General features: G+C 52.4%; 2 protein-coding genes and 1 long non-coding RNA gene across 3 annotated transcripts; all 3 read left to right on the top strand.

Moving 5' to 3' along the window:
- The first annotated feature begins 33,700 nt into the window (after nt 1-33,700).
- Nucleotides 33,701-34,534, top strand: LOC139074177 (uncharacterized). The gene is made up of 2 exons (XR_011523713.1): nt 33,701-33,847; nt 34,193-34,534. It is a non-coding gene; the product is annotated as an uncharacterized lncRNA (long non-coding RNA).
- Nucleotides 34,535-40,156: 5,622 nt separating this feature from the next.
- TEX19 (testis expressed 19) lies at nt 40,157-42,572 on the top strand. The gene is made up of 2 exons (XM_070563745.1): nt 40,157-40,171; nt 40,462-42,572. The coding sequence occupies exon 2, from the start codon at nt 40,719-40,721 to the stop codon at nt 41,772-41,774; it is 1,056 nt and encodes a 351-aa protein (XP_070419846.1). The 5' UTR covers nt 40,157-40,171; nt 40,462-40,718; the 3' UTR covers nt 41,775-42,572.
- Nucleotides 42,573-52,940: 10,368 nt separating this feature from the next.
- On the top strand, nt 52,941-57,483 carry UTS2R (urotensin 2 receptor). The gene is made up of 2 exons (XM_070563743.1): nt 52,941-53,180; nt 55,731-57,483. The coding sequence occupies exon 2, from the start codon at nt 55,815-55,817 to the stop codon at nt 56,967-56,969; it is 1,155 nt and encodes a 384-aa protein (XP_070419844.1). The 5' UTR covers nt 52,941-53,180; nt 55,731-55,814; the 3' UTR covers nt 56,970-57,483.
- The last annotated feature ends 12,987 nt before the right edge of the window (nt 57,484-70,470 follow it).

Raw genomic sequence — 70,470 nt, 5'->3', positions numbered from 1 at the left:
GAGACCCGCGGTGGGCACTGACCTGGAGGATCTGGGAGCTTCTCAGCCACTAGAGGCTCAAGGCTGCGCTCAGGTCGGGGACGACCCTGAGATGCCCGCCAGCTGAACACATGCCTGGACCGATCTGGGGAGCAACTTGGTAAAATCAAAGACCAATGAAGACCAGCCTTGAAGATTCCCCGAGCAGACAAAATGAGTTTAGTCATACAAGCAAAGCTGAATTTAGCTTATTTTGCGAGACTACCTTGACCTGGGGCATCTCTTGCCAGGGCCTCTGAAAGTCATGAGCCAAACTTGAACTCTCTCTGAGGTTGATGGGAGGTAACCACGGACAAATTCCCTATCACCTAGGAATATTCCAATTTTATAACAGTCCCGGGCTCCTCGCTGCTTCAGCTGCTTGGTAACGATACACCTGGAGCCTCCTGCCATGTTTTGGTTCGAATGCTCCCAGTTCGGGAACTGTCTTTTTGGTGTGTGCAAAATCAGCTTTCACTAATTGCTGCTTCAGTGATTTATTGGCTTTACTTCTGTTATTTCTGAAATTTTAACAAACTGGAGGGGCCCCCTGGAAGCCGGGGCACCGCTGATGATGGTGTCTGGGTGTCGGCTCTTACTCCTGCTGCTCCCTCTTCTGTGTTAGCCTTTACTGACACGTTCTAACTCAATCAGATGTTTTCAATTTTTTTTTTTTTTTTTTGAGGAAGATTAGCCCTGAGCTAACTGCTGCCAACCCTCCTCTTTTCGCTGAGGAAGATTGGCCCTGAGCTAACATTTGTCCCCATCTTCCTCTACTTCATAAGTGGGATGCCTGCCACAGCATGGCTTGCCAAGCAGTGCCATGTTCACCCCCAGGATCCAAACCAGCGAACCCAAGGCCAATGAAGTGGAATGTGCACACTTAACCTCTGCACCCCCAGGCTGGCCCCTGTTTTCAACTTGTATGTGTCTTTTATTTTAGCTGTCCTTCTTGTAGATGGTATAAAGCAGATTTTTATTTGATCTTTTTTTTTTTTTTTTAGCCAGATAAGACATCCTGTGTGTTTAGAGGGCAATTTATTTCATTCATAGTTATTGTGGTTATCTGGATTTTATACTATTTCTATACTTCTAACAGATACTCTTAAATTTTTAACAAAGTAAAACAAATAATAGTTAGAAAATAAATGTATCCATTTGAATATATTCTAAACACGACCCCTTCGAGCATTCTGTCTCAAAGCCCGGTCCTCAGGAATGGGGGCCCCCACGCCCAGAACGTCGGGAAGTTCTGCAACACTGAACCACAAGTCTTAAAACGTGCTTTTCTGATGGTATCCAGGTTTAATCAGAATTTACAACTCTATTTACATCAAGATAAGACCTTACTATGTGACCCCTTCCCTCCACCCTTTCCCATGTGGATCGTTTGCCACTTAATTTCCATTTGTTCTTGGATTTCCAAAGTGCCTTTCAAACTGCCTGAATGCTGCACCTCTCTGGTTCAGCTGATGAAGGGTTTGAAAAAGATTCAGGGCTAAAGGAATGTGGGGAATGTTTGATCCTAAAGAAACAGACTTGGGCCAGCCCTGGTGGCCTAGTAGTTAGGTTCAGCACACTCTGCTTCAGCAGTCCAGGTTCAATTGTCAAGTGTGGACCTATACCACTCATCAGTGGCCATGCTGTGGCAGTGGCCCACAAACAAAATAGAGGAAGATTGGCACAGATGTTAGCTCAAAGCTAATCTTCCTCAGCAAAAAATAAAACAAAATAAAGGAACAGACTAACCAGGAATCTAGAAAGTCATCTGGATATGGGACTTTCTCGTCACTTGTTCATCCCTGGCTGGCTTGCTGGTGGGGGGCACTTGTCCTGTGGCAGAGGGTTGTCCCTACTTGGAAGCCAAGCTAGCAACTGCGTGGAGGACCTGGAACAGAACAGCCGGCCCAAGGAGGAGCCCAGCCTCTGCCTCTGTGTGCCCCACACCGTTGTCCTGCTGCAGAGCCGAGACATCTGGGAGGCGTGAAGGAAGATCTCCCGGCGTTGGGACGGTGGCAGGATGAATTCCTGTTCTCCTTTTTCCGGGAATCCTCATTAGCCGTTGTCACTTCCTTGTAGGTTCCCAGGGAGCAGAATCTCTGCCCAGCAGGGTTGGGTCAGCCTGGGCATCTGCTTCCTGCTACCTGCTGTGTCTTACAGGCCCATTGCATGGCCCCAAATGTCGCCCAGCTTTCTGGAAGCCGGGTCGACCCTTTCTGGGAATTAGGGGTGGTCCAACAGGTGTCCACGGCCCTCAGCCCTTAAATCAGAAAGAACTGGAAAAATTGGTGCTTGCTCTGCCCAAGGAGGCAGGTGCTGGTGCAAGAGCCAAGGGCCAATGGGGACCAGGGTCATCTGAGGAGGCCCCTGCCCGTCCAGGCTGGCCTTTGGGGTGGCTGCCGTCCAGGGAGGGGGTCTCATTCTGCACTTGGCCCCTTGTTGGCAGGTCGGGGTCAGCATGCTCGAGGGTGCTGGGCCCCAGGGGCTGCTTGCACTGAGCAGACCCACATCACCAGAGGCTGGTGTGCAGGTGCTGGCCTCGATGAATGCCTGGCCTGCTGGCTGCTGGCATGTAGGGGAGGGAGGTGTCTACACAGAGAGCCACATGTAACCAGTAGGTGATAGGATCCTGGTCCCAGTGGGCCAGCTCCCTGTGACGGCTTTGGGGGTGCTCTGTGCTCACCTCCTCATCTGGCCTCCACAAGCAACCGCCTCTGCTCAGAGAAGGGGACTTCAGGGTGTCCCTGCTCCTGTCCCTCAGGGGCCCAGGCTGACAGGGGCCCCACCTGTGGAGTGCACCCATGGAGAGCCCACACTTGGCTCACCTGCCCTGGCTGCAAGTGTTGCTGTCACTCCTGCCCGCAGCCCCCTGGTCTGCAAGGTAGGCTCGTGGAGTTTGGGAGAGACTGTCTCCTTCCAGCCCAGATCTGGATGGACACTTTGCTCTTGTTAAAGACATCAACGTAAGGGACATTTCTCTTTTTCTTCTTTTGTCTAATGGTCACCTGTACAGCTTTGGGAGCCAGCGGTGCGACGTCAGCGGAGTCCTGGGGCAGGGGGCAGGCTGGAGCTGGTCAGGAAGGCTCTGCGCATGGGAAGCGCTCTTCTGCTCCAACTCATAGACGTTCATCAGCCGGCCTGGGTGACCATCACCATTGTCCTCAGCTCAGCTTGTCCCTCCCAGGCCAGAGCCAGGTGAAGGAGATTGTTTCAGGAAAGTACCTCCTTGCCCCTCCCAAGACCGCCAACCTCTCGACCTCCACTGCCTCACGCCCACCGCAGCCTCACCAACCCTCCTGGTCCCTCCTGACTTCCCACCTGGGCGGGATGCAGCCCCTTCAGTGAAGCCCTGGTTCTCCCAACCCCAGAACATCTTCCCCACAACCTCTGTCAGCCTCACAGACCCCAGACCATTTGCTTAGGTTACTTTAGGGACCATGGTGGGGGGCTTTTCATTCTTTTCAGAGTGTGGTTTGAACCAGAGGTCAGGCAGATAGTGAAAAGGAACGTGACTGCACAATTCTGCTCTTTCATCCTGGTTCTCTGGGTCCTGTCAGACCTTCTTTAAGCACAGGTGGTGGGGGTAGGGAGTAGGGTCACCTCTGGGCAGAGGGCTCAGGCTCTGCAGGGGGCCCAGTGGCACCCCAGGCGGCCAGAAGCACAGCCATTAGAGGCTTTTGTGCTTGGCCAGGGCACATCCAAGGAAACCTCAGCCCAGAGCCAGGAGGGGTTGGGGTGGGTGGGGTGATGTTTCATTCTGGGTAAAACCCTCTGGCTTTCCCACATCTGGGCGGGAGTGGGTGCGGGTATCTCGGTGTGAGCAAGCATGTGCACGTGACTGTGGGAGGTGCAGGTGTGAGCACGAATGTTCAGGAAAGAGCTCCAGTTCCAGGAGGAGGGAGCTCTGAAGGGGATGTGATCAGACGGAATGTCGTCAAGGCAGACGCCGCTTCCACACTCAAGTGTGAGGTACAAGCTCGCCTGCCCCACAGCCGACCACTGAGGATGCTTGGGACCCTGAGAAAGTGGAGGTGACCGCCCAGAGAAACCACCCTGAGTGGGCTGCAGTGGGGACACGGCCCAAGGAGGCAGGCGGCCAACCCAGGAGGAAGGGCCAGTTCTTCTTGCCCCTTCCGGCCGCCTGCCCAGAACAAAACACATGGAAACCTCAGAGTATCACTAGTGAGCATGCAGACACGCACGCGCAGCCTCACCATGCACATGCTCATGTGTACACTCACACACACGGGCTCACATACACTCACACATGTACACCTGCACCGACAGGGGCACACACACTCACCCACACACACTCACACTCACCGGACCCCCGGGTGTGGGGGTCTGGGGGCAGTCACTGCTTTCCTGGCATCAAGTGATAAATAAAGTTCTGTGGCAGATTTAGGTTTAAAAACACTCAGAAGAACTTTTAGTTTTAAAATGAGCCGTTGCCAAAGGGATGAGGAGACCCTCTGCTTGTAAGTAAAGGAGACAACACCAGACTTCAGCACAGTACCTGGTGCGAACGACCCGGTCTCCCACCTGTGCACACCTGGGTACCTGGGCACACGGAGGTGCTGGTTCTGCAGGTCTGGGCAGCCGGGATGCCACGCTGCCCACTAGCTGCCGCTGCTCCTGGACCACACGGGGGCCAGGGATTGTGAGCTCTGCCACACACCTGTCCACACTGCACACAGCTGGCAGCCACAGAAGTGTCGGACATCTCCGTTTCAGGTGGGGGCAATCAGCTCTGCGGCAGCCACGGAAGGCCGGCTCACCCAGCGGGAAAGCCTTCCCGGTGGCTAGAAATGGAGAGGGAGGCGTCCCCAGCTTCAAGGGCTGATCGGCGTCAGAGCTCTCTCTCTTTTTCCCCTGGGACACACAGCAGACATGTCACAGCTCAGCTCCAGAAAAACCGAGGCACATCATCCCAGAAGACAGAAGACTTTACGTGGTTTTCCTTTTGATGGGGTTCAGGGCAGGCGGCCCCAAGATGCGCCACTCCAGTATGGGGATTATTTCAAGCTGAAGACAAGAAAGGCTCAAAAGACTCAGGAAGAACATGTGGCCTTCCCTCAAATTGCCTAACAGGATTTAAGACAGAAGGCCTGATCCAGGAAGGAGCTAATACCATGAGATAACTACAGTATAATGTAAAATAAGTGTGATAAGAAAGCCACCAACAAGCGCATCTTATCGAAATTCTGTCTCTCAGGCCACATTCTCTGTAGGGGGCCCAGCAAACAGTGGTCTAACAAACGTTTCTTTTCCATCTCCATGTGAATTGCCTTCCTCCCCCTTGAGTCCCAAACCACTACCCCCAACATCCTCTCTTGTCTTTAGTTGAGATGATGTTTAAGGGGGCATCTTTGGCCATTGTGGTGAGTTGCTCAGTTTTCCTGGGTTTCTCCCACATATACATGTTATTAAACTTTATTTTCTCCTGCTAACCTGCCTGTCTAATTATTTGACCAGCCCTAAGAACCTTAAGGAAAAGGCGGGGGAATTCTCCCACTTCCCCGACAGTTTTGGCGTTGTCGGCAGGATCCCCACTGGCTGGCAATTTGCCTTCTCCAGCTGGAAGACCTGCTTCCTCCTGGGACCACTGCAGATGAGGAGATCCTGGGTCACCTGACAAAAGCCGGCAAAAGGTAAGATTTCTTACCCTCTCAGCTTCCCAGAATCTCTATCTGTGGGGTCCGGTGGAAGCAAGTGGTGAGAATTTTTTTCTTTCTAAATTTAGGTTGGCAGGAGAAAATATTTGGGAAACTAGTTTCTTGTGTGACTCTGGTAAATTTGGTAGAGTACTCTTGGCTTTATTGACCCTTTTCCTCCCAGAGATAGTCAGTTTTCTCTTTTGTCTCTGACTTTTGTGTCATGTGTCATAAGAAGGAAATACCACAGGGTAGGAAGCAGGCTTAGGCCCTATAAGCCTGTTGTCTGGGCTGGCCCCACCAGCTTGGTGAGTTTGCGGTCTCACCTGATTGGCATCTATTTAGACAAACTTGGCTGTGGGTTAATATGCATATGAGGTGAAAGCTGTTGCTAGGGGCATCTTGGAAGCCAAAATAGCCGCAAATTTGGTGGGCGCAGGTGGAGCAGTTAAGAGCCATTAGTGAGCTCACCACCTCAAGGAGTTGCCTGTGGAAGGATAAGTTGGTTGCGGAACGGGGTAGATGACACAGGTCCCCCGCCAACTTCAAGAAAACGTCCGTGCAACGATGAGGCACTCTGTAAAGCACACACGATCCCCACCCCATGGCACCCCCCTCCTGGGTATTATTCCGGCTCCAAGAGACCCAAGGCTTAGCTAAAGCTGTCATTGCACATATAAGAAAAAAAACCAGATGAGGTTTTTCCTTCCGTCTTATTCCATGTCCTGAGAACTTGGCTTCTTGACCAGTGAGAATATTCTCCTTGGTCTCCACCATACGGAAGGTGCATTTACCAGGGTGCACCTTGGTGGCCAGTGTAGGGGAGGAAGACATTTCCTCTACCCACTCTGGGTCCTTCCGGCTGGACAATGAATTAGATTCACATGAGATAGAATAAAAGGAGAAAATTAAGCAAAGCTTTATAACAGGTATACATGAGAGAGGCTCGGGAAAACTGAGCAACTCAGCCAACTGGCCGAGGCTGCCTGTTTAAATATCTTCAACTACAGACAAGGAGGATGTTTGGGGTAGTGATTTGGGTCTTCAAAAGGGAGCAAGGCAACCCACATGGAAATGGAAAAGCAAATGTTTGGTAAATAGGACTTTGATAGGAATGGGCTTAGCAAGGATCCTCCTAGTCTACTGGAACCCAGAGTTATCTATGGTGATGACCTGCCCTGGGGACAGGCCTTTATTTTAAATTTGTTTTAGGCAGTAAGGGGAGAAAGGTCGAATGTTCTTGCTGAGTCTGAGCCTTTATTGTCTTGAAATAATCTGCATACCAGAGTGGCGCATCTTGGGGCGGCCTGCCCTGAACCCCATCACCAGTCCAGTTGACGGGGGTTCTGAGCTCTCTCTCGGTCTGGCTGTGCCAAGTTCTCAGGCGAGTTTCTCATAAAGGGCCTTTGTTGTCTCAACCTTCATTGCTTGATAGTGCTGGAAAAATCCTATTCCAGTCGCACCTGCCTGGTGTCATACAGTAGAGGATCTGTGCCTGGAGGCGTCCAACGCTCTCGGGGGAGACTGGAGACACCGTTTTCACTGCATCACCCTTACCACCTGTGCAATGAAGTTCTTTCCTTTCTCTACCTTTGTGGTCATGGGGCTACATCATCTGCGCCCTCTCCAGGGATGCCTCTTGCATCCATGGTAAAGATTTATTCTGAGCCTGAAAAGTTACCTCCAGATCTTTCCTTAAAAAGCCTTATTGGGTTGAGTCACTATTGGAATAAATATACAAATGGAGATCCTACTCATCAATAGCCAGGCTGTGGATCTTTTGAATTGGGAAAACTCCTATTTTGGAAAAATATTTTAGAGAGCTCTCATCACAAGCAGCTGCTGTATTGGCATTTATGGCAAGATCAAATTGAAAAGGAAACGCCAAAAAGTATGATGGCTAGCCTTAGGGAATCTCTTAATAACATGAAACAAGAGAAGTCAGACTTAGATAAAAGATTAAAATGCAAATTTAATGGAAATTCCCCTGTTCCTCCCTCCTGTGCTCCTCTATATCCCCAGCTCCCTGTCCCTGATTCCCCAGAAGATCTTTTGGGTCTCTGGGCCCCTGGTTCAAACCCTCCCCTTCAGGACTTGGCTCCTCAGCCAGTTCCGTTACATCCTAGGATTCCAAAAATGCAAAAGGCATTCAGCTGCCTATTTTAATTTCTCTCTCTCCAGAAGACTTACAGGAGGCTCTCAGGCCTGACCTCTAAGCAAGGGGCATACAGGTTACTTGCATAAATGCTGAAAGCCAGGAAGTGAATTTAATAGAAACAGCCAGGAAAGGCAGGAAACCTGGCTTTGCTGTCCCGTGTAAGCCGTCCTCCTTTCCAGGGCTCTGTTATCAGGCTCTGCCAGCTTCAGGGGTTTCTATGCAGTGTCCATTGCGGATGTAGCCTGGACCTCCGCTGCAGAGAATTCATGTCCCCTGGACAGGGGCCGGTCTATTGAATTACAAAACTCTCCTGCCTCTGTTACCGAGCCAGGTTTGTTTTTGGCTGCCACCCAAAAAGCCAAACACCGAGACGATGAGACTACAGCAGAGAGACAGTTTACTCACAAGGCAGCCACGTGAGGAAGCGAGGGCATGAGCCTCAAATTTGCTTCCCCAAAAACAGGGACTCAGGGATGTTTATGGGGTGGGTGCAAGGTGGTCTGAAATGTGGAGACTTGATGGCAGGTGAGGAGAGGGGAGGTCGTTGACGATCTGTGCAAACGGAGTCAGACTCCACGCCTCTTCATAGGACCATGTTCACAAAATGGCGGTGTTAGCACGATCTGAGGTGGAGTTTTTAGCCTCTTGACATCAAGAGGTCGCCTATCGGACTTCTGCAGGGGCCCAGTTGATGAGTTGGTGGTCTCAACCAGCCTGAAGTGGACAAGGAGTTCTAATTCCTGAAAAACAGCTCACACACCCATTCCCATGGTGACCCAGGCTCCAGGGAGACGTTATCTATAGGAGCCTAGTGGGAGTCAGATTGCATATTGCCTCAGTAGCACAGTTAACAATGGCTGGGTTAAACAGCTAAAAGCTATAATCAGTAATTGCAAAAAGGAAAAAAAAACTTTAGTACCTAGATACTTAATCGTCAATGGCTGTTTGCCAATTTCACCTCCATCGTCAGAAGATCCTACCAAATTTAGAGAGGAATTAGAAAGATTAGTGGCTGTTCATAACCCCACCCACTGAGATCTTGACTGGCTGCTGAAGGGTGTTCTTCCAGCCCAGGATTACACTGTAGTTAACAGACAGGACAGATGACCCCTGGAGAAAACCCCCTCGCTTAGTGAAGAACCTGTGCACAATTCTTGGAAAAAGAATGCACTGTGTCCATCAGTAGCCCAACACCCACTCTCATTAGACCCAATACCGGTAAGAGACTCCCTTTTGCAACAAGTTTGCTGTTTTTTACTTCCTCACCCTGTGACGCTCCAATCTTGCCAGTAAAAAACGAAGGCAAGTTTAGCTCAAGCGGGAACCAAATCTATAGATTTGTACAAGACCTCAGAGCCGTAAACTCTTTTGTAACTCCTCCGCATCCTGAGGTCCCCAATCCAGCTGTCATCCTGGCCTCAATTCCTGCTGATGCAGCCTGGTTTACCAGGCACTGACTTCTGCTCAGCTTTCTTCTCAATCCCATGGCATTCTGACTCACACTTTCTTTTTGCATTTACATTTGAAGGGAGACAATTCACACGGACTCCCATACCTCAGGGATATTGTGAGTCCCCATCAATATTTTCCCAAGTCCTTAAAGCTGACTTGGATTCTGCAGCCTTTATTCAAGCAAGGCTCCACTCCTGTTCAATACGTGGATGACCTTCTGCTCTGTAATCAAACTGAGCAGGGAGCCCTCACAGACCCCTCACCCTCCTGAAGGCACGAGCTGAACGAGGCCATAAAGCCTCCAGATCTAAACTTCAGTGGGTGCAGACGAGTTTGACCTACTCAGAGTTTGACCTACTCAGGATGTGAGATATCTCAAGGCATTCCATAACTCACCCTCAAACGCCTTGAGTCAATTTTGTCCATCTCTCTCCCCAAAACGAAGAAACAGTTACCCAAATTTCCAGGAGCAGCTGGTTACTGCCGCCAACGGATTCCTAATTTTGCAGCCCTTGCTAAACCCCTATATGCTCTTCTCCGGATATCACTACAGAGCCTGTTTCCTGGCCTTCAGAGGCAGTAAACTCCTTTGAAGACTTAAAATGAGCTCTGCCCACGCCTCCAGCTCTCGGTTTACCTAGTTTTTCTTTTTTTTTTTTTTTCTTTTAGGAAGATTAGCCCTGAGCTAACATCTGCTGCCAATCCTCCTCTTTTTGCTGAGGAAGACTGGCCCTGAGCTAACATCCGTGCCCATCTTCCTCTACTTTATATGTGGGACGCCTGCCACAGCATGGCTTGTCAAGCGGTGCCATGTCCATACCCGGGATCCGAACTGGCAAACCCCGGGCCCCAGAAGTGGAACGTGCGCACTTAACTGCTGAGCCACCGGGTCAGCCCCTCGGCTTACTAAGTTTTGATGAACCTTTTCATCTACACTGTCATGAAAATAACGGAATTGCTGCAGGCATCCTAGGACAGTCTTTGCCTCTCAAATACATCCTAGAGCATGTTTCTCATGCCAACTAGACCCTGTGGCGTTGGGTATGCCCCAAGCTTACGTGCAGTAGCCGCAGCTGCCACCCTGATTGACAAAGCCAGTACTTTAACATTAGGCTGTCCCATTCATCTCAATGTTCCGCATGCTGTGTCCACTATTTTGCAAGTTCACATGACAGAACACCTCTCTACACGGTGACAGACCACCTATGAGCAGGCTCTTTTAACCAACCCTTCCATCATGTCACATCGTCGTAACACTTTAAATCCAGTTACTTTACTGCCCCTCCCTGATGATGGAAAGCCTCACTCCATCCCACATGATTGCCTAGCACTATAGAAATGGTGTCAAAGCCACGAGAGGATTTCTCGGACATCCCTTTAGACAATCCAGACTCACTTCTGTTTTGTGATGGCTCCTGTAAACAAAAGTTCTGGGGAAACATAACAACTGGTTACGCCATAGTTTCCCCACATGAAACGCTTGAAGCTTATTCTTTGCCCGCTGTAAAATCAGCCCAAGTTGCTGAACTCATAGTTCTTACTAGAGCTTGCACATTAGCAGAAGGAAAAACTGCCACTATTCACACAGACTCCAGATCTGCTTTAGGAGTCTGCCATGCTGTTGGCACAATTTGGAAATCCCATGGATTCTTAACTTCTGCAGGAACTCCTATTGCTAATGGACACTTAATTGCTGCCTTATTACAAGCTATCCTCTTCCCTTCCAAAATTGCCATTGTTCGTTGTTCAGTCCATACTAAGGAGACTGACGTCATATCTTTAGGAAATGACAGGGCTGACAGAGCTGCTAAACATGCAGTGCACAACAGATCCCCTTATCCTTTTTCCACTCAACTTTTAAACCTGCCTTTATCACTGACTGACATTATTAACTATCAGACAAATGCCCGACAATCTGAAAAAGACAACTGGATACAAAAGGGTGCCAGACAATTGCCAGATGGATTATATATTGGGCCAAAGGGACTTCCTGTAGCTCCTTTTCTTTTGACTTTTTGGTTTGCACTTATCTCCCACCATATGGAACATATGTGCAAATGGGGGACAGTTAAGGAACTAAAAGACAATTGGTTTTGCCCTGGCACCCATAACATTTCTGACCAAATTATATCCCAGTGCACTACTTGCAAATCTTACCAAGCTTCTGGGAGAAATTAGTAGACCCCAGGAAGTTGTCCCAGGCCCACATTGCCCTTTGTGGGGCTCCGAATGGACTTTATGGCCCTGCCCCCAGCTTTAGGCCACTCTCACTGTTTGGTTACGGTCGCGTGTTTAGTGCATGGACTGAATGCTATCCGACTAGACACGTAGATGCCACAACCGTGGTGAAGAAATGAATGACTTGAAGTTGCTCCTCGTGGCATTCCTTTATGGATTGAATCAGACCAAGGAACTCATTTTACAGCAGAGGTAAACCACTTGCTTACAAAAATTCTGGGGTACTCATTAAAATTTCATGCCCCATATCACCCTCAGTCATCAGGGCAAGTAGAATGTAAAAATCTAGACATAAAAAGGACTTTATCTGTCAAGAAGCTGGACTTAAATATCCAGAACCTCTGCCCTTGGCCCTTAGAAAGATTCGAAATACTCCAAATAGGAGGCATGGATTGACTCCTTTTGAAGTAGTTTTCGGACACCCGACACCTACTGGTGTCTCTAAGCATTTCATCCTTGGATTAAGTGAATATTATGGGATGGAACAATTTGAGGCTATGACTAGCTATATACAAAAATTAACTAGTATGCTTGAAGCATATCGTCAACAAGTAAAAGAAGGCCCCCACCTTCCGACAAACCTTGTCGTCCTTTGGCACCAGGAGATCGGGTGTACACCAAGGTCTTTAGAAGATAACGTGCACTGTCACCTCGCTGGAAAGGACCTTATGCAGCCCTACTGACCACTTACACTGCTATCAAAACAAAGGAAAATCTTCCTGGATCTGTATAAGCCACGCCTAAATAGATCCGGGACATTGCGCTCAAGACACCTGGGAGACAGTCCCCACAGGTGACCTTAAACTAAGGATTTCCACAGTCAATACCCAGGGCCCAGAAGCAGCCATCACGAGGTAGACATCTTCTCCCAAGATCACAGATCAAGAAAACTCACGTCCACCTATTTTCTCCCCCTTACTTTTTAAAACTCCCTACACACACACATGCACACACACCTATTAATTAATATATACTCCTTTTAATCATTTATTAGAAAGCTGAGGGAGAGCACAGGTCTCTATCCTACTTCTCTCTAAGTCTCCACTATGGGCACTTTTCCAACCTGTCTCTTGTTTTTACTAACTTCTCTTTTTCAACAGGTCAAGCACAGAGCAAATACCCCCCTTATGCCGTTTACCAAACCCTGGCCACACGAACTAATCAATCTGACTATTGGTCATGTCAATAGCTAGCTAGCACAAAGAACCTGAACTGGCCTCTCTTGCTGCTGGTGTGAACACCTGGTGGACGAAGTGTAGAAGATGCATGAACGACACGGTCTGGTGTCCAAGACAAGGGAAACTTCACTCTGCCTCTTCTCCTGGTGAGACACTGGGGCCCCAGAAAACCTCTGGAGAAGCTCCAGGACTCTCCCTTGCCCAGGTAAAGACAATAGGTGAAAGTTTTTCCCTCTGCTTTGAAAGTAAACGTGATACTGGACCTCTCCTGGGTGACATACCGGGACAACATTGCAATAAAACTCTGTGGTTGGATTCCACAGGTGGCATCTTCAAACCTCTCAAGGGAGTCATAAGTGACTCCAACACTGCTCCCCTTGGCACAAACATCTGCCAAATCACCAAATGCTCTGGACGGCTTACGAATCACCCATGTACAGCTTGGAGTATTGCAGCTGCCCACATGGTTAAGCTGCCCAGTGCCATGAACTATATATGTGTGGATCAAAAATCTGGACTCACTCAGTCAGGTGACAGGACCAGGCTTTATAGCTGCTGAAACCACACTGCAAGCCTTCTGTGCCAGCTATTCCACAATCTGTTCTGTTCTCACAGATTGACAGGAAGGCATTGAAAATGGAGATGCTTAGGCACTAACAGTTCCAGTGGCATAGGTCATGGAATATTCCAGACCATGGGAACTACAGATTCAGTTCTAACCTTGTCTATAAACCACACTGGTCTTTTTATCTTATGTGGCGACAAAGTATATAAAGGATTCCCACCCTATTGGTCAGGACGCTGTGGACTTGGATGCCTGGCCCCTTCTGTCACTAAATACTCCACACTAAATGCCAGCCACATTGCAAACTTGGGTTCCTTTGTTCATAAGATTGTGCCACATAAGCGTGCCCATCGGGAAATCGTGGAGAATCTGCTTGTGTATCACAACTCCAAGTTCTTTTCAGCACTGAGTCTTATCCCCCAGCTTTGGAGATTACGAGTTGGAAAAGCGATCTTAAATCTCTCCGTGGTAATGGAATAAGAGTTCAACACCACCATGCAAACTGTGAAAATACTCCACGATGTGGATCAAGGCTGCCCCAGGGAGAGAAGCCACAGGTGTCCTGGCCTACATGCCGATCTATATGACCTGATTCATTTCTAAAGTTATACGACCACACAATAACCAGACCCCACCCGCACTGATACCATTTTAATGACTTTTTACATCATCTTTCCTTTGTCTAGTAAAAATAAGTCATGTACCCATGCCTTAAAAATTTAGCCCTAACCCTCAACATATTGCAACTCTTCACCGCCCATGGGTCCTGTCCCCATGCCTACAGCCCTTCACTGCCCCTGGGTCCTGTCCCCATGCTATTCTCTGAATAAAAGAGCACTACTACCAGAACTTGAGAGTCCAAGAAATCTTTCTTTCGATTCCTCGGCTCGTCAAGCCTGCATCACTCCAGTCCAAGATTAATAGCCTAATCTCTGCGGTACTCCAAAATCAACGTGCTCTGGATACACTTGATGTGGGGTCCGTGAGCCGAAGAGTCGAAAGAAAGATTTCTTGGACTCTCAAGGTCTGGCAGTAGTTCTCTTTTATTTAGAGAATAATGTGAAATAGCATGGGGACAGGACCCATGGGCAGTAAAGAGCTGCTGCTGCAAACACGGGTTGAGGGCAGGGCTAAATTTAAGGCATAGGTATGTGAGTTCTCTCTTTACAAGACAAAGGAAAGAATATGTAAACAGAGTTGTTAAAATGGTATCAGTACCGCTAGGGTCTGGTTACTGGGTGGTCCTATAACTTTTAGATAAGAATCAAACCAGGTTAAGTAAATGGCAGAAGCCACCACCCTATATATTATCCTCAGCTAAAGACAAAGGAGGATGTTGGTGGTGGAGGGAATCAGCTACATGAGGTTACCAGACAAGTACGATAACCAAGATTTAAGTCTTTGCTGTCCCCTGTTAAGAGTTTCTAGAGATAAGCTCATCCCCCCTTCCTCCTGGTGCAGAGACGGAGATACCCCCCACAGCTGGAGACTTCCTTCACAAATGCAAATGCCTCTGATCAAAGGGCAAGCAAATTCCACTACTCAGAGCCTCCTTCTCATCTGCAGTTTTTAACAGTAACCAGCCTAAAATAATCCTCATCATACTGACCGCCCAGCAAGGAGGGCCTTATGTAATCATCGGCAAAAAATGTTGCTTTTATGTGAATCAAACAGGGCAAGTAGTATCTAGCTTACATCTGTTAAAAGAGAAGATCGACATTTTCCATCAGATAAACAAGGCTCACACATTTTATTGGATTGACTTATTTCCAGGATTGGGGAACTGGTTTAATGGAGTGTGGGAAATGTGTTACAACTTGCTCTCTTCTGCCTGTTTATCCTCCTTCTAATCTATGTTCTTTTCTCCCTTTGCAGATTTCTTAGCACTTGGCTACTAACTCAATTTTTCTCCCCACAATCATCAGTTCAGCTTTTAATACGTGAAACTTCCAGGGAAGTTTCAGAGGAGGGAACTGATGGGGTTCAGGGCAGGCGGCCCCAAGATGCGCCACTCTGGTATAGGGATTATTTCAAGCTGAAGACAAGAAAGGCTCAGAAGACTCAGGAAGAACATTTGGCCTTTCCTCAAATTGCCTAAAAGAATTTAAGATAGAAGGCCTGATCCAGGAAGGAGCTAATGCCACGAGATAACTACAGTATAATGCGAAATAAGTGTGATAAGAAAGGCACCAACAAGACCATCTTATCGAAATTCTGTCTCTCAGGCCACATTCTCTGTAGGGGGCTCAGCAAACAGTTGTCTAACAAACGTTTCTTTTCCACCTGCAGGTGAATTGCCTTCCTCCCCTTTGAGTCCCAAACCACCACCCCCAACATCCTCTCTTGAGATGACATTTAAGGGGGCATCTTTGCCCATTGTGGTCAGTTGCTCAGTTTTCCTGGGTTTCTCCCATGTACACATATTATTAAACTTTATTTTCTCCCGCTAACATGCCTTTCTAATTGTTTGACCAGCCCTAAGAACCAGAAGGAGGGAGGGCGAGAATTCTCCCACTTCCCCCACACTTTCATTAGAGCTGACGCCTTCCGACTTTGTTTCCCTTGGGGGCCTCTTTTATCCTGTTCCCATAGTGGAAAGTGGGATTTGGGTTTCTACTTCAGTTCTGGGGCCCAGTGGTTGGAGGGATGGAAGACACTAGAGCCCGAGGCCTCTGAGGCTGCACACAGGGACCTGGAGCTGCAGGAGAGGAGGACAAAGGTCCCTCCAGAAGCCTCTCCTGGGGTTCCTTGGACTGGCCAGCGCCAGCACCCGGCCCTGGCTGTCATCTTGTAACTTTCTTCATCTCTCCTCCCCAAACTCACCCATCCCCACATCTGGTGCACCTTTCTAAAGCCATCTATTCATTGTCAGTTAGCAAACCAATGCTTTTACTTTTCAAAGAAAAAAACTCCGTATTGGTTAATTTAGAGCTATAGTACAAGTGAAATAAATGTAAATTTTCTTCCTTCTATTCAGAAACCCAGCCCTGAGTTGGAATTACGTCATTAATAATAAAACAGGTGGGACGCTAAGCAAGCTTTCCACCAAAAGTGCTACTGCTGCTCATGACTTTGGGCCAAATTCTCCGTGAGTCACCGACTAAGCGCCTGGGAGACTCAGAAAGAGCATCAACACAGGGTGAGGGCTTCCCGTCTGTGCTACGGGATGAGTCTGTGTTCCCCCAAAACTCATATGTTGATCCTAACCCCTACGGTGATGTACTGGGAGGTGACTAGCTCATGAGGGTGGAGCGCATGAATGGGACTGTGCCCTGAGAAAGAGACCCCAGAAAGCTCCCTTGCCCCTTCTGCCGTGTGAGGACACAGTGGGAAGATGCCGTCTACGATCCAGGAAGAGGCGCCCATCAGACGCAGAGTCTGCTGGCGCCGTGACCTTGGACTTCCAGCCTCCGGGACGGTGAGAAATACCTCTCTGTTGTTCATACCAGTCTACGGTAGTTCATTATAGCAGCCTGAAAGGACCAAGACTCTCTGAGTGAACAAAGAAAAAATCCAATTTTTAAAAATTACAAAGGTGCAACTACATGTTCACTGTAAAAAATTTGGCAAATTCAAAGGATTGTGCTTGAAGACATGAAATACTCAGAACCCTTGCAGCTAAGGGTAGCGTTTTCATTCCATTCATTAAGCCGTGAAGCAGTTTTTGAGCACATACCCTGTGCCTAGCTCTATCAACAATTGGCATTTTTCTTTCTGGACTTTCCCTACCAGGTCACTATATTGTGACATCCTTTTGTACGGCTTCCTTAGGGGATCCTCAAGGCCATACCTGGCCCACAGGTGAGCTGCGCTGTACCCACAGGCAAGGCAATGGTGTGTGAGGGGTCCCGCCGGCAGGTGGCTGAGACACTCTGGTGACAGCAGCCCAACTACACAGGTGTGGAAGGGGCTCAGCAGACAAGGAGGCGCCAGGGCGAGATTCTTTGGTGGGATCAGAGTGAAAAGTTCAAGGTCACAGAGCAGAAATGTAGAATTCTGCAGCCTATTCCAAAAGTATCAACTTTCTCCTCCTCCTGAAACACAAGTGTCCAAAATCGGTGGAAAAGAAAAGCTGATAACAATGAGCCATCCTCCCACCCAACTCTGGTCAAACAAGTGCCTGAAGTGTCAGGTGAAAACAACGCAGTATGTCGCGCTTGTTGTGTACCAGTTCACCCAAAAAATGTGGGGTACAAAACAGCATCCACCGTTCTCAAATATGCACATGTTTAAGCCAGTGCTGTGATGTGATCTCATTGTTGGCCCTGCTCCCCACTGGCCTCGCATTTCTCTACATCCCACAACCAACCGCTCGGCCTTGGCTTGTCTGTTCCACCGGTGCCGTGGCCTCTCTGACTCCTTGGTTCTGTGTTGAGGGATTGGTTCCTCTGCAGCCCCCAACATGTCCTTTCTGTGTGGTCATCTCCAGCCTCCATCAGAGCCTTGGATGCCTGAAGAAATTCATGTCTGAGCAAAGGCCAGGAGGCAGAACCCTGGTGCACTACTGGTGGGAATGTAAGATGGGGCCGCCGCCGTGGAAAAGAGTGTGGCAGTTCCTCTAAAGGTCAGACTGGAATTATCACACATACAACCCAGCACCCAGGGACGGACTCAAAGGGACGGAAAACAGACACCTAAGCAAAAACCGGCACACAAACGTCCACGGCAGCATCATTCAATATCCCACCAAAAGGTACACAAACCTAAATGTCTATCAACTGATGATGGATAAACACAGCATGGTCCATCCCTGCAACAGAATATTACTCAGCCTTAAACAGGAATGAAGCACTGGCACACGCCACAACACAGACAAACCTTGAAAACATCTCAGTAAGAGAAACCAGACACAAAAGACCACATAGTGTATGTTCTATTTACATGAAACATCCAGAACAGGCACATCCAGAGACAGGAAGTAGACTGATGGCTGCCGGGAGAGGGAGATGGGAAATGACTGCTTAAGGGGTACAGGGATGCCTTTTGGGGTGATGAAATGTTCTGGAACTAGATGATAGTGGTGGTTGCACGACGTTATGAATGCACTAAATGCCATGGAATTGTACATCTGAAAAAAGCCCGATGGGCTGGATGTCCAGCAGCCCTTGACCTTGAGCAGGGCCCACTCCCCCGTCCTCTGCGCCTGGCTCTGAGTGGAGCTGAGGGGGTGGTACAAACCCACCTCTGCTGGGTATGCCCAAGCTCCCTGTGTGCACACGCCCAGCTCTGGCCGGGGTCACAGCCATGCGCCATCCAACGTCTGTGGGGTCCTGACTCAGGTCCTCCAAGCCCACCGGAGAGATGCCAGGAGGCACAGGAGGACAGCACCATCCTCGCCCTGGGCTGATGTCCTGAGAAAGGCCGATGTCCAAAACAGAGCTTTCTTCACGGAAAAAGTCCAACTGCCACACATGGAGAGAACAATAAACCCGGAGCCCCTCCTTGTCCGGTCTCCACTCTTGGCATCTTCTGTTTCCTTCCCCAGCTACTCACAAGCAAGGCCCTGGGGCCGGTTCCATGTGGAGGGTGGGAAACAGCTGGTTTTAATCAGAGTGACTCCATTACCTCCTCCCCCACCATGTCCCTGGCCCCTCGCTTCCCCGACTGTAGCAATACCAGCTTGCCTTTGGGATTTGCACACCACTTAGATCTGTAGACCATGGGCATGAGCTTAACAGTATATTTCTTGGAGGTTTTCTAATTATAAAACTGAGAATCGGGCTAACGTCTTCTAAGAGATCAGTCCTGGTCCCCAAACCATTGATATAAAAGACTTTTAAACTTGGGAATTTATGTTAACGTCCACATAGATTTCCTGTGTCATCTGGCGCTGAGGATGCCATTGCCTTTTAGCCTAAGTGTCCTGAGAGTCAAACATCTAGAGTTCCTGCTTTTCAAATGGGAGCAGAGTTTTCTGCTTTAGCAGAGGGCAGAGCTTGGGGTGTCTGCCACGTGGTACATCACCTCCTCCACGGGCAGGCCAGACCCAGCCGTGGGGACAGCATGTCACTTTCCCACATTGCTTGGCATCTTCAAAAAGCTCGGATGTTAAGGGGTAGGGTGTTTTAAGCCATACCAGAATGACCCTGGAGTCAAACCCTTTCAACATGAGATGAGCATTGTGTCTGGCGTCCACAGGCAGCCTCCACTTCTTGGGGCCTCTCTCCAGTTCCCCTCAGAGCACATGGTTTTCAGGATGAGATGCCTGGGGCACAAGCCAGTCAACGTCAGGTCCTGAGTGGGCTGCACAGACGTTCTGCAGATGAGGGTGACCTTTGACCTGGGATGTGGTGGCCTGGACTCTGACACAGCGCCTTGAGTTTCTTCAGTTCTCAAGGGACCTCACCCAGCCGTAGAGGGTCTGGGCCTGGTCAGCCTGGCATGAACTCGGCTGTTTGAGGCCTGAGACCCTTGAGGAGGAGCCAGACCTCTCAGCGCTGGCTTCACCCTGGCTTGGGATTGAACGCACCTGCATATGTGCATGTATGTCGTCCAGGCCCTGGCACAGTGTGAGCCCCGGGCAAGCATGACCATTTCTGGAACTTTGTTACAAAGACCAGGTCTGGAGCCTGATTTGGAGCTCCTCCGTCTGTTTGTGGGAGTCGATGCTGCCAGCCACAGCCTGTTTATTGGGAACAATCTCAGTTGTCACAGAAAGAGGCACAACAAGTAAAGATGGACTTATCCCACAGTCCTCGATGATACCACGATCATCAGGGTTGGGGCCTCATTCAGCCCTGTCTGGGTGGCCTCGGGGCCGGCTGACACAGAGCCCAGAACAGTAAGGGCGCCCGGCACCCCTTGGCCCCCCACTCACAGGGCCTCTGCCCGGCTTCAGTTTTCTACCTGCGAGGGAAGGTTGGTTGGGTCACCTCCTTGGCTACTCTTAATGCTTCTCTCTGGCTCTGCCCAGCCTGGACTGTAGACACGGCTGCAGACAGTGTGAGAATGTCACAGCGGGTTGGTTTCCTATTTCCACAGTAGTTCAAGTGCATTTTAGAAGCCATGGAAAACACAGACAGGCAGAAAACGTGAATGTCCCATGTCATCCCAGCCCCAAAGGTGACCTCTGCCAACGTCTGGTTCTCAGTCCTCTAACTGCCTGGTCCCTGCCTTTGGGGCCAGGCCCTCTGCACCCCAAAGTCCTGCGATTACTAATCGACTCTTCCTGTTTATGTCCATTCCTCAGATGTGGCTGGGGGGGAGGGCACTCAGGAACTAAGGCCCCTGCTCCGAGGGTCCGAGGATGTGCCCATCAGCAGACGCACATGTCTGCACACACTCAGACACTGCACGCCCACATTCACACGTGCACACTCACCAGTGTACACTCACAGGGGGCTCCAGGGCTGGGGCAGGTAGCAGAACTGGACTGAGGCGAGGGAGGGAGCTTGCTGGAGTGGCTTAGGCGCACCCTCTGCCTGGTCTCAGTCTCTGCCAGGAGAGGACTCAGGACCCCAAGAGCTGTCGGGAGCCCACGTCCACCGTCCTGACTTCACAGATCAGAAAACAGAGGCCAGAGCAAATCACAGAATTGGGAGTTCTTGGGAAGCTCTAAAGAACTGGTTGGTTCTGGTTCTTCCTGGAGCCAGGCCCGGGACTGGGGCTCCTTTACATGAGACAACGATTTGGGGAAGCGCCAGAGTCCACGCAGCCTGAAATGGCCACAAGGGGGTGCCATTGGCAAACGGTAAATCAGTGCCCCAATCCAAGGCCTGGAAAGCGATGCTGCAGGCCCCTGGCCCGCTCCCCATTGTCCCCGGGATCCCTAGGGATGCGAAAGGGTAGGTCAGGTGCACCTGGAAGCCCCCAGTTTCCATAATCTTCTTTCCACCACCCAAAGATTTATGGGTGTGATTCAGCCCTGTGTTTACGTGCTTGTGTGAGTCTTTAAGCAAAGGCACACCCAGCACAACAACGACAAGACAGGTGAGAAGGACCCCGACACCCAAGGGACAGTCACACCACGCCCCTTCCTCTGTGCAGGGCTCTCCATAGGGCCAGGGGTGCCGCCTTCCCTGTCTTCCCTGGAGAAGGGAGGCCTCTGTCCCTCCGTCTGGCAGCCTGCTCGAGCCCACCCCCTCAGACAGGACCCCCTGGGCCAGTGGTGCCAAGAGAAAGGGGTGGCCATGCTGCCTTTGTGGGGCCATTTGCATGCCTGGCAGGCATTTCCCCTCATGGTGTCCCCTCAGTGTCCCCCGGCTCCTGGCAGCAGGGTCCATGGTGGTGACAGCACAGTGGGATTGATTTGAGAACCGCCCACACGTGTGTGGCAGACATCCCCAAGGCAGGATGGCCCGTGGCCCGTGAGCAGGACCCTCACGGAGTGGAGGTTGAGGGAAGGAGGCCTCTGCCGTGTCGCCGTGGGAATCTCCCAGCTCCTACTCTGTACAAGGTGGTTTTGCTCTTCAACATGAACAGGCTGAACAGAAATACATATTTAAAGCTATTTTTAACCAAAAAATGTGTTGTTCATCAAGCTCAGCTTGTCGCTCAGATGACAGACGACAACAAGCCTGCTCCGTGGAGCGCAGGCAGCCGGTGGCTGAGGGTGAGGCCAGTGCAATATCACTCTGATCCACCCAGAATGTTTAATTCTTGGCATTTTTTCCCCCTTAGCTTCATTTAATGTGTGTTTTCAAGGAGATGTCATTTTGTGGGATGATGAGAGAAAAAAGGAAAATCAACCAGAAGGGCCCCAGGTTTTGTCTTACTTGGTGTACTTGAGCAAAGGGGCCTGTGGCGAACAGTTCTGCCCCCACGGCCGCCGTCCATCTCCCAGGTGGGGCGAGGGAGGCTCCGTCCAGATCAGCATGCTCAGACTTGAGAATCGGGACCCCCCTGCAATCCGTGTAATGTGGAGGCGCGAACCCTAAATCTCCTGCAGTGGCCTGGTGGGGAGGGCGAGGAACAGCGCACGGTGCACAGCAGGTGCTAAGTGTTTACAGTGATTGGTTTCCAGGATCAATCACAGAACCGCCATTGCACCGATGTGAAACGTCAACATCACAATTTACTGATGTCCCACACACCCAAAGGTCTGTGCGGCATGTGCCTGTCAGGTGGACACTGACCTGAGTTAGTGTGGATGTATCTTTGTGTGTTGAGTCCCAATTTCCACACACCACGCCTGGGATTTCAACTAGATGTTCATTTCTCTTATACTTTCATTTAGTAAAAAATAGCATAAAAAGAAACAGGGATGAACGGTCAAACCGCATAGAACAGCCAGCGCTGGAAACCAGGTCCCCCCACCGCACACCGCAGTCCCCGCTGACAGGGTCCTGGGGAGCCGCAGAGACCATCCAGGCAAAGGCAAGCACATTTCCCCATGGCCGCCAGACTCTGGGGTGATCCAGGGACTCAGTGTCAAACTTGAGACGTCCCTCCCCATGGACAGGGCAGGCCGCTGCACAGGTCCGTGTCCTGCTGCCACTTCACACGCTGCACAGCAACCACTCATGAGGCACCTCCTGGAGAGCGTCACATTCCTAACTCCGTGACATTTGACACAGAAGCACTTCTCTCCCAGTTACAGGCATTTGGGTGCCTCCCCTGAGGCCGCCACAGATCCCACTTCTCAGTCCCCAGGACACTCCCCATTCTTCCTCCACACCCACAAGTCCCCATCCTTTGCCAAAATGCTCCCCTGGCCATCATGAAGGGGCAGCTGCCAGTCCTTCCCAGTCTCAGGCGTCTGGGGGCCGCCAGAACAATGTGAACACTTGGGCCTCAGTCCCTCAGCCCTGGGGCCCTGGGCTGAGACGCTGGAAATAGGGCAGCTCCCCCAGGCCCGAGGCTCTCCCCAGGCCCTCTGGACCCACTGCTCCGGGTCTCAGTGGTGCTGGGATCCCTTTCTTGGGTGGAGGACAGAGACCCAGACGCTGGCTCCCCCTCCTGGACCTCCCTTTTGGTCCAGGGTGAGTAAGAGAGGATCGTGAACCCCCTCTTAAGCAGGGCTGCGTCTGCAGGGACCAGCTCTTCACTCTGCCCTGGAGAACAGGATTCCAGAACGCTCAGCTTCCACCTGTGCAAGTCCTGCCCGGGGGCTGCATCTTGGAGCCTCACCGCCCACACCTCGCCCGGCTCCAGCAGCAGCTCCCAGCACCCCTCCGAGGCCCGCACGGCCCACGCCGGCATCATCTTCCGGAAGTAGACGGCATTGTGGCAGCCCACCACGGACACCACTTGCAGGTCCCCTAACCAGGCCTTGGCCTCAGCGGGGTCCACGGCCTGGGTGGTGCCCAGCTCCAACACCATAGACTCCCTGGGGTGCAGGTCCAGGCTGAGAAATCTCTGCCATGGAAGAGGGGGCGTTGGCCAGTGCAAGCAGGTAGGGAGCCCCCAAAATCTCCAGGGAAGGCCCTGGGTCCAGTCAGCATCCTCAGGACCCACGCCCAGGCATTTTTAGAGGAGTTTTGGGTTCATAGTAAAATTGAGCAGAAAGTTTTTGAGGAAGATTAGCCCTGAGCTAACATCTGCTGCCAATCCTCCTCTTTTTGCTGAGGAAGACTGGCCCTGAGCTAACATCCATGCCCATGTTCCTCTACTTTGTATGTGGGATGCCTGCCACAACATGGCTTGCCAAGTGGTGCCATGTCCACACCCGGGATCCGAACCGGTGAACCCTGGGCTGCAGAGAAGCGGAAGTGCGAACTTAACCACTGCGCCACCGGGCAGGCCCCCAGAGGGTTCTTATTGTTAAGAAAACGACAGGCCCCAAATGGCATCACTCTGCCAAAGCCAACGATACAAACCTGGATTTAGCACATGAGCTTATGGCAGCTTCAACCTCTCCCAAAGATGTCATCTTCATCAGCCAGTCTGCGCTTATCTGGTGTAGCACCTAAAGTAATCTGTCACTTGGGCCTTACTCTCCCCAGGAAGAAGCAATCTACATAATAAAGACCCTGTTGTTCCCTTCCACCAGGAGGAGATGTCCGGCTTAAAGGTAATCCTTTCTTTTGCTAATAGCTCCCTTGCCCCACTCTTCTTCCTATAAAAACCTTCCATTTTGTACAACCCCGTGAAACACGTTTCTAGTTGCTAGGTGTGATGCTGCCCAATTCGTGAATCGCTTAATAAAGCCAATTAAACCTTCAAATTTACTGAGCTGAATTCTTTTTAACACTATATACCCCTTGCCCCACACATGCACATCCTCTCTTACTATCAACATCCACACCAGAGTGGCACATTTGTAGCAATTGATAAACCTATGTGGACACATTATCACCCAACATCCGTGGTTTACATAGGGTTCACTCTTGGTGTTGTTCATCTCATGGGTTTGGACAAAAGTATAATTGTTACTGGCACATTGGGTTCTTGTTGGTTGTCCCCCAGGATAGAAATCAAGAGAGACAACAAACGGGAGTAGAAAGTAGAAGTTTATTAGTCTGTGCACTGGGGAGGCACAAGGGAGGCGTGCAGAAAGGAAAGGGGCAGGTGACCAGCTTGTTAGGAAGTGGGATTGTGGGGCTTTTTATTAGGCAAAGGCTGGGGAGGATTCCCTTTTCACGGCCTGTAGAGGTGGAGTTTTTCTTGCACTTGCACTGTTGTTCAACATGCCACACATGCATTGCATGTATCATTAGCATGCTAACTCACCACCCCTGGGTGTGATTTTTACCATGCTAAATGGGGCTAGAGTCACCTTCAGGGGACTCATGGGTGCTAGGGCCATGCGTCAGCCTGGGAAAGTCCCAAGGCTGCACCATGTGGATCTGGGTGGTCTCTATCTGATTCTCCTGGGTTGCTGATTGGTTAGGGGCCTTATCTTGTTAGGCTGGGCACTGTGCGGACGGCCCTGTCTCGTTAGGCTGGTTCATGTCTCATAATGACATGTATCCAGCATTAGGATATATATGGAGTGTTTTCACTAAACATCTTCTGTGCTCTGGTTGTTCATCTGTCCCCATCCCCACTCCTGGCAACCACTGATTCTTTCACTGTATCCATAGTTTTGCCTTTGTTACTACACAAAATTGAGGTTCTCTTGCCCCACGTGCATTAAAAAAAAAAAACCCAGTTAATTACGCCATCATCTTTTGGAGGAGAAATCAGCTTTATTCTGTGAGATCCATCTTCAGGGAGACGGGAGCTTGTGCCCTCAGATCTATCTCCCCAATTCAGGATTTGGGGCAAAATTTGAGAGGTTATGAAAAATAGGCTGGCATGAAGAAATGCCTGTGGGACAGGCTTTCATTAGTGGGCTTCTAAACATTTATGACAGGGTTCTAAACATTTACGATGAGGTTCTAAACTTTTATGATGAGGTTCTAAACCTTTATGATAGGGTTCTAAATATTTACAATGAGGTGGGGAAGTAATTTTCACACCAGATCTTCCTGAATGAGGGAGCCCTCGCTTCAGATAAGAGTCTGACTTTTGAGTTCTGGTCGTGTCCTGGTCTGGTGGTTCCATGAGGAGGAGGATCTTTGGTTCTGTGTTCGTTTCAGGTCAAGATTCCTTTTCTGCATATGCTCTGACTATGCCACTTTGCAGATTTTCCTAAAGACAATCCTTAATCACTTTGCTGATAAGAGATGGGGTCTGTTTGAACTGGCTTTAAATGGGCCTATGGTTACACCTTTTCCAGAGTGTCATATAATTGGAATCATACAGTGTGTAGTTTTTTCAGATTGGCTTCTTTCACTTAGTAATATGCATTAAAGTTTCCTTCATGTCTTTTCTTGGCTTAATAGCTCATTTCTTTTTAGGCTGAAATATTCCACTGTCTGGATGTACCACAGTTTATTTATCCATTCGCCTACTGAAGGGCGACTTCCCTGCTTCCCAGTTTTGGCAATTATGAATAAAGCTGCTGTAAACATCCATGTGCAGGTTTTTGCGTGGACGTAAGTTTTCAACTCATTTCAGTAAATACCAAGGATCATTTGGTGGGAGTGTGTTTAGTTTCGTAAGAAACCTTCCAACTGTCTTCCAAAGTGGTTGAACCATCTTGCGTTCTCACCAATAATGATTAAGAGTTCCCGTGGCTCCACATTCTCACCAGCATTTGGTGATGTTGGTGTTCTGGATTTTAGCCATCTTGATAGTGTGTCGTGGTATCTCATTGTTTTAATTTGCATTTCCCTAATGACATATGATGTGGACTATCTTTTCACATGCTTATTTGCCATCTGTCTGTCTTGACTAGTGAGGTGTCTGTTCAGGTGTTTTGCCCATTTTTAAAGCAGGTTGTTTGTATTCTGTTAAGTTTTAAGAGTTCTTTGTATATTTTGGATAACAGCCCTTTTTCAGATGTGTCTTTTGCAAATATTTTCTCCCACTCTGTGCTTGTCTTCTCATTCTCTTGAAAGAGCAGAAGTTTTTATATATATTTTATTTTGTTTTTTATTTTTTTTGAGGACGATTAGCACTGAGCTAACATCTGCCACCAATCCTCCTCTTTTTGCTGAGGAAGATTGGTCATGAGCTAAGATCCATGCCCATCTTCCTCTACTTTATATGTGGGACACCAGCCACAGCATGGCTTGATAAGCAGTACGTAGGTCCACACCCGGGATCCGAACTGGTGAACCCTGGGCTGCCGAAGCAGAATGTGTGAACTTAACTGCTGCACTACCAGGCTGGCCCCAGAAATTTTTATTTTTAATTAAGGTCAGCTCATCAATTATTTCCTTGATAAATCAAGCCTTTGGTGTTGTATCTAAAAAGTCATCACCACACACAAGGTCTATCTAGATTTTCTCCTAGGAGTTTCATAGTTTTGCATTTTACATTTAGGTCTGTAATCCATTTTGGATTAATTAATTTTTGGTGAAGGATCCTTGAATAGATTCATAGTTTTTCACGTGGATGTCCACTAGTTCCAGCACCATTTCTGGAAAGGATTTCTTTTCTCTACTGTACTGCCTTTGTTCCTTTGTCAAAGATGAATTGACTGTATTCATGTGGGTAACAGACACTTTGTAAAACAAAGGCTTGTGTAGAGTCCTTTAGATATAGTCAAATATGTTCTTCTCTTCTTTCCAAAAAATTGGGGGGGGCTGGTCTGGTGGCAAAAAGGTAAGTTCACAATCTTCTTCTTTTTTTTTTTTTGAGGAAGACTAGCCCTGAGCTAACATAGGGAGGAAGACATTTCCTCTATCCAATGTGGGTTCGTCTGGCCAGAGAATGAATTAAATTCACATGAGACAGAATAGCAGGAGAAAATTAAACAAAGCTTTATGAGGAACCATGGCCCGGGGCCTTTCTTCCTGAAGGAAGAAAGGGCACCAAAGAAGTAGGGTGCACAGAGTGGTTATATACCCCCAAACAGGATATTTCACATATGATTGAAATGTCCCTCCCACAATAGTCACAAGATTGCGCTGTCGGCACAGCACTTGATGGACACAGCAGGTAGTGGGTCTGCTATCTCGGAGGGCGTAGCAGGAGGCAAGTCTATTGTCTTGAGCTGGGTGGTCACAGGTGAGCACAGCAATCAGTTCCGAGCCTAAGGAAAGATGCTTAATCCTTAAAGAAATGCCAACAGTTGGGAGGGAGAGTTGATCATGGGAGATTACCACACAAGTACAGTAAACAAAATGCAGATTTAAGTCCTTGCCTTTGGTATTGATTAAGAGTTTCTAGAGAGAAGGTCATCTCCTTTCTTCTTCCTGGTACAGAGAGGGAGGCACCTTTACAGATAGAGATTTCCTTTACGATGTAAATGTCTCCTAACAAAGGGCAAGCAAGTTCTACTTTTCAGTTGCTTTCCTGTCTGCAAAGAAACCAGCCTCAAATAATCATGCCAAAGAGACATATCTTGGGGTGGCCATTTCCAGGTCCCCACACTGACATCTGCCAATCCTCCTCTTTTTGCTGAGGAAGGCTGGCCCTGAGCTAACATCTTCTTTTACTTTATCTGTGGGACGCCTACCACAGCATGGCTTGCCAAGTGTTGCCATGTCCACACCTGGGATCTGAACCGGTGAACCCCGGGCCACCGAAGTGGAATGTGTGCACTTTGCTGCACCACCGGACTGGCCCCTTCTTCTTTTTTTTCATTCTTCTCCTCAAAGCCCCCCAGTACATAGTTGTATATTCCAGTTGTAAGTGTCTCTGGCTGTGCTATGTGGGATGCTGCCCCAGTGTGGCCTGATGAGCAGTGCCATGTCGGCACCCAGGATATGATCTGGCGAAACCCTGGGCTGCTGAAGCGGAGCATGAACCCAACCACTGGGCCACGGGGCTGGCCCCGGAAGTTGCTTTTATTCATAATATAAGAATGTAGATAGATGGCTTTTGCAATGATTTGCCAAATTAATCAGGTAATTCAGTCCTTTTTTCTGACAGATGTATCCAACTGCACTGGTGACGTCTCCCCCTAGATGTTTGACAAGTATCCCAGAATGAAAGAATCTGTGTCTGGTCTCTCAGTCAGCAGCTGGGCCTGGATTGGGCAGTGCCTGCAGGAAGGAGACACAACCAGCCTCCAGAGTTAGACAACAGCAAAGGTCTTTGGATAACTGGTTCCCAGATTTTGCTACGCATTAAAACTTTCTTGGTAACTTCGAAGAGTCCCAATGCCCAAATTATAGCATGTGGCAGAGACACCCAAGGTGACCCCCAGTGAGTCACATCCTCCTGGTGATTGAGGGTGGAGCCTGTGACTTGCCTCCAACCAAAAGAAGTGGTAAATGTGGTGGATGTCACTGCCTCGATGAGGGTGCATTATGCGGCAAAGGGGCCTCCCTCCTGCAATGACATTACCATAAATTTACATAAGACTCAACCAGCTCTTGCTGTCTCCTGCTGGCCTTGAAGAGGGAAACAGCTGTGAGCTGTGGCAGGGAACTGTGGGTGGCCTCTGGGACTGAACGTGCATCCAGCTGACAGCCAGAAAAGCAGAAGCCATCAGTCCTACAACTGCAAGGAAATGAATTCTGCCAGCTGAGAGCACAGCCCGGCTACACCTTGGTTGCAGCTGTGTAAGAACCTGAGCAAGGGGCCCAGCCAAGGTGTGTCCCAACTCCTAAGCCTTGGAAACTATGAGAAAATAAATTTGTGCTGTTTTAAGCCACTAAGCTTGGTAATTTGTCACGCAGCAACAGAAAATGAACATTTGCCCCGTTCTAGTTATGTCAGAATTCTCACGTGAGATCGCGGCATCAGTGTCTTTTTAACTCTCCAGATGATTCCAAAAGGCAATAAACAATTTAAGAACCAGCGCCTGGACCACTGGGTGAGGTTAGTTTTCACAGACATTAGGCCCCTTTATCCCTCCTTTCTCTCCGAGCAAACCTGGTCTTAGACTAACCGATACCGGAGCTGGTCTCCACAGGCACTCCCCGTAGCCAGGGTCCACCCAACTGCCCATCACCCCACCCTGTTTCTCAGACACACACCCCAACCTGCCACAAACTGCCAAATGTGTACCTGGTCCTGCCTCATGTTCCTAACCTATTAGGGCCTCAAGGGGCCGAAGTCATCACCTGGAGGCCAGTGGGGCCCAAAGCCTAGACCTGGCACCTAGACCTGCCCATGTTCCAAAGCCCATCCTCATCAGCCCAGGACACACAGCTCTTGCCGTAGAGAAGGGTGAGGGGGAGAAGCTGAAAAGAGTGAGTGGACAAGTGTGGACAAAGCTGATGGACTAGAAGGGGACCAGGGCGACTGCCTTGGTCAAGCTTAAGGGGCCCCACTGCCAGAGCACTGGCAGAGACCCTCGAGAGGATAGCGACGATGCCCTGTGCAGCATCCTCTGAGCACTGGGTGCTCCTTTGAGCTTACAGCAGGAGTTATCTTCATGTCATCCATGAGGACTTGCGCAGCTCCTGAGGCTTATAGAACATTCCAGAGATGTTTCTGACATGGACACATTCCTGCTTCTTCACTGGCTTGGTGACCTCTGTCCTCAGGATAGCCATGCAGGCGTTATCGACCCACTGCGTTCCCGGGCACAGCCTCTGCATCCCCTGGACGAGCTCAGAGCCAGCCTGGGCGGGCGCCTTTTCCTGGGCACAGGCTCCGCCAGCGTGTCTGGGAATCTGATCTAAGCATGGCCAGTCGTGCCCAAACCGCCCAACCCGAGAAGCCATCTAGCCCACTCGGGCTTGTATCTGGGGGCAGGTGACCCAGTTGGAATCAAGCCCTCAAAGAAAGAGAAGTGTGTTTAGATAATCAGGTGACTCACCAAATAGAACCTTCTTGAAAATTGTTGTAACAATGACGACTAGGAGGGATAACTGCATATTCTAACCAAGTCCAAGTGCTTGGATTTTAAACAAACATTTATACTGTTGCTCTGATATTACAAAGCAAAGTCCAGCCCTCGACTCCAGTCTCAGTATTTGCAGGAAGCGTTTCAGCAATAGAGGCAATTGCATTTTTATGGGCTTTCTCCTCTCATTCCTCCTCACAGGCAGTGAAGAAGGAGATGGATGGTTTTATTTATGGCATAAATTTACTATGGAGAGCTCTTCAGAGAGATGCTGCCTGTTGACGCCGAGGGAGACCACGAGGCAATGGGACATGCCAGGGACCATGGAGAACAGAGGTGCTCTGAAAGCTTGCCTATTGGTTCTTTTTTATATTTTTTTTTTACTGACTTGCCCCTTAAAACTAGAGTTGTGTTTCTAAAAGAAACAGAAATGTGTGAAGACAAGAATAAATAATAATTCTCTGACCAACTGATGCTAATAAGACTCTAAATAAGCCATAAAAATGAGGAAAGTTCATGAGTTTATTGTAAAATAATGTACATAATGTACAGAGCCATCAGTTTCTGTCTCTCCACCCACCTGGGGTTGCACTGGGGTCGAGCGGGGCCTCCAGTACCAAGTTCCAATTTCCCTCCGAGCCACATACTTCCATAGGACATTAAATTTTGATCCCGTAATAAATCTGAAGTAAGAGCAAGTGTCTTGGATTTCCACTTCCATGTTATACGCACTTAAGTGTGTGCAAGTGATAGTCTTCATTTGTTTTTATCTTACTCTTTGAAGTAGTTCAGCTGCCTCTGTTTCCCCTTCTGTTCTGAGGGCTGGTCTTTGTTGGCCAATTCCACCTCCAGCTCCCCAGCCCCCTCCAGTCATGGTCCCATCATCCTTTCCATCTCCAGCCGCTGCTGGTTAGAGGTTTGACCATGAAGGACACTTTTCCCCAAAACAGGCCGTTTGTCCTCTCCAGTTTCCGGGCAGCGCAGGCTTTGGAGGCGTCCTGGGGGACAAAGGCTCCTCGTTATGGAGGGTCCACACACACACACAGGACAGAAACAAGTCCCACGACTCAGCCACGCTCTCCAGGACATCTCCCCGTTTGATTTTCCTCCTAGGGCTTTTGACCTTCTGAAATTGGGATGCTTATCTGCTGAGATTATCATGTCTCTCCTCACTAATGTGTCGTCTGTAGGGCGGGTAACGATCCTTTTTCTACCACTGGATTTCCTAACCTGAGACGGGCACTCGGCAGATGTCTGTCAAGTGGATAGGTGGAGGGATGGACGGATGGGTGGATTCTAAGTCCTGGTGGGAACGGTTCAAATGGGTACCAATATCCAGGTACTCGTGTCATTGTAGGAAGACTTGGACATGGGTGGGGAGAAACGCCCACCGCTTTGTGCCAAGTCTACCCGCCAGAGTCAGATTTGGGGCTGAAAGTTTGTGTTTTAATAGAACGAGGTAAATTATACTGTTAAGTGATACTAACAGGCCCTGTCTCACAGACAGAACTTGGGTTATGGGGTTTCCAGGGAAGGGCCGCCAGGGACAGCTGGGGCGCTGAGTGAGTCGATGCTGAGATCCCAACTGGAAAGAGGCCCCTGGGGAGTGAGGGAGGAGCGAGCGTGGGAACCTCGACACCCTGAGGGGAAAACGGCGAGAACAGGGGCGGGGGCTGGAATCGGTTAAAGGCTTCATCCTTTCCTCAGCTGCTGCCCCTCGGAGCGGACGTGCGTTGAGAGTCCCCTTGGCGCGAACCGACGGGGCTTCGGTTAATTCGCGGTCCTCTCAAGGGCTGTTAGGACGCCCTTGGAAGCACGAGTGGCTTGTGCACCCTGTGGTTGGTGTCACCCTGAGCACCTCTGGGTAGCAGTCCTTTCTTAATGCCTGACGTGGGAGGGAGACGCTATCACTGTTCAGGGTTATCCCGTCAGAGGTGGGGCCGGAGACAGGTGAGAACTAGAGACAAAGGAAATGTTTGCTCAGAAGCCCGACTTTCTGGGCCCCTCAAGGAGACGGCTCTGTTACAAGTTGTCACAAGGAGCGTGGGGCAGAGGGGCCCTGAGCCCACCCGCCTCTGACCTACATGAGTTCGGGGTTCATCTGAAGAGGCCACTGGTTCTCTGGTTTCCATTAGGGACATCCAAATAAGGCCATGCCTTCACCCGCTCAAGCAGACCCTGGACCCCGAGCCTCCGCCCTCCTCCAGGGAGTGTGCCCACCATCCTCCCGGAGTCGTCCGCCCTCCCCACAGCCCTAGGAGATGGGATTATAAAGGCCTTGTTTTCAGGGGAGGAAACTGAAGCCCAGAGAGGGGAGGAAATGTGCTCGTGGAGACAGGACTGACATTCCAGGGAGGAAAACCACACCGCGTCCCCCAGCTGAGGTCCCTGTTGTCACCGCCCCTTGTGAGCCTGTGAGCCGACATGGAGATGTCAGGTCAGCCCTGAGACAGGGTCCGTGAAGCACCATGACCTGGCTGCATGGGGAAGGACACAGTACTTGGTCAAGGAAGGACACGAAGCCCCGGATGAGGGACGGGCACGTCATGGCTGTGACCGCACTGTGTGCCAGGTGTGGCTTCCTGGAGAGCTATGGGCTTCAGGCCCTGGTGGGAGACTCAGGAATGAGGGATTCAGACCCCAAAAGTGTCAGTCAGCTCCCTACCCTTCTAGGAGCAGCCTTGGTCACTCATCTCCTGGTCTTGATGTCCTGCAGAGCCGCAGGCCCCACGCAAACGGCCTTCTCTCCACCAAGGGAGGGACAGACGCCAGTCCAGTGTGCAAGCTGGACAGACCCTGTGGTCAGTAGGAAAGGAGCTGAGCTGTCCTGAAAAGGGGTGACGGGATGAGGAGATGGGGAGTTGGGGGAGGGATGAAGGGAGAGGGAGCAAGCCAGAGGGCTGAGGGCTGGTGGCCGGGGGCATCCCCACATGGATGGGAGACAGCTGAGAGCCCTCCGCTACGGCACAGGTGACCTTGGTCTGGACCTGGGAGGACCCGAGCATCCACACAGTGGGGCTGTCTGCTCAGCCCAGAGCGGGGAGGGGGAGGAGCCAGGGTCCTGTGGGAAACTGAGGAACGGCTGCTGCCTGCGGGGTTGTCGGGTGGCCGCCCCTAAAACCTAGTTCTGTGCTAAAGTGACTCCACCCACCTGTGATTCACAGTGAGAATTACTGACCAGAAAAACCCCGTTTCCCATTCAATGTGACTTTAAAAGCTTTGCTCCACACGCAATGAGCATTATTATGCAGGGGAACAGTAATTTTTTCCAAGGGAACCTATTTCCAATTGTGTCACTAAATTCAGTGGCAAGTGAGGTTCAGTGAAGAGAAGCTGGCTCCAGAGGGCATCTTCCAGAGGATGCTGCCTCTCCAGGTGGTGGCTCTTTAAGACTTGCGACAGGGCGCGATGGTCAGTAGCCCCGACACCCACCCACCCACCGGGGAGGGTAAAGGCCTTTCACAGAGCGAGGGTCCCACCATCTGGGGGAGGGCGGTTTCCTCCCCTGAACATGCTCTGGCCTCCGCTGCCCTCGGGGGTAGACCAACGTCTGGATGCCCCCCTCCGTCCAGAGCTGCTGTGGGGTGTACAGCAGGCAGCCCGAGCCCCCCGGCCCCGCGAGCCCCCAGGGGCAGCTGCTTTACTTGCAAGGCTTGAGTTCCTCCTTTGTTAGATGTTCTGAGCGTGCCCCACATGTCCTGAAGTCCTGTCCTACTTTCTCTTTGTGCCTTGGTTCTGATATTGACCCATCTTCAGGTTCACCAGTTCTGTCTTCTGCTCATCAAACCTGCTCTTAAACCCGTTCTTCAAACCTGCTCATCAAACCTGCTCTTAAACAAGTTCTTCATTTCAAGACAATGTGCTTTGCAGCCGGAGGTTGTCTGTCTGATTCGACAGCTCCAGTTCACCGTGGATGCTCTTCTCTCCCTTCACTCTCTTCAGTGCGTCGGTCGGTTATTCCGGAGCCATTTTGTGGCAACTCTGGTTGATGGGAAGTCCCTTTCCTCTGATGCTAAATGAGAAAAATAAGGGGGAGCTTCTCCTGAAGTGAAATTTATTCAATTTAAAATTCTTTAATCGGAAACTATGGACTTTGAACCTCTGGTGTGAAAATGTCTTTTGTGGAAAGATAGCTTGGTTGGTAACCCTGTATTCTTCCCCCAGTTTGACTTATCTGCCTATCCAGAAATTCAGAGAGCCTGGCAAGTCCAGATCTGGCCCTGGTTTTGAGGGTGTTGAGTGGCTTCTGCGGGCATAGGGCCTGAGCCGGTCCTGGCAGCCCCTCAGCACTGGTATTGAGGGTCAGATCCACACGATTGTCGCAGAGCAGAGCTTTGAGACTTTGAGAAGCCGCTTCCCACAATGCCAAATTCCTTGTCCCATCTCCCACCCCTGTCAGACATGCATGTGGGATCTCGCTAAGCCTGGGTGTAAGGGGGCAGGGCACAGCCTCACAGAGCTGAGGGCCTGTCCCCTGAGCTCCTGCAGACTTCTGCCAACCAGCCTGAGGAGAAAGCCGGGGCACTTCTGATGTGTGCTGAGAGAAAAGGCTTTTTCCATGAATTCCAGAGTGAGGCAGGGACCATCAAGAGCACAGGATGGGGGTCTGTGATCAGCTGGACAACGTCCCCAAAGGTGTCCAGATCCTAGTCCCAGAACCTGTGAATATGTCACCTTACATGGCCAGAGTCATGTTGCAGGTGTGATTAAGTTAGGGATCTTGAGATGGGGGTTTAGCTTGGATTCAGGGTGGGCCGATGACCTCAAGAGGGTCCTTATAAGAGTGAGGCAGGGGGTCAGTCACAGAGAGAAGGGGTGAGGACGGAAGCAGAGGTCAGCGAGGAGAGAAGATGCTGTGAGCCAAGGGATGTGTGCACCTCCAGAAGCTAAAAGGCAAGAGGGCCTCCCACGGAGACTCCAGAAAGAACCTGCCTGGGGCCCGTTTTGGCCTTCAGACCTCCAGACCCGTGGAGAATAAATGTGCACTGCTCTAAATCCCTGATTTGTGTTATTTGTTCAGCAGCCACAGGAAACTCACACAAGATGAATGTGTTTCTGCCTGGATGGTTCTGGGGGTTCTGGAGTATGGACACGGAGATGCCCCATTTCCAGTGTGCTCCCTGAAGAGGAGGCAGTCGTGGCTGAGGGCAGCACCCGGGAGGCCATGCGTCCTGGGCAGAGTGCGACTAGGGCGGGGCTGGTGGTCACTGCACAAGGAGACGGTCACCGGGGACGCCGGGAAGACAGGATGCTCACTTGTTGGGGGGAAGTTCACCCTGAATCTGGCTCTTCTCATGCCTGCTGTAGCTGGGCACAGGGCCTCGGCTGCCTGGAAGTAACCGTGGCAACGGTATTGCTGATGGGCACGCGCAGCCACGCAGGGGCTGGATGGACACTTCAGACATCCACAAGCATTGACATAAAAGAATCTGAGGGAGATTCCAGGGGCTCTCAAGTCAGCCCCCAAAGGGCTTTGGGCAGTGGAAGACCCCAGGAAGGAGGTCCCAGCCCTGCTGTGGCCCCATGGGGACAGCCCTCACCCCAGTGTTCTGTCCCGCCCCTGGTGGGGATCTGGAAGTGTGGAGGGCGGACTGACGCCTGCCCAGGAGGAGTCACAGTTCATGGAGCCCGACGGGCGGGTGCTGAGAACGGCCCACGGAGATGGGTGGGGGAAAGGTTGGGCCCAAGAGTCCAACCTGGAGGGGTTGGCACAGAGCCCACCACTCCTCACGAAGCACTTCCAGGGGCTTACAGCGGCTTCTGAAGGTCTGGTCACAGCACATATTTATTCTAGGAAATTAGGAGAATACGGAAATCTGTAAAGAAAATTCAATAACTCCCAATACCACCACCCAGAGGTACTCTCAGCTGATGTGGGTGTATTTCTCCCATCATTCTTTATATGCCAACAGACACGTGGCACCCAACACATGTACGTGGGGCACAGACACGTGACACCTGACACATGTTCACACAGGCAGGAACCCACTTGTGTACATCACACTCAGCACTTGCACACATGGCCACAGACTTTTTTCTTTCATAAAATCAAAGCAACACTGTGTACTTGATCTTATAACCTGCTTTTGTTTCTTTTCACTTAAGAGATCTGATGATTTTACATTAGTTCTTCAAAAACTTTTTTTCTGTGGGTGTGCAACATTCCACGGTTTTGGCCGTGTCCTGATGAAAACCTACCTTTGGGCACGGATGCTATTTCCCAGTTTCCAAAATGGACATGCTGTTTTGCAATTTTAAACTCATTCCTGTAAACGTCGACGTCTTTCTCTGACCTCTCGTAGGTTCCCGTTGTGATCCTCCTGTCATGAATAATGCATTCTCTTCTGTCTGTCTCGTGCACCATACTCAATACTCTCTTCGTCCCTGGGCCTCCATTTTTGATGAAGGGACCTGAGGACCTACACAAACAGGTCTGAGGCTGCCCCAAGCTATGGGAAGTTCTAGATTCTTCCTCACGAGGCCCAACCCGAGTGTTCTGAAGGGTGTGGATGTTGGGAGGCCGAGCCCAGGTCTCCATAACTCCTAGAGAACAAACACACACTCGTCCCACGGTGGACGGCCACTTTGGGACTCCTCTCAGAAGCCTCTCCGGCTGACCGATGCGGGACAGCTGCTCTCAAAATATTGGTCCCTGTTGTCCCAGCACGGTGCTGGCCCTTTGTTCCACCTCCTTCCTCTGACGATTGTGCCTCCTGAGAGGGCAGCTGGCACGCCACTAGTGCTCCTTGGTAAGGCTTCAGTGCTCAGAACCAGGGGCGCCCACTTAGCACCTGTTGAACAGGTGAGAGGATGGAGCAATGAAACATGAATGAGTGGATGGTGACAGCTCCGCAGGAAGCAAGTCTTTGTCCTCTGGGTCACAAGATCATACGGATCCCTGTGGATCTGAAGTGCCAGAAGGGGAGGAGGATCAGGGCTGCCCTCTCCCGGAGTTTAAGTGCCTTCACTCTTCCCTGCTTGACACACGCTCACCTCATAGCTAGGCGAGCAGAGCTGGGTGGCCCAGCCCCACCAGGACCCTGGAGGCCATGAGCCAAGGTGATGGTATTGGGAGTTACTGAATTTTCTTTACGGATTTCTATGTTCTCCTAATCTCCTAGAATAAATATGTGTCATGACAGTAACTGCAGAAGCCACTGAGGTTTGGGGCTGAGGGCAGGCCCCTTGAAACGTGAACCTCAGCATGAGGTGGGCAAAGGGGGCCTGGGCAGTGGAGGCTCTGATGGGCCACGGTTCCCGTGCCAGCTCTGTGCATCCTTGCTGTGGGGACATGACCCTCCCGGGCTCAGCTCTGTTCACCTGCTGCAGGCGGGAGCTGGGGGCATGTGAGAGTGGAGGCACAGGCTCTGCCACCAAGATGTCAGGGTGGAACCGAGGCCTGATGACCCTGGGCATTGAGAAGGGGAACAGGAAAATGTCCCACTGATGATTTCACTTTGTGTCCTGAGTCTCTTCTCTGTGTCAGAGACCCGAGTCCAACTCAGCCATACCCTCTGGGTACTTGGCCCAGAGAGGAAACAGAAAAACAAGTGAATTACACACAGCAATACAGGCGATGATAAAAGTGTGTAGAGAGACCAGAAGTGAAGCGAGGGAGGAGGCGGCTTGCTGGTTTTGGCAGACAAGTGAGAATTCACCAGGAGCATCACTATTATTCATTAGTGTCCCAGCCCTGGGAGCAGCCAGAGAGAGGACACACGAAATCCCTGCAGGTCATGGAACCTCCCCTGACCCCCAACTCCACATGCTCTTCCAAACTACCCAAGGCAGCCACCGTCCCTCTGAACTGGGTCCGTCCCAGTCACTGTTCGGTAGGCAAGGGCCAGGTTCCCCAGAGCTCCAACCTCCACTGACAGTTCACAGCAGGGTTGATTCCTTCTTCAAGACCAGTGGGAGGGAGCAGGAGTCTGCTTGGAGTATGCATATGTATATATATACATGTGTGTGTGTGTAAGTACATATACATGACACATATGTGTACAAATATAGATAAATACATGAGGGTATGTATGGATATAAAATGTAATGTATACTACATATAATAGATACAATAATGAATGCATATATATGCTAATATAGTCAAGGGAGTGACATCCATCACCCTTGCCATGTCTATTGGTCTGAAGCAAGTCACAGTTTCCACCTTCAATCGTGGGGAGAGTGAGACTGACTGGGGGTCGCCTCAGGGTGTCTGCCACTTGCTGTGACATGGACACTGGGACTTTCAAACTCCCAAGAGAATTTTAACTGCAGCAAAATGTCAGTCCAAATAATTCATAACCGATCTATAAATCAAAAGTGGGGTGAGTTTATTATGAGCCAGATTTGAGGACCAGATAGCCCGGGAGAGTCCTTCCACAAAGGACTGGAGCACTCCAAAGAAGTGGGGTGTACAGAGTGGCTACACACCGTCAAAGAGAATGTATCACGTGACTGAAACGTCCCTTTTACAATAGTCACGAGATTGCCCTCTCGGCACAGGGACTGACGGACACAGCAGGGAGCAGGTCTGCTGTCTTGAGCTGGGTGGTCACAGGTGAGCACAGCAATCAATTCCCAGCCTATGGAGAGATGTTTATCCTTAAGGAAATGCCAGTGTGGAGGAAGTTGCACCTCTATCTTCAGGGCGTTTGTTCTTGTGTTTGACACGTAGCAAATGCTTAAAGCAGATATACAACGCATGCTCAACAGCCACGTCAGGCCCCTTTGGAAAAAGCAAGGTTAGACCAAATTAGTTTTACACCAAATGGCTTCCTCCTATACTCCAATACATCCTATCGCTTGCCATTTGTTGATCAAAAATTTGGGAACCACTGATCCAAGGAACGTTGCTGTCATCTAATTCCAGAGGCAGGCTATGCCTTCCCCTGCAGGCACTGCCCAGCACGGGCCCAGCTGCTGACCGGGAGTCCAGACAGAGACTTGTACCCTTGGGGACACTTGTCAGACGTCCTGGGGGGGACCGGGCAGGTGCAGTTGGATGCACTAATCGGGGAATTTGGAAGGAAAGGCTGAATGACTTGATTAATTTGGCAAATGATTTAAAAAGCCATCTATCTATACTCGTGTTATAGTTTTTTACAGAAGCAACTTACCTTTAAACGAAAAATTACAAAGCAAACAAATGTGAAAGAATATGATGAAACTACAAGAAACTAACAGCGCCGTCTAGGGGAACTGAAGATGTTCTTTACAAAGACCAAAACCCTTTTTCCTCAAAAAACAGATGGACACATTCGACCATATGGACAGACCATAACGTGCTCAGGACGTAACTAACTGACGATGGTGGGTTTCCAAAACCCGTAAAGAACCTTCGATCAAGAGACGGCAAGACGGAACCCACATTCGGCCAGACGGCCGGGCCGCGACCAGGCAGGTCCCCAGGGGCCCCTGGAAGGGACGGCGGCCACAGGGAGACGCTCGCCCGCGCGTCTCAGAAGCTGCAGAGGGAAAGAGGGGCGCAAATGGCTTCCTCGGCGCTCAGAGGAACCAAGTTCAGGCGCGACCACCCGGGGGACAGTCGGGGGGCGGGGGGGGGGACACAGGCCTGCCCTGGGGGGCCGGGCGCTCCTGGGGGGATGACTCAGCAGTTCCACGTCCTGGTGGCTGAGGCTCATGGGAGATATGCAGATGCGCCCAGAGCACCATGGGAAGTTGGCCCTTTATATTCCGGGGCAGGGGGTGGGTGTTTCTTTCCCCGGCGCCCGCCTGGTGAGGCCCTCTGCCCGGGGCGGGAGAGGGTTGGGGGACGCGAGCGGGTGGAGGCCGCAGCACGCACGTGGCCCAGCAGGGCCTCGTCCAGGCGCAGCTCCCGTGGGCGGTCTCGGGGGGCCACCGGGTGCAGGGGGCCCCGGGTGGGCGGGGAGGGCCCCCCCCCCCCGGAGCTGCGCAGAGGCGGAGCCTCCCGGGGCGGGTCTGAAGCCCCCTCGCGGGTTGCCGGCCTGCAGGGTCTGCTCCCACCTGCCGCCAGGGCCTGAACCTCCCCGGCTTCTCCTTCGCAGCTCCCCGGAGGACAGGGCAATTGCACAAGCTGAAGAAACTTCTGGAAGTTCAGTCTTCCCAGCCCCAGCAGGTCCCCGTGGAATCAGGACCGGTTCCTCCCGCTCCCGACGGACTCCCCTGCAAGAAACACCTTCCTCCGCCTCTCCCTCCTGACCCTCCTCCCCCGCCCCCGAGGCCGGACCCCCTGCAGTCCCCACGGTGCCTGCCGGTCCGCTCTTGCGTCCACGCGGTCGGTCGAGCGGGGGCGGGCAGCGACATGTGTCCCCCGGTCAGCGCGCGGCACGCGGGGGAGGGCATGTCCTGCCTGCACGCGTCCTGGCTGTACCAGCTGCAGCACGGCAGCCACCTGAGGCTGTGCTTCGCTTGCTTCAAGACCGCCTTTCTGGACCTGAGGGACTTGCTGGAGTCGGACATCTGGGAGGATGAAGACTGGGACTTTGACCTGATGGACCTCGCCGAGGCGGAACCTCTGCAGGGGGCGTCCCCGGGGTCCGACTGGGGGCAGGGCCAGGGGCAGCCTGCGCAGGGGCCGTCTGCGGCGTGGGGGTCGGGCAGCCTGGCGTCGGCCCCTGAGGAGTCAGAAGAGGTGGGGCTGGACTACCACTTTGTGCCCACCGAGCTGGAGCCTCAGGATGTGACCCCCCTGTGCCTGGGTCCTGAGGATGCTGACTGGACCCAGGGCCTTCCCTGGAGATTCGGGGGGCTCCCTACCTGCTTGCACTGGCCATCGCCCCCTCTTCTGTGGCAGAGATTTCTCAGCCTGGACCTGCACCCCGGGGAGCCCATGGTGTTGGAGCTGGGCACCACCCGGGCCGTGGACCCCGCTGAGGCCAAGGCCTGGTTAGGGGACCTGCAAGTGGTGTCCATGGTGGGCTGCCACGATGCTGTCTACTTCCGGAAGATGACGCCGGCGTGGGCCATGCAGGCCTCGGAGGGGTGCTGGGAGCTGCTGCTGGAGCCGGGCGAGGTGTGGGCGGTGAGGCTCCAAGATGCAGCCCCCGGGCAGGACTTGCACAGGTGGAAGCTGAGCGTTCTGGAATCCTGTTCCCCAGGGCAGAGTGAAGAGCTGGTCCCTGCAGACGCAGCCCTGCTTAAGATGGGGTTCACGATCCTCTCTTACTCACCCTGGACCAAAAGGGAGGTCCAGGAGGGGGAGCCAGCGTCTGGGTCTCTGTCCTCCACCCAAGAAAGGGATCCCAGCACCGCTGAGACCCGGAGCAGTGGGTCCAGAGGGCCTGGGGAGAGCCTCGGGCCTGGGGGAGCTGCCCTATTTCCAGCGTCTCAGCCCAGGGCCCCAGGACTGAGGGACTGAGGCCCAAGTGTTCACATTGTTCTGGCGGCCCCCAGACGCCTGAGACTGGGAAGGACTGGCAGCTGCCCCTTCATGATGGCCAGGGGAGCATTTTGGCAAAGGATGGGGACTTGTGGGTGTGGAGGAAGAATGGGGAGTGTCCTGGGGACTGAGAAGTGGGACCTGCGGCGGCCTCAGGGAAGGCACCCAAATGCCTGTAACTGGGAGAGAAGTGCTTCTGTGTCAAATGTCACGGAGTTAGGAATGTGACGCTCTCCAGGAGGTGCCTCATGAGCGGTTGCTGTGCAGCGTGTGAAGTGGCAGCAGGACACGGACCTGTGCAGCGGCCTGCCCTGTCCGTGGGGAGGGACGTCTCAAGTGTGACACTGAGTCCCTGGATCACCCCAGAGTCTGGCAGCCACGGGGAAATGTGCTTGCCTTTGCCTGGATGGTCTCTGCGGCTCCCCAGGACCCTGTCAGCGGGGACTGCGGTGTGCGGTGGGGTTCTATGCAGTTTGTTCAGTCCGTGTTTCTTTGTATGTTACTTAGTTAAATGAAGCTATAAGAATTTTGCACTAAGCCCCTGTGCTAGTCATCCCTCAGCTCGTCCTAGTTGATTGGCCTTGTCATCTCAGTGTGCAGGTTTAGCCACCTGACAGATTTCAATCCCTTGTGAGCAGGGGAAAGAAGGTGGGAGTAGCACAGGACAGTGACGGTTCTGGTCAGTTTTTTGGCTGGGAGTTTGTTTCACAGGTATTCATTTCAATTTGTAAAATACGTTCACATGCTTTAAATAAAGACGGGCCATGTTTTGAATAATGATGAGAGTGTGTCGTCAAACAGATCTTGGTCAATATAAGCTTGTGCCCCTGACATTGAAAAATTTATGGACAGAACCATGTGTAAAGGATGCTAATAATATTCGTGAGACAGAGGGAGAGGCACACTCACTGAAGAAGGGCTCTGGACCTCTGGTCATCAGGGTGTGGTGGGCAGGGAAGAAGCTCTTAATTGGCAGCTGCTTCTTGTGAATGACCCATTTCAAGGTTTCCAAAGTCTGTTGGTGGATTCTGGCTGGCACAGCCTTCCAGTGATTCATGGATGTGCTGTGTCCATTTCACTGGAGGGTCCAGGTCTAACAGTTCCTCTGGGGAGTTTTACTGCTGTGTTAGGTATCAACAGCAGCAGTAAGGTCCTTTCATCAAATTTTGAGGGCAGTCTTCCTCTCACGTATCTTTCAGAAGTGAGTCTTCAGGGGCCGGCCCCGTGGCCGAGTGGTTAAGTTCTCACATTCCGCTGCAGGAGGCCCAGTGTTTGATCGGTTGGAGTCCTGGGTGCAGACATGGCACTGCTCATCAGACCACGCTGAGGCAGCGTCCCACATGCCACAACTGGAAGGACCCACAACTGAAAATATTCAACTGTGTACCAGGGGGCTTTGGGGAGAAAAAGGAAAAAAATAAAATCTTAAAAAAAAAAAAAGAAAAAGAAGTGAGTCTCCAGGCGTTAAGTCATGAAGTTTTCCGATGCTAATTAAACGGAGAAAAGGCATTAATGTGGTGGCCGTTCGAAACATTTCAACACGTCTCCATAATTCTGTGAGCATTTGGTGACTTGGAGTGTGTATTTGGACGTGCATCTGGCTCTTCTCCCTAACGCACCCGGAGGGGTCTTGCCTTCATCCCCTCCTCTCTTCGTCCCTCCGGGTTAAACGGTGCATTTATTCATTATTCCAGCAAACCCTTGCTTTGGGCAGACTTTTTTTTTTTTGATGGCCCAGCTGCTTTGCAGGGCTCCAGGATGCACAGGTCAGGAGCAAGCAGCCCAAGCCCTGAGTCATGAGGCTATAGCTGGTTCCTCAGCTCTTCTCATCTGAAATTGGGGAAAAACACCAACTCACAAGGTTATGGTGAAAATGAAGTAAGATCAAATGTATCCTCAAAAGATTAACATGTGATTACCATCTGACCCAGCAATTCCACTCCTAGGTATCTACCCAAATGAAGTAAAAACATGTATGTACATGCTCACAGCAGCGCTTTTCACAATCACCAGAAAGTGGAAACCAGCCAAATGTCCAACAGGTGGACAGATAAATGAAATGCGGCACGTCCCTACAATGAGACGTTATTTGTAAACAGGAATGAAGTTCTGATAGATGCTACGACATGGATGAACCTCAAAAAGGTTTATGCAAGTGGATGCTAAATGAAAGAAGCCAGACACAAAAGACCCCATATTGTATGATTCCATTTACATGAAATGTCTGGAATAGGGAAATCCACAGAGAAAGTAGTAGATGAGTGGCTGCCAGGCCCTGAGGAAAAGGGGGCGTGGAAGTATTGCATAATGGGTGCAGGGTCTCCTCTGAGGTAATGAAAATGTCTGCAACTAGACAGAGGTGATGGCTGCACAATGTTGTGAATGCACTACATCCCACTGAATTGTTCACTTACATGGTTAATTTTATGTTACGTGAATTTCAAACCAATTTTTTTTTCTGCTGTATCTCCCCAAACCCCCCCGTACACAGTTGTATATTTTAGTTGCACGTCCTTCTAGTTGTGGGACAAACCAATTTTTTAATTTTTGTGTGTGTGTGAGGAAGATTGACCCTGAGCTAATATCTTGCCAATCTTCTTCTTTTTACTTAAGGAAGATTGTCGCTAACATCTGTGCCAGTCTTCCTCTATGTTGTGTATGGGATGCTGCCACAGCGTGGCTTGATGAGCGGTGTGTAGGTGTGCACCCGGGATCCAAACCCACGAACCCCGGGCTACTTAAGCAGAGCGCACAAACCCAACCACTACGCCACCGGGCTGGCCTCTCGGCTTAATTTTTTTTTTTAGATTTTATTTTTCTCCTTTTTCTCCCCAAAGCCCCCTGGTACCTAGTTGTATATTTCGTTGTGGGTCCTTCTAGTTGTGGCATGTGGGACGCTGCCTCAGCGTGGTCTGATGAGCAGTGCCATGTCCGTGCCCAGGATTCGAACTAACGAAACACTGGGCCACCTGCAGCGGAGCGCACGAACTTAACCACTCGGCCACGGGGCCAGCCCCCTCTCGGCTTAACTTTTAAAAGTCAAATGTGAAAGTTGTAGCACGTTGTCCGAAGGTAGGGATAACCGTTCGCTCACTTGCCAGAGGATCGTGAAGAACCCCCACCTCCAGACACCACTTCAATGTGAATTAGTCCACTTGTTTGCTTAAAACAGCTACTGTCAATTCTGGCTGTTAATGCAAATGCTGGCCTTTGCGCTGCATACAGCTACACGGTGGTTTTCTTTTCTCTTCAAAGCTGCATCACAAACAGTTACGCTCATTTATATTCACAGCCTGGGCAGGTTCGAGTGGAGGGATGCCCCTGGCAGGTGTTCCAAGTAGTGTTAAAAATTGTTTGTTGGGGCTGGTGGCTGAGTGGTTAAGTTCGCGCGCTCCCCTGTGGCGGCCCAGCGTTTAGTTTCACTGGTTCAGATTCTAGGCACGGATATGGCAGCGCTCGTCAGGCCATGCTGAGGCAGTGTCCCACATGTCACAACTAGAAGGACCCACAACTAAAATATACAACTGTGTACTGGGGGGATTTGGGGAGAAAAAAGCAAAAAAAATAAAAAAAAGACTGGCAACAGTTGTTAGCTCAGCTGCCAGTCTAAAAAAAAAAAATTGTTGATCAGAAACCTGAATTTAACTGAAAATCCTGTATCTTGTCAGGTGACGCTGCCCTGGCCCCATATGTGCAGACCTGGCGTGGGTCTGGGGGGAGTGGTCTATGCAAGAGGTGGACAGAGTGCAAAACAGAGAAGGCAGGGGCCCAAAGGGAGGAGAGGTGAATACAGGGTGTGTGGCATTCTGCCTTCTGCGGTACAAGCCTGTTCCAGAAACATCTACTGTGATGTGCTGACATCATTCTCAGCCCTGGGAGAGGCCAGGGAACATGTCAACTGACACTACCAGGAAATGTGTCCATGTTATGGACTACAACTAGGCCTGCGGCTCCCCCCGTCCCAGAGGGGCCTACACCAGTCTGAGCCCTTCTCCCCAGGGTGTGGGGGGCATCTGTGTGTTGGAGGAGCCTCCGTTTCCAGGGTGGCCTGTGGTGTCTGGACCTTGGGCACTTGGTGGAAACCCTGCAGAAAGGACCAAGTGTCTCTGTAAACTGTCTGCCACAGAGACGGTTCCTTTGTTGGGGGCAACATGGGTAGAGGCAGCTTGCTTCAGAGAAAAGGGACCCTGCCCCACTCTGCAGACAGAAATCTCTTTACATTTCTCAGGATTCTCTAGAACTTTCTGTCTTAGGTGGAGAAGACAACTGAGGACTAAGACTGCCCTATCCTGACCTTTTTTACATTTTACCAATGAGAAAACTGACACACAGAGAGGTGTGGTAGCTCCCCTAAGGCCACACAGCTGACAAGGAAGATACCCAGATTCACACCAAGGCAGCTGGAGTCCAGACCTCTTTGGCCTCTCTGTGTCCAGCCCAGAGCCCTGCCTGACTCTGTCTGGTCAGCATCTGACCCTAGAAATGGAGTGGAGGGGCTCCCTGGGGTATGTGCATGGAGTTCCACAGAGCCTTTCAGAGAGGTGAATGAGTTCTCATCTCTCAGGTTGAGAGAAAAGAGAAAAGTGCAAAGGATAGGCACTGTATTGATACTGACCCTGATATCAGTTCCCCTACATTAAATCCAGCACATATGGGGGTAAAAACCAAAAGCACGCCTCCCCTTTCCCTTCTTACTCCTTGACTTCCTGGCACCAGAATCCAGCATCCACCATGCAGGCAGACAACCAAGGACACCCGCCTGTGGATTCCCTTACGTCACCATCCTCCTTCCTGCAAGCAGCCTCACAAGGCCAAACACAGGCTGGTGGGAAAGCTCCAGCCAGCAAGGCCACAGGCTCCCTCTCTACAAGCAGCCTCATTCCTCGCAAGCTTTAAAACCCCTTACCTACTTCTTGATGGGGAGCCAGCAGTTCCTAAGGCGCTAGCTGGCTGCTGCTCCCTTTGCCTGGCAAAGAAAATAAAGCTTTCTTTCCTTCTCACCCAAAACGCTGTTCTCCTTATTTAGATTGGCACTGAGTTCAGAGACTGAACTTTTGGTAACAATGCGGTCTCACTTAGGAAAATTTTAAAGCACATCATTAATCGCACATGGAAAAGACGTGGTCAAAAAAAAGTTTGAGTCACTCCAAAGTCAGGGCAATGGTGCCTCCAGGGAAGGAGGAGAACGGGAATGTGGAAGGCTAGGGATGTGTTGTTTCGGGAAACAACAGTGTGAAGCAAATATGGAAGAAGACTGTCACTAGGTCTAGATCGGGGTACCCAGGTGTGTGTAATGCTCTGTGTGAATGTAAAAATGATGGTGGTGGTGACGGTGCTGATGGAGACGGCGATGAAGTTGATGGTGATGATCGTGAAGAAAGTCCCCAGGAGACCTGCAGGAGAAGGGACCCCACCCCTTTGGATTTTGGCTGCTACAGAAGCCCCTGCATTAGTTTCAGGGCAGGGGTACCCCACTGCTGTTTTCATGGATGGGGCTGATAGGCCTCAGGAAGGAGGCAGGGCCCTTGACCTCCTTATTTCCCGAGGAGGCAGGGAGGACTGGGGTGGCCACGCTGAGGGGAAAGGAGCCTCTGTACTGTTACATGGGGTTAGACCCTCAGACACAGTGGGGACACGTGGCCTCGCTAGTACTGTTTGCAGGAGAAATCTGGAGCTCTTGGGGTTTCTACTTTCACTCCAGCATTGACTCCCACCTTTGTAATCCCGAAAGGGCTCTCGGGGGCTCTGCATCCAGCCTCTTCACTCAGAACGTGAGGCTTCATGCATCCTGAATTGGGGCCCTTTTCCACAGGTCACCCAGCCTAAGTGGACCCCTGCGACCAGGCAGGCTGCAGTGTTAGGACCCCTAGCACCTCTCTAGGAGGCAGGGGCCCACGTGGCTTCCCCAGGTCGCCCCCAAGGGTGGACTCTGATTGAAGACAGTGTTATATGTACTTGAAACTTGTCCTCGCTCCTCACTCTCCCCACGTGTCAGCCGTCCCAAGCCCGGGGTTGGTGGGGGAACACTCGGAACTCCACAATGCCCCGTGCCGGCCTTAGCACCTCAGTCCCTCGGGTTGCTCAGATATTGGGGCTCTCTGCTCATTAACAGGGGCCGCCCCCAGCTGGAGACCTGCGAATGTTTTGGTTGGTTTGATTGATAGCATCGTCCCTCCAGCTGGGTCTCAGATCTGAGGGTGTGTGGAACCAGGACTGGCAAGACTGTAGTTTCTGAAATTGACAGCAGGAATCAGAGCAGCAGCACCAAAGGGAAGGGTCTCCTGGAAAAGGATGGCGAGCCGCTGACTGCGGCGCCTGGACCTGCCGACTGCGGGGCAGCAGGTGTGTCCCCGCTGGGGACCTCCTTCCGAGCAGGTGCCCTGACTGTGGGCAGTGCAGTGAGCCCACGGCCCTGGGCAGGCTCCAGGTAGCCTCTGCTGGGCACCATGGGTGGGACTGGCCTGGACTGTGTCAGGGTGCATCTTGGCCTGCACTCCCCACCCCTGGTCCTGTCCACTCCTCTTTACCTTCCCCCGTGGCTTTTTTGGGGGGAGGGGGAGCAGTGACAGGATGTGCCTCTTTAAGGAGTCTGTAGTTGGGTTGGATGGACACCTATGAAGAGACCCATGAGGCCAGACTCTGTCTAGGAAGCTTATCTTCCATGGAACCTTGTAATACAATTGGAAACAAGTTCTTGCAGAAAAATGATCATTTCAGAATATTTTAAACCCATTATGTGCAGAGCAAAGCTTTAAAGTCACATGTGTGGAAAGTAGGAGCCGGATGATTATGATTTATGATTTAATGGTCCATAAAGTGAGTCACAGGCGGGCAGTTAATTTTGCACAGAGCACACTAGGTTTTAGGGGTGGGGGCCCCAACTTCCCCAGAGGGCAGTAGCAGCCCCAGACATTCCTCAGTTTCTTGCAGGAGCCCTGCCCACCGCCCCCCCCTCCCCCCCCCGCCCGGCTCTGGGCTGAGCAGAGAGCACCTCTCTGTGGACACTCAGGTCCTCTCAGGTCCAGGCCGAGGTCACCTGTGCAGTAGAGGAGCGTTCTCAGGTGTCTACCTGACAGTGCCCCTCAAGGGGATGTCGCCGGCTATCAACAGCTTTGGGCCTCACTCTACCCACTCCTTGTTGCCCACACTGAGGACAGTCCAGCCCCTTCACCACTGACTGCAATGTCTGTACAGCATGCATGCTGGATGGCATCTGTCCTTTCCTCGTGATGCAAATGGAGAGAAGGTCATGGGCCTCGTGTCCTGCGGCTCTGCAGGATGCCACGACCAGGAGAGGAGGCACCAAGGCTGCTCCTAGAAGGGCAGTGAGCTGACCTACACTCTTGGATGATGCTGTCCTCCGTCACCTGTAAGTCCTGGTCTGTGGCCTGAGGGCTGGTGTCAGGCTGGGCTGCTCAGTGACCTCAGCAGCAGACCCTCGGCTGTGTTCCTGGAGGCTTCTCTCTGTGACCCAGGCATGTCCTAGGTCACAGAGTGTTTGGACCAAAGGCAGCAGATGGGCCCAAACACGACAAGGCCGGTCACCTGCCCACAGAGGGAGAGGATGAGAGCAAGACCTGTCCATGAGTCCCCTTGCTCATAAGCTGTGGTGGGGTGACAGAGAGACTCTCCTGAGTCAAGAGTGACTGGACTCGGGGTCCTTTTCTTTTTTTTTTATTTTTTTTATTGAGTTGTTGATAGGTTACAATCTTGTGAAATTTCAATTGTACATTAATGTTTGTCATTTGTGTTGTAGGTGCACCACTTCACCCTTTGTGCCCACCCCCCACCCCACCTTTCCCCTGGTATCCACTAAACTGTTCTTGGTCCATAGTTTTAAATTCCTCATATGAGTGGAGTCATACACAGATTATCCTTCTCTCGCTGGCTTATTTCACTTAACATAATTCTCTCAAGGTCCATCTATGTTATTGCAAATGGAATGATTTTGTTCTGTTTTGCAGCTGAGTAGTATTCCATTGTATATATGTACCACATCTTCTTTATCCATTCGTCTGTTGCTGGACACTTAGGTTGCTTCCACGTCTTGGCTATTGTAAACAGTGCTGCAATGAACATTGGGGTGCACAGGACTTTTGGGATTGCTGACTTCAGGCTCTTTAGATAAATACCCAGTAGTGGGATGGCTGGATCGTATGGTAGTTCTATTTTTAATTTTTTGAGGAATCTCCATACTGTTTTCCATAGTGGCTGCACCAGTTTGCATTCCCACCAGCAGTGTATGAGGGTTCCTTTTTCTCCGCAACCTCTCCAACATTTGTTGCTATTAGTTTTAGATATTTTTGTCATTCTAACGGGTGTAAGGTGATATCTTAGTGTAGTTTTGATTTGCATTTCCCTGATGATCAGCGATGATGAGCATCTTTTCATGTGCCTATTGGCCATCAGTATATCTTCTTTGGAGAAATGTCTGTTCGTGTCTCCAGCCCATTTTTTGATTGGGTTGTTAGATGTTTTGTTGTTGAGTTGCGAGAGTTCTTTATATATTATGGATATTAAGCCTTTGTCAGATATATGACTTGCAAATATTTTTTCCCAGTTAGTGGGTTGTTTTTTTGTTTCAATCCTGTTTTCATTTGCCTTGAAGAAGCTCTTTAGTCTGATGAAGTCACATTTGTTTATTATTTCTATTGTTTCCCTTCTCTGAGAAGGCATGGTGTCCGAAAAGATCCTTTTAATACTGACGTCAAAGAGTGTACTGCCTACGTTTTCTTCCAGAAGGCTTATGGTTTCAGGTCTCACCTTTAGGTCTTTGATCCATTTTGAGTTTATTTTGGTGAATGGTGAAAAAGAATGGTCAATTTTCATTCTTTTACATGTGGCTTTCCAGTTTTCCCAGCACCATTTGTTGAAAAGACTTTCTTTTCTCCATTGTAGGCCCTCAGCTCCTTTGTCAAAGATAAGCTGTCCATAGATGTGTGGTTTTATTTCTGGGCTTTCAATTCTGTTCCATTGATCTGTGCACCTGTTTTTGTACCAGCACCATGCTGTTTTGATTACTGTAGCTTTGTAGTATGTTTTGAAGTCAGGGATTGTGATGCCTCCCGTTTTGTTCTTTTTTCTCAGGATTGCTTTAGAAATTCGGGGTCTTTTGTTGCCCCATATGAATTTTAGGATTCTTTGTTCTAATTCTGTAAAGAATGTCATTGGGATTCTGATTGGGATGGCGTTGAATCTGTAGATTGCTTTAGGTAGAATGGACATTTTAACTATGTTTATTCTTCCAATCCATGTACATGGAATGTCTTTCCATCTCCTTATGTCGTCATCCAATTCTCTCAGAAAGGCCTTGTCATTTTCATTATATAGGTCCTTCACTTCCTTAGTTAAATTTACCCCGAGGTATTTTATTCTTTTTGTTGCGATTGTGAATGGTATTGTATTCTTGAGTTCTTTTTCTGTTGGTTCATTACTGGAGTATAGAAATGCTACTGATTTATGCAAATTGATTTTATACCCTGCAACTTTGCTGTAGTTGTTGATTACTTCTAAAAGTTTTCCAATGGATTCTTTGGGGTTTTCTATATATAAGATCATGTCGTCTGCAAACAGCGAGAGTTTCACTTCTTCCCTCCCTATTTGGATTCCTGTTATTCCTTTTTCTTGCCTGATTGCTCTGGCCAGGACCTCCAGTACTATGTTAAATAAGAGTGGTGATAGAGGGCATCCTTGTCTCATTCCTGTTTTCAGGGGGATGGGGTTCAGTTTTTGCCCATTGAGTATGATGTTGGCTATGGGTTTGTCGGATATGGCCTTTATTATGTTGAGGTAGTTTCCTTCTATGCCCATTTTGCTCAGAGTTTTTATCATAAATGGCTGTTGGATCTTGTCAAATGCCTTCTCTGCATCTATTGAGATGATCATGTGGTTTTTATTCCTCAGTTTGTTGATGTGGTGTATGACGTTGATTGATTTGCGGATGTTGAACCATCCCTGTGTCCCTGGTATGAATCCCACCTGGTCCTGATGTATGATTCTTTTGATGAATTGCTGAATTCTGGTTGCCAAAATTTTGTTTAGAATTTTTGCATCTATGTTCATCAGTGATATTGGCCTGTAGTTCTCTTTTTTCGTGGTGTCCTTGTCAGGTTTTGGTATCAGCGTGATTCAGGGTCCTTTTCTGTTAACGAGGAGTGGGGAGCAGTGCTCAGAGGGTCCCAGGCTCCCTGAAAATGATGGAGTCATCTGAAAAAGACCCGACAATATGGATGGTTAGGATTTTCCAAAGAGATAAAGGAAGGAATATCATCCATAAAAGGAACAGGAAATCATTAAACAAAAGAGCAGCTCTAGTCAACCCAAGGGTCCATCATGGGTAATGGATAAGCAAAACATGGTCTGTACACTTGGAATACCATTCAGCCTTAAAAAGGAAATTCCACGTGCTACAGTGTGGATGAACCTTGAAGACCTTATACCAAGTGAAAGAAGCCAGACACTAAAGGACAAATCCTGTATGATTCCACTTACCTGAGGTTCCTAGAATATCCCAAATTCACAGAGACAGAAAGGAGAACCGTGGTTGTCAGGGGCTGGGGGGAGGGAGGAATGGGGAGTTGTTTAATGGGGACGGAATTTCTGTTTGGGGCGAGAAAAAGGTTTTGGAAATGCTGATGACTGCACAACATTGTGAATGTCATTAATGACACAGGGTCGCGGCCTGCCTCGTCCCCGTCCCCCGCCCCCCAGTGTCCCCCGCACTAAGCGCGCTAAGCGGGCAGGCACGTCCAGGGGTTCACTGACAGCTGGGGTGTGCGGGTGCAGAGAAGCAAAGGCGGGAAGCAGAGACCCCGCGGAGAGGCTGCGGGTTGGCCAGGGCAGCCGGGAGGGAGGCGGCTTCACCCCACGGACACGGCCCCCGGGTCCGGAGCGGCGACGTGACCGGTCCATGTCCCACAAGAGGTGCCCCACCTCGGGTTCGGCACCTTCTCCTCTCCAAGCCCTGGCGCCCCCAGCGACCCCTCCCCGCGCGACCCCTTCCCCGCTGCCCTACCCTCGACGCCCGCCCGCCCCAGCGCTGCCCCCCTCGTCCCTCCAGCGCCCCTAGCGCCGCCCCCTCGAGCCTCGGCCCCGGGTTATTAATATCCAGGCGCTGGCGCGCGGCCGCGGCGCATTCCCAGCTGGCGGCCGGGCAGGTGGCGGCGGCGACCAGTGACCTGGGCTCAGAGCGCGGCTCTCCTGGTGGGACCTTCGGGCGGGCTCCCTCCGCCGCGCGCCCCTGGGAGCCCCCAGCCCTCTGCACGCCCGGCCGGGGCGGAGCCCTCGGGAAAGTTCCGCGCAGAGCGTTTGGAGACGTGCAGCGGAGAGGCGGCCGTCCCTGAGCGCGACCCCCGGCTGCGACATCCCGCTGCCCCGGCTATTGAGGTGAGCAAGCAGGGCGCCGCGAGTGCCACGGCCGGAGCGCGGGGTCGGGGGCGCTGGGCAGGAGGCGCCCTCCCTGCCGACCCGCACTATCCCAGCGGAATCGCCCGCGCCCTTAGCCCTCCTCGAGCCCCAGGGCGGCCAGAGGAATGCCAGTGCCAGGGGAGGCCGGGGGACGCGATCCGCGCAGGTGGCGGCACCGAGGGGCCGAGGGAGGACCGGGAAGCCGCAGGTGCGCGCGGGCTCGGCGGGGCTTCGCCTCTCTCCGGTGCTCCGAGGCGCGGCCCCCGGCAGCCGCTTGTCCCGCTGCGGCCCGAGGCGCGCAGCCGCCTCGGGCTGGGGAATCCCGCGCCCCCCAGCTCGGGTCCTGGGCAGCGCTGGGCGGGAGGGCTCTGGGACCGGGACCCGCGGCAGCAGCCTGGACAGGGGCCTCTGGCCGGTAGGACCCCCAGCTCCCCTCGCCAGACCAGAGGCTGGGCCGGATCTCGTGGGCACAGGGGCCTGGAAGGCGTCTCTGCACCCCCGAGTCTGCCCGGGCATCGGCTGGAGGGACGGTCTCGAGTTTATCCTCATCGTTGTCAACCCTGGAGGAGCGGAGGGAGAAGCCTGGAGCCGGTATTATCGGTGGCTGGGAGGAGATAGGCGGCACCGGGGCCTCCCCTCTCTGTGGAAGTATTCCCACGTTTTAGGCCTCTTTTTTCTTGTGAAGATAGTCGTCATACAGTAAGCATAGATCTTAGGTGTGCAGCTCCATGAGTGTTTACATGTGTCTATGCCTGTGTCACCACCCACCCAGATCAGGACCAGCAGGGGGCTGCAGGGCCCCCTCTGGGGTGACACCCTCCGTCCTCTGACCTCCTCTGTGTTGTCGGGTTTGCCGGTCCCTGAACTTCTATAAATGGAATCACACGGTGTGTTGTCTTTCTGTCCGATTTCTTTCGCTCAACATAGTGTATGAGTTTCCTGCACCTTGTTGACTGTAGGATATTTCCATCGTCCTCACCGCTGAGGAGCATTTCCGCGGAGACGTCACAGTTTGTTATCTGCGCTGCCATGTGTGGATGTTTGAGTAGACTCAGCTCCTGGGTATGAGGAATGAAGCTGCTCTTGTCTTTTTGTGGACATTTGCCCTCCTTCCTCTTGGGTACAAACCTGAGCGTGGCACTGGTGGGTGGGAGGGCGTGCACAAGTCCAGCTTTACCGATAGTGCCAGACTGCTTTCCAAAGCGGCTGCACCATTTTGCAGCCCCACCAGCAGTAAAGTGGAGCCCCAGTTCTCCACGTGCTCCCAACGCTGGGTGTCTGTCTGCCCTTTGCGTCCCACCCTCCTGGTGGGAGTGCATTCGTTTTGATCTGCGAGTCCCTGATGACTGACGATGTCGAGCATCTTTTCATGTGTTGCTTGGCCATTTGGATATCCTCTTTTGAGAAGTTCCTGTCTAAATCTTGTCTTTTTTTTTTTTTTTTTTTAAAGATTTTATTTTTTCCTTTTTCTCCCCAAAGCCCCCCGGTACATAGTTGTATATTCTTCGTTGTGGGTTCCTCTAGTTGTGGCATGTGGGACGCTGCCTCAGCGTGATTTGATGAGCAGTGTCATGTCCGCGCCCAGGATTCGAACCAACGAAACACTGGGCCGCCTGCAGCGGAGCACGCGAACTTAACCACTCGGCCACGGGGCCAGCCCCCTTTTTTTTTTTTTTTTGAATGAGTTGTTAGTCTTACTGATTTGTAGTTCTTTGACATGTTACTTGTCCTTTGTCTTTTATCTGTCTCTGACAATCTTTCCCCAGTCCAGGGTTTACATTTTTACTCTCTCACTGAAGTTCGTAATTTTAATAAAGTCCACTTGATCGGTGTTTTCTTTTATTGTTAGTGTTTTTTGTTCCTTTTTGAGAAATCTTTGCTTATCCAAGGTTGTGCAGAGAGTCTCGTGTGTTTTTCAGAAGCCTGGTTGATTGATTTCATTACATGCAGGTCCCCAGTCCATCTTGCATTATTTTTGTGGACAGTAAGAGGTGGGAATGAAAGCTCGTTTTCCTCATATGGATAAAGGAAGATTGCAAGGGCTTTCCCGTCTTCACCACACATATTTTCCTATTTAAACTTTTAAAGTCAGCCTATAATACTTTTGCAATCTGAAGAAAACATATTTTTTAAAATGTACACGAGAAATAAATTGGGAGAAAGGACTCGGTACCCACAGCTCCCTTGCTCATTCACCTAGAAGGTGAGACTCAGGGAGGACTCCCATCTCCATCTGCTGCTGACCCCACCCCCCAGGGGCTGTGCACTGGTTTTCAGAAAAGTCCAGTCAACCACAGAGGTCCCAGGTGGAGGTGCAGCTGGGGCACACCATGGGGCAGCTGGTTGGTGGCTCTCTGGTCCCCTGGGTAGCTGGGGAAAACGAGGCAGAGTGACAGAGTTCTGAGTAGGGAGTCCCCAGGGGGAGGAGGGAGTCAATGAGCCCCGTCCCTCTGCAGGCCCCCCAACCTGATGGGAAGTGTGACCTCACATGGCCTCCTGGGCATCTTTAATGGGCATCTTCTCCTGCAGGACGAGCTTCTTGCCCACAGATGCCCCGTCTGTGTCCAAAGGAGCATCACACCCTAGCCCGGAGCCCCGTGTGAGGCAGCAGAGATGGCACTGAGCCCGGAGCCGGCGAGCAGATTCCCCGAGCTGGCTACAGCAGGCAGCACTGTGCCTGAGCTGCCTGGTGGCCCCAATGCATCCCTCAACAGTTCGTGGGCCAGCCCGACAGCGCCCAGCTCCCTAGAGGACCTGGTGGCCACAGGTGCCATCGGGGTGGTGCTCTCGGCCATGGGCTTGGTGGGCGTGGCAGGCAACGTGTACACGCTGGTGGTTATGTTCCGCTTCCTGCACGCCTCGGCCCCCATGTACATCTACGTGGTCAACCTGGCGCTGGCCGACCTGCTTTACCTGCTCAGCATCCCCTTCATCGTGGCTACTTACGTGACCAAGGAGTGGCACTTTGGCGACGTGGGCTGCCGCATCCTCTTCAGCCTGGACTTCCTGACCATGCACGCCAGCATCTTCACCCTGACCGTCATGAGCAGCGAGCGCTACGCCGCTGTGCTGAGGCCGCTGGACACGGTGCAGCGCTCCAAGGGCTACCGCAAGGTCCTAGCGCTGGGCACGTGGTTGCTGGCGCTGCTGCTGGCACTGCCCATGATGCTGGCCATCCGGCTTGTCCGCAGGGGCCACAAGAGCCTCTGCCTGCCGGCCTGGGGCCAGCATGCCCACCGCGCCTACCTGACGCTGCTCTTCGGGACCAGCATTGTGGGGCCCGGCGTGGTCATCGGGCTGCTCTACATCCGCCTGGCCCGGGCCTACTGGCTGTCTCAGCGGGCCTCCTTCACGCAGACGCGGCGGCTGCCCAACCCCAGGGTGCTCTACCTCATCCTGGGCATCGTGCTGCTCTTCTGGGCCTGCTTCCTGCCCTTCTGGCTGTGGCAGCTCCTGTCCCAGTACCGCGCAGCCCAGCTGCTCACGCCCCGCACCGCCCGCATCGTCAACTACCTGACCACCTGCCTCACCTATGGCAACAGCTGCGTCAACCCCTTCCTCTACACGCTGCTCACCAAGAACTACCGTGACTTCCGCCTGCGCTCGCTCCAGGCCAGGGGCGCCTGTGGGCCCGCGGGCGCCGGCAGCTTCCCGCAGTGCCGAGTCCGCTTCCAGCGCGGCTCAGGCCGCTCCTTGTCCTCTACCAGCCAGCAGGCCACCGAGACCGTCATGCTGCCCCAGGCAGCTCCCAGGGGCGTCTGTGCCTGAGTGACCCTGGGCCCCACATGGCACTGGGGTCAGTGGGGTAGGGGGTGGCTGGAGGCCTGCTGGGAGAGGTCCCAGAGCCCAGGTCACTGCCTGGAGCCCCTCCCAGCCCCCCACTGCCCCCGGCTGACTGCCCCACTTCCTTAGTCCTCTTCTGGAAAGTTCCCTGTTCTCCCTTCTCCGTGGCTTATTTCAGCTCCATCAGCCACCTTCCTCATAATGCCCAGAAGCCCCACTCCCAGCCCGTCCCTGAGGGTCAACAGGAGCCTCAGGCCCAGAACCAGGTTCTGAAGACCATGGTGAGTAAGGTCTTCACCACCCATAGCAGTGGACGTGAGCGCCCAGGCAGTGCCCACCCTGACTCGTGGCGGGTACACAAGCTGCCTGCACGGGACCCCCCCTCTTCTGGCCAGTGCTCAGCCCCTGTGTCCCCAGCCCCAGTCCCTCCCAGCTCCTGTGTGGCTCCATTCCTCACAGCTTCAGCACTTGGAACAATAAACTCCAAGCTCTGTTCTTCTGTCCTGCCTCAGCATTGGGGTGGGATGTCAAGGGGTGGGAGGACCCATATCTTCAGGGACCCAGCAGAAGCCCCCAGGATGTCCCCCGACAGCAGGTGGAAGAGCCTTGTTGGTGGGCACACATCTTCCTTTGAGGCCTTTGCTGGTGGCTGGTCCGGCCGTCCTGACGCAGTGGGTGGGTGCCGTCCAGCTTGAGCCAGGCCCCCGGGCGAGGCAGGGAATGACCAGCCACTGCTTACTCAGGGAAGAGGGGCCATTGCTCCAGGGCAGCAGCACAGCCCCCAAACTGAAACTGTGAGCCAGAATTCTCCCATTAGCAGCTCATCTGTCTCTCCCTTCCCAGCTCTGTGTGCCTGGTGGGAGGTGGGGGGTGGAGGGGTTGGGAGGTGGATCATACCCACGGCATCAGAGTTTATCTTGTGCCTCCTATGTGCAGCATTCAAGCTGGGCCTCCTGGGGACACTGAGGCCACCGTGCCCTACCCTCAGAGAGCTCACTCTCGGGGAAGGTTCTGGACCTCTCCTCACCCCCTACCCCCCCTGGCAGCTGTACACTCCGCGTTGTGGCTTCAGCTCCCGCCCCACAGGTGGGTCCCAGCCTGGGCCGCACCTGGACCCCCTTCAGGGCCCTGCCAGGTTCTGATGTGCAGGCAGGTGGAGACCCCCACCGGCAGCCCCTAGGTGTTGAGTCTGAGACCATTGGCCCCACTTGGGACCCCGAATGTTTTCAGAAGAGAATGGCCTGAAGTTTGCACTGTAACCATGACCCCAGATCTTTGCTTCCTGAGTCTTGATTCCAAGATGTGCTGAGAAGGCCCCAACCTTGGAGACCAGAGACCCCCAAAAGTGTCCCCACGGCCCCTATTCATCTGCACATGTGAATATGTTCTTTGTACCGTTTCTTGGAGTGATGCTGAGGAAGCTACGTTTTTGACCCCAAACTTAGGACCTGCCTTGACACATGCTCTGTGTCAGAGACCTGAGCATCCTGGTTAACTTTCCTAAGGTGCCAGGCTGGGCTTCCAGGGACACCCAGGTGTGCCAGGCAGCACGCAGAGGGAACTTGGGGGCAAAGGGGTAGAGGAGGGAGCAGGCAGAGTACCGTGTCCCGTGATGGGTGTGGGGGGCGGAGATGAAACCTAGAGTCAGGTCGGGTCCTGACCCAGGAGCCCTTGAGTGTTGGGGGTGGGGCAGGGGTTTATCTGAGGCAGTGGTGGGGCATGGAGGGACATAGTGGGGTGAGGCCGTGCATAGGCAGGGAGGCTCGTCTAGGAGGGCCCTGTTTCAGGGGTCAGGGGAAGCAGGGCAAGAGCAGTAGTGGGGGCCAGTGGGGCAGCCAAGATTCTGGAGAATCAGTGGGAGCCAGAGGGCTTCTGGCTGGGGAGGCAGCCTGGACAGAACAATCCAGACTCACTATGGAGGGAGGCACCTTCCCTGGGGGGGACCACAGGCAGTCGGTGGTGAGAGATGTTGGGGGTGAGCCTGCGGGTCCTTGGGAAAGGGTTGAGGCTGGAGATAGACACACACACACACACACACACATACACACACACACACCTCTCTGGGGAAGAGGAGAAGAACAGGCTGGGGGCAGTGATTTCCCTCTCAGGATGCGTGGTCACACATGGGGGGCTGTGGCCACCCTGAGTCAGGGCAGGGGAAGACATATGGGGCAGGCTCCTGCAGGCCAGGCTAGGGACCAGGGGCTGTTTGGAAGTAAAAGATGGTGGCCCCGGGGAGAGAGGCCCCAGCCCCAGGCAGACAAGCTGTGCCTCTGCTTAGCTGAGCTTGGGACTCCTTCCATCTGTGTGTCTGTCCCTCTTGGTCACCAGGCCCTGAGCTGAGTGAGGCCAAGCCTGCCTTTCCAGCCTCACAGCACAGACCCCCGAGCACGGGCCAGCTGTCCCAGGACAGTCCATCTGGGCCCTGAGCCCCAGGACCCTGGGATCCCTGCCCATACCTGGGACAGTCTGGGGCTCGGCTGGGTGGGGCGAGCAGCTCTCATCTCTCCCACCCCTCTGAGCCTGGGCGGTGGGTACCCGCACTGCACAAGCTCCTTCCTGGGTCTCCTCCTAACCCAGGGAGGTTCGTCTCCAACTTGCTGTCCCAGGGGCCAGGGAGAGGCTCAGACTGGGGAAGGGACGCAGCCAGGCTCACAAAGGTCTAAGGGAGCAATGCCCGTACCCTTGCTGTGGGAGCCCTCTGCCAGTTTGGAGCTGGCAGGCTCACCTGAGGCCTGGGGGAATCAGGGAGGGAGGGATGGCCCAGCAAAAGGGCTGAAGCTTCAGGTCCAGAAAGCCAGAGGCTGAGGCCGCTGGGCCCGCAGGCCTTACACCGCCGGCCACAACCCACATGGCTCAGGTCTGGTCAGAAATGAAATCCAGGTCCTCCTTGCAGGGGCCCCCTTGTTGCCTCCCAGACAGACCCCACCCACAGCGTCCGTCAAGCGTCCTCTCGTCCCCCTCCAGCCCCTGGTCCCAGGTCCCAGCATGGCCTCTCCTGGCCTGGCTTCCCCTGGCTGACCCCCCTTCCACCACTCCCCTGTCCCCCAACCTCCAGCCACCACGGCTGGAGCTGGGGATGCTCTGCTGGGGCTCCCCTCTCATCCCCCACCTGGCAGTGCCCACATTCCTGCCACCTCTCAGGGAGCCTCATGATGACATCCAGTGTGCTTCAGCATTTAAAAACGTTAGGCAAACGCTCACACATGTACACACTCACACGACACTCACACGTGTGTACGCTCTCACACATGTACACTCACATCCACAGACAGCCACGTGGAGACTCCCAGATGTTTCCTGTGGCTCCGCCAGCCTCCCGGGACCCACCGCCCACAGCCCCTTCCTCTCCCCTCTCCCTGGCACCCAGGACTGACTCAGTGGAGGCCAGGTGATTTATGGAGGCCTTGTCTGGCTAGAGACCCACAGTTGTCAGCCCATCAGGTACCCTGCCCGGCTCTCTGGTCTCATCAGGCCTCCCTCCCTGCTCGGAGGCAAGGCTGGTCCTACAGAGGGATCCTCTGCCTGCTGGGACCCCCACCAGACCCTCAGACCCCACTCTGGCCCCCCCAGGGCTCTGAGGTTGCTGAGGGTCTGGGTGGCTTGAACCGGGACAGGAGGAAGGGAGGTCTGAGCCAGGGCATGAGCCAGGTCTTGGGGGGCCTGGACGGGGGTGAGCTGGACATGGGAGGGCCCCGGGGTGAGGCTGCTGCTATTCAAACAGTTACAGCTTCATTGAGGCCATTACATATCATAATATTCACCCTCTTAAAGTGCAATTAAAGATTTGCAGTCCATTTACGGAGCTTTGCAGCCATTATCACAGTGCAATTTTAGGACACCCATTTGTCAGGGTGCTCCAGAGAGACAGAGCCAATGGGACATGTATATGAATAATAGAGGATTTTTTAAGGAATCATCTCACGCAATTGTGGGGCTGGCAAGTCTGAAATCCGTAGGTGGGCCTGCAGGCTGGAAACTCAGGCAGGAGCTGATGCTGCAGCCTTGGGGCAGAATTCCTTCTTTTCCAGGAAACCACTGTTTTTGCTCTTGAGGCATTCAACTGAGTGGGTGAGGCCCACCACCCAAGTTATAGAGAATAATCCTCTTTGCTTGAAGTCAGCTGACTGTAGATGTCCGTCCATGTTGCTGTGGGTCAGCGCTTCGTTCCTCTTTATAGCCGAATACCCACTACTGTTGATCCGTCATCAGCTCTGGGCACTTGAGCTGCCCGTCCTGTCCCCTAATACAAACACTCAGGTACACGTCTTTGTGTGGACATGTTTTCATTTCTCTTGGGGAGATTCCTGAGTGGAGGCACTGGCTCCTATGGGATTGCCAGACTGTTTTCCAAAATGGCTGCACATCCCACACTCCCTCCAGCAGTGCGTGAGGGTCCCCGTTCCTCCACGTCCTCCCAACGCTGTCCTCCCTCTAGGCACGTTTTCATAACGGCAGCTGTTCTGGGTAAACTTGGATTAATAATGGCCAGCTCTGACGGTGACTGTCTCTCAGAGGCACGTGCCTGCAAGGCTGGGGGCCGCAGGCCTTGCTTGACTGGCTGAGGTTGGTGCCAGGACACTGCTGTCCGCAGGCTGGGGGAGGGGCGGGCCCTGGGCCCCTCGCCAATGGAGGCAGGACATGCCCCTTCCCATCTGTGGCACATCAGCTTCCAACAGGAGTGAGCCCAGTCCCCTTGCCTGGTTCTGTCCTGGGAACCTGGGGTTTCCCCACCTGGTAACATCTATTAGGGGGAGGGGGTTTGGGTAGGGGCCCTCAGGGGAAAGGGACATCATCATGGCCATCATCGTTATGGATCGTTTTGGTTCTATGGGTCATCTAAATTTCTTTTGCCCATTTCCCCCTGACTCAGGGAAGGCCCTGAAGAGGTCCGTCCTATCCCACTACCTGGGGAAGACACTGACCAGGCACATCCATGGGCCCAGCTGGCCTCAGAGCCAGCTGGGGGGCTGCTTGCGTGCTGAGGCTTTTCCAACAGTTCAAGGCAAGGTGGGGGCTCAGAACCAGTGGGTCCTCTCTGTGACTCCCTCATGCTACCTGGAGCTTAGATCACAGGGCTTTGCTGGAGCCTCTTAAGGGCTGTTAGGGGCCTGGGAGCTCAGTGCCCTGGGCCAGGCCTGCCCCCACGGGCTCTGGGGTCTGTCTGCTTGCTCGGCCAGCTCCTGGGGACACGGGGGGCCATGCGTTCCTGGGCGTGGTAATTGTCAGTTGAAACACGTTTTTCCCTTTTCCGTTCTCGTGTCCTGCGGGGAATTTTTGATGCAGCAACAAGGCTGCTGGTCATGGGAAGGCCAGACAGAGTCTCCAGCTCCTGTCCTCCCTCCAGCCTCTCCTCCCAGGATAACGGGCAGGGGTGGGGATGAGCTCTGGGTGGGCAGGGTCCTGGGCAGAGGGTCCAGGTGGGCGGCACTGCTCTGTGCTGCTGCAGGAAGAAAGGGTAAGACTAGGGAAGGCCACACCTCTTCCCCGGCAGCATGGGCACTCATGTGAGAGACAGAGAAACGGACTCAGGGAGGGAGGGCACAAGCCGTGCTGTCCAGGAGAAGGGAGACCTGTCTACGGGGTCTGGACCCGAAGCCCAGAGGGCTGGATGCCAGGGAGTGGGTGTGGGGCATGGGTCCAGGAGCCGCAGGGGAGTGAGCAGCCCTGGGCTGGGTCCTTGGCCCCATGTCAATGCAGCGTTTATGTCCTGGTTGTGAGCGAACATCTGGTCACACCTCAGGCCATGCGTCTTAGGGTCTCAGACCCCCCAGAAAGCTTGAGACCGGCCTAGAGACCAGAGCCCCAAAGAGGGAGAGGCTTGGGCCTGGGGGCCCCAAGTGCTGGAACACCACAGTAACCAACGACATATCCCATAGTGCCAGGCTCAGAAAGTGGGGTCAGGGCAGCCATTGGCGGGGCTCAGTGGCCTTCGAGGCTGGGGCAGGAGGCCAGAAGGGTCAGCCTGGGGTAGGGGGCTCCTTGGGAGGTGAGTGAGACCAGGAGGGAACAGACATGAGGGAGTACCTGGGGGCTGTGGGCCCAGGATGGTCCAGGTGTACCCTAGACAGCAGCCAAGAGCCAAAGCATCCCTTCCCAGCGCCGCACAGAGCCAGGGCAACGTGGGTACTGGTCCAGCGGATTTAGGCTGAAAACCTGGGCCTGGGTGACTAGTGGTCCTGCTCTGCCCTGGAGGAGTGTCCCAGGATTCAGGACTTCTGGTGCTAAGATCTAGGCCCTCACCTGGGATCAGCCCTCACCTGGTGTCAGAGAAGAGGTGGGAAGTTGACCTCCGCATGTCGGGTGGCCGCTACCTCCCAGGGCTGCTGTGGGCCAGAGTCTGGACCCGGGAAGTGACTCCCAGCTCTCAGAGCTTGAGAGAAACTTGGAGGGAGCTGGGAGCCTGGAGAGCTGCATGCTGAGGGCTCACCTTTGCTTCCTTGGCTGAGCGAGAAGAACTTCAAGGACAGAGGCAGGGCTGGCCCCCCGGAGACCTCCAGCCCCTGGGCTCCCTAAGAGGACGGGGCCCCAGGGGACTTGCTATATCCTGGTCACAGTGAGCACCCCTGAGTCCTGTGCATACTCCTGCTGCCCTCCACTCATGGTTCTGACCATGGACTCTTGGCCTCTGTGTGTCCCATGACCCTGGTCTGATATTTAAACTCCCACAGCCTCAGTCTTATCTCCCACCTGGGCTGGGACCCACATGTGCCCACAGCACCTCACAGACAACAGCCCACCCACATTGGAGCCGTGAACAGTGTGGACACAGTTGGGGCAGCGTGGATGCAGTGTGGATGTGGTGGGGGGTAGTGTGGACGCAGTAGGGGGCAGTGTGGATGCCGTGGGGGCAGTGTGGATGCCATGGAGCAGTGTGGACGCCATGTGGGGAAGTGTGGACACCTTGGGGAACAGGGCCAGGCAAGCCCCAGGTGGATGCTTGACTCTGGGTTCTGGGGCCTTCCAAGCTTGGCCCCCAAACCCCAACCACGGTTGGAGCCTGACAAGCTCTTGGGCCTGCAGGTCATGGGCCCTGTCCTGGGCTGCCAGGTCCTCCCTGGGATGGGCACATGTGCTGCAGGTGCCAGCGTGGGCTGCTCGCCTGCCTCCATCCTGTCCCTTCCCCACATGCCCCAGAATCTCAGGCCTGGGCTCCTTCCCCCATGGCCAGTGCCCCCAGTACCGCCACAGCCTGCACTTCCCCCACGGCCAGCGCCCCCAGTGCCCCCACAGCCTGCACTTCCACCATGGCCAGTGTCCCCAGTGCTTCCATAGCCTGCACCAGACGCCCTGGATGATGGCACTGGCCTCTGCTCCCCCGTGCGCCTGGAGGAAGTTGAGTCCCAGGACCTAGCAGGGCACCAGAAGAGCTAGCTGTTCATGGCGCCACTTCAGTGTAACCAGGGAGGGAGGGACACAGGCCACCACTCTGGAAAATCATGACAGGGTCACTGTCCACTCTAGAAACATCAGACCCAAATTGAGCTCCCGAAGCCTGGAGGTCTCACCTGGGGCCACCTCCTTCGTGGGCAGAGGGGCCGGTTGGGGGGGCTGTGGAAAAGAGAAAGGAGGGAGGAGAAGGATTGGGGGTGGGGGAAGAGAGGAGGGGAGGGAAGGAGGAAGAGGAGAGGAGGGGATAGAGAATGAAGTGGGAGCAGGGGGAGGAGTGGCCGGTGCTCTTGGCCAGGACTGGACTCCATGAGCTGAGAAGACCTCTGCGTGGGTCCAGCCCCAGCCTCCAGGGTCATGGCCATCAGCAGTGGGGACAACAGGGCTGTCAGGCTGGCTGATGGATGAACACATGGAGGCCAAGGGACGCTCAGGGTGATGGACGAGGTCCCTCAGCATTTAAATGTCATCCACCCAACAGCTGGACTTGCAGATGAGGAAGCAAAACACTGAGGCCAGCTCAGCCCACCGCAACGCCACACTTCGTGCTCATGACGGCCTGTGGAGCACTACTGCTCTGGCTTCAGCACCTGACCACTGGCCCAGGACTGCCCCCATCGTCTGCCCCAGGACCCCCTGTTGGGTTCTGCTCCAGGACCCCCCTCCTCTGCCTCAGGACCCTCCCACCCTGCTGTCCATCACAGGGGTGCTTCTGTCTGCTCCTGGTCCTCTAGAAGCTTCCAGGACAGTTTGCAATGTTCATTTCCTTCGAGACATGCTGACCCATCCCACCTGTCCCCCCATCTTGGAGGGAGGGTCTCTGTCTACCACTTTGTTCTGGGTGCCTGTGCTCTAAGGCCACAGGGTTTGGGGAGAGAACTGGAAAAAAGTCCTTCTACAGTCAGGAAAGCTGAGAAACGAAGGTGCCAGTTCCTGTGAGGTGTTAACACGTCCTCTGCGGCTGTAATCACTCATACAGGGCGGGCTGGGCTCAGAAATGAAACAGACCAGAGTCCAGGGTCCCCCAGGGAACGAGGCATCAGCAGAGGAGGGAAGGGCATCTCACCAGGGGAAACATATGGCAGGTCCCTAAGCAAAGTAAAATACAGATGGAATTTTATGTGTAAAATCCATAAAATCATAAAAGAATGAAAAGAAAATACAGTGAATATATTTCTAACGTAAAGAATGGGGAGGCTTTTGAAAGCAAGACCTAGAGCCCAGAACCTTCCAGGAAAAGACTGATAAATTCAATTCCATAGTCATTTAAAATTCCAATGCAGAACAACAGAAATGACACCCTCAGGAACAAAGTTGGCATTACTCATCAAGAAGCAGGTGAATGTTTGTAACTCTTGCTCCAGTAATCCACTTCTAGAATTATATCCTTTTTTTTTTAAAAGATTTTACTTTTTTCCTCTTTCTCCTCAAAGCCCCCTGGTACATAGTTGTATATTCTTCGTTGTGGGTCCTTCTAGTTGTGGCATGTGGGACGCTGCCTCAGCGTGGTTTAATGAGCAGTGCCATGTCCGCACCCAGGACTCGAACCAACGAAACACTGGGCCACCTGCAGCGGAGCGCGCGAACTTAACCACTTGGCCACGGGGCCAGCCCCTAGAATTGTATCTTAAATCAAAAATCAGATGTGGATAAAGATTTATGTACGAAGACATTCATTTCAGCATTACTTTGAAAATCAGACACCCTGGAATGTTCCAGGTGTTAGTAAGTTCTGACGGGGTCGTCGGGGGGGAGACGGTGTTCTCAGAGAGTAGTGATGGAGTAGTGAAAGCTCGCTGGTGGCATAGATCTAAGGCACCTCGGTAAAGGGGAAACGTGAAACTGTATGATGTAATCCCAAGTGTTATGTACAACAAACGTGTGTGAATATGTGTGTGGCTCTGGTGTGTTTGAGTGGCTGTGTGCGCACCTGCGTGTGCAGGTATGCATAAAAGCTTGGCAGATGCTTGAAAATATCAACAATATTACCCCACATCACAGGGAGAGGGACCTAAAGGTGCTGGGGGAGCCAAGGGCCCAGCTGCCTGCCCCCACACAGCCGTGGGCTCCACTCATCCAAAAGGGCCCCCAGGCCCTCCCCCCAGTGAACCCCAGAAGCCACGACCTCCTCACTCACCTCGATGGGTTTTGTTGCTTCTAGAACTTCTTACAAATGGGATCCCTCAGCCCACTGTCCTCTGTCTGTTTCTCAGATCACCGTGTTGTGGAGGGCGTGGTGCTTCATTCCTCTCCATCGTGAGAAGCATCACTGATGAATGGACCACCATCTGTCACCCACAGATGGACATGTGGGCCTGGTCTTGGGCAATTGCAAATGAAGCTGCTATGAACACTAGTATATAAATCTGTGCTTCTGCTTCCTCTGAGTAAATCCCAGGTGTGGAACTGCTGGGTTGTGCATCTATTTTTGGTAGAAACGGTTTCACCAGCAGGTACGAGCGGTTCTGTATCTGCATCTACCTGGAATCAATTGTACTTTGGGTGCATTTGGGGAATGAAATTCTTTTTTTTTTAATTGAGTTCATAATAGTTTACGTGATTGTGAATTTCAGTTGTAAATTATTTCTTATCCGCCAGCATAAAAGTGCTCCCCTTCACCCCCTGTGTCCTGTCCCCAGCCCCCCTCTCCTGGTAACCACTGAACTGTGCTCTTTGTCCATGTGTTTATTTATCTTCCACATATGAGTGAAGTCATATGGTGTTTGTCTTTCTCAGTCTGGCTTATTTTGCTTAACATAATACCCTCCAGGTCCATCCATGTTGTTGCAAATGGGATGATTTTGGTTTTTTTATGGCTGAGTAGTATTCCATTGCATATATATACCACATCTTTATCCAATCATTGGTTGATGGGCACCTGGATTGTTTCCATGTCTTGGCTATTGTGAATAGTGCTGCAGTGAACATAGGGGTGCATATGTTACCTTGGATTGTTGATTTCAAGTTGTTTGGGTAGATACCCAGTAGTGGGATGGCTGGGTCATATGGTAGTTCCATTTTTAGTTTTTTGAGGAATCTCCGTACTGTTTTCCATAGTGGCTGCACCAGTGTGCATTCTCACCAGCAGTGTATGAGGGTTCTCTTTGCTCCACACCCTCTCCAACATTTGTTATTTTTAGTCTTAGTGATTATAGCCATTTTAACAGGTATAAGATGGTATCTTAGTGTAGTTTCAATTTGCATTTCCCCGATGATCAGTGATGTTGAACATCTTTTCACGTGTGTATTGACCATCTGTATATCTTCTTTTGAAAAATGTTCATATCCTCTGCCCATTTTTTAATTGGGCTGTTTTTTTGTTGTTGTTCAGTTGTGTGAGTTCTTTATATATTATGGAGATTAATCCCTTGTTGGATATATGATTTGCAAATATTTTCTCCCAGTTGATGAGTTGTCTTTTTGTTTTGATCCTAGTTTCTTTTGGCTTGCAGAAGCTCTTTAGTCTGATGAAGTCCCACTTGTTTATTTTTTCTTTTGTTCCCCTTGTCTGAGAAGACATGGTATTCGAAAAGATCCTTTAAAGTTCGATGTCAAAGAGCGTACTATCTATATTATCTTCCAGGAGTTTTATGGTTTCAGGACTTGTCTTCAAGTCTTTGGTCTATTTTTGCACATGGGGAAAGATAATGGTCTACTTTCATTCTTTTGCATGCGGCTGTCCAGTTTTCCCAACACCACTTATTGAAGAGACTATCTTTTCTCCATTGTATGTTCTTAGCTCCTCTGTTGAAGATTAGCTGTCCGTAGATGTGAGATTTTATTTCTGGGCTTTCAATTCTGTTCCATTGATCTGTGTGTGTGTTTTTGTACCAGTACCACGCCATTTTGATTACTGTAGCTTTGTAGTACTCTTTGCAGTCGGGGATTGTGATGCCTCCAGCTTTGTTCTTTTTTCTCGGGACTGCCTTAGCAATTCGGGGTCTTTGGTCGCCAGAATGAAATCCTTTTCACAGGGGGCTACAGGAAGTCCCTTGTGAAACACTAACTCTGCCTGGATTGAACGTTTCATAAATTCAGACTTAGGTCCACGGGAGCTCCCTTGAAGCTGGGTTAATGGGGGAGAAGGGCTGGGGTGGGAGAGGCTTTTGCTAGTTGGGGGCATGAAGCTCCTCTGAAAGACCTTGGGCAGCAGAACCACGGGGACAGGGGCTGGCTGGGACTGGGTGCCCAGCTGCATCAGGAGAGGTGCCGAGTGCCAGGCCTGGGGGCACTTCCCCCCCATCCCCATCCCCCTCCACCTCCTTCCCCAGCTCCCCACCTCAGCTCCCAGGCAAAAACCTAGAGCAGGGATGGTGTCCCAGGCAGGCTGTGGGCCCGTCAACAGAACAGTGGAGGGCCCGGCACCCAGTGGGGAGTGAATGATTGAATGAACTGTGTCCCTCGGCTAGGGACCTGCTGCCCTTTCTTATATTGTCTTCTGTCTTCCCGGAAGTGGTGGAGGGGGTTGGTGGAAGGTGGAGACGGTGCCAGAAGCTGGACAAGTTCACAGCCAGGCCAGTGGTTTCGCTTCTCTGGACGTGGGCGGGCAGGCATCTGGGATGGGAGCCTGGTGACAGATGATGGGTTTACCAGGCGCAGGCACATTCCTGCCCTGCGCGGGTCAGTCTCCAGGCCCCTCAAGCTTAGCCGGATTTAGCTGCTGATCCCTGCAGGGCAATGGGAGTTGACACCATACCCCCCAAACTGGGCCACAGGGCCCAAGAGGCCTATCTCAGGCTCCCTGGCCCCGGGAGAGTGGCCTAGCCCAGTCCAGGAGCCTGTGGAGCCCCACCCTCCCACCTTCTCTGGGTCCCCAGCAGAGAGGGCAGGAAGAGCTCAGCTTGCTACAAGGAGGAGGCCCCAGTGCACAGACGCATGGACTTTGTGTAAGTTATTTATCAACAAAGAAACACACACTCCCACACACCCTGGACTCCGAATCTTCCCAGGAACTCATTCTTTGGGAAGTGAGTTGCACCTACAACCAGTGGACACCACTATTTACCTGCCCGGAGTCTCTTTTGGAGACTGTCCTCACCAAATGGAGCTCTTGGGGACAGCGCCTGGGGCCATGGGTGATGACAGTGACGTGCTTGTGGAGTGGGATGTGGCCCTGCCCAGGAGGCACCTGTGCTGGTTTGCAGAGACCTGAGCTCTTACCTGATTCCACACCTGTGCACGCCTAGCTGACAGGTGTTTCCCACCCGGGTTACCTGGGGGCTCCTTCATCCCTGGAGAAAGCATTGGAGCTCATCCCACGATGTGGGGCACATTCCCCACCCCACCACCAGGCATGAGAAAGGAGGGCTGCTCAGCCAGCAGGAAAAGGTGGGAACCCCCATTCCTAGGGGGAGGCAGGGCTGGCCAGAGTCTTGCCTGGGCACCCCCACACCCACAAACCACCAAGCTGGGGACCCAGGAGCCCCAGGGCCACGCTCACAGGCAGGTTTATCCATTGGAATTCCAGACGGATGATGCTCCCAGCAGGAAGCAAGTCTGCCAATGGCCAGCAGCCAGGAGCTCCAGACTCTCGCCTTTCCAGGAGGGCTGAGTGCCCAGGCCCATGCCAGGGACAGGGGGCCAGTTCTCCTGGGACTGGCCCAGGCCCTAGAGGGAAGCCTGTGCCCTGAGTTGCCCAGGGCAGGCCCACAGGCTGGACGGCTCTGTCCTGCACCTCTCCCCACCTGCAGCTGTGGAGACCGAGGCAGGGTGAACCTGGGTGGTGAGTGGGGTCAGAGTGGGGAGTAGCTTCTGGTGGCTGGCGGCCTGGGGGCTCTGGTCTAGTGTTCCAGTCCCTCTCTGCCCTCCCTCTAGGCGAGCACACCACCAGGCTATCTCTTTTACTAAATTCTCTTATTCCTGTTTCAGAGTTGAGGAACTGGGACTCGAGGGGCTGCTCAGGTCACATGAGACCCATAGGCAGGGGTCGAGCAGGAAGCACTGGGTGCCCCTCAGCTCAGTGGGTCGTGGCCACCCTTTGCCCTCCGTGGCCTCAGACACAACGAGCATGATTGAAAGCCCAGAGCCTGTGTCTCAACCCAAAACTATGTGTCAGTGTGAACTCCGAGGCTGCCGGGCGTGGCCCCTCTGTGCTGGC

Source organism: Equus przewalskii, chromosome 10, assembly GCF_037783145.1.
Source record: "Equus przewalskii isolate Varuska chromosome 10, EquPr2, whole genome shotgun sequence".
In the NCBI taxonomy this organism is placed as follows: domain Eukaryota; kingdom Metazoa; phylum Chordata; class Mammalia; order Perissodactyla; family Equidae; genus Equus; species Equus przewalskii.
Note: the sequence above shows the minus strand (reverse complement) of the source record. Positions and strands in the feature narration are given on the sequence as shown.

What these genes read in the sequence shown, in the direction of transcription:
- UTS2R (XM_070563743.1), top strand. Translation starts at nt 55,815, where the DNA reads ATGGCACTGAGCCCGGAGCCGGCGAGCAGATTCCCCGAGCTGGCTACA.
- TEX19 (XM_070563745.1), top strand. Translation starts at nt 40,719, where the DNA reads ATGTGTCCCCCGGTCAGCGCGCGGCACGCGGGGGAGGGCATGTCCTGC.